The sequence below is a fragment of the Acanthopagrus latus genome, chromosome 1 (genome assembly GCF_904848185.1).
Source record: "Acanthopagrus latus isolate v.2019 chromosome 1, fAcaLat1.1, whole genome shotgun sequence".
Lineage (NCBI taxonomy): Eukaryota > Metazoa > Chordata > Actinopteri > Spariformes > Sparidae > Acanthopagrus > Acanthopagrus latus.
The window spans coordinates 11,493,267-11,549,448 of record NC_051039.1 but is presented as its reverse complement, the minus strand read 5'-3'; the positions used below and the strand labels follow the sequence as shown (position 1 = coordinate 11,549,448).

General features: G+C 40.2%; 6 protein-coding genes across 10 annotated transcripts; 1 reads left to right on the top strand and 5 right to left on the bottom strand.

Annotated features, from left to right (window-relative positions):
• Positions 1-3,824: 3,824 nt before the first annotated feature.
• On the bottom strand, positions 3,825-7,462 carry LOC119012601 (caspase-6-like). Its single transcript, XM_037086973.1, has 7 exons — positions 7,370-7,462; positions 6,423-6,465; positions 6,165-6,308; positions 5,991-6,067; positions 5,674-5,849; positions 5,427-5,574; positions 3,825-4,678 (listed from the first exon to the last, which is right to left on the bottom strand). Exons 1-7 carry the CDS (start codon positions 7,386-7,388, stop codon positions 4,446-4,448), a joined length of 840 nt encoding a protein of 279 aa, XP_036942868.1. The 5' UTR covers positions 7,389-7,462; the 3' UTR covers positions 3,825-4,445.
• Positions 7,463-9,099: 1,637 nt separating this feature from the next.
• On the bottom strand, positions 9,100-12,805 carry pla2g12a (phospholipase A2, group XIIA). The gene is made up of 4 exons (XM_037104884.1): positions 12,397-12,805; positions 11,956-12,032; positions 10,559-10,724; positions 9,100-9,805 (listed from the first exon to the last, which is right to left on the bottom strand). Exons 1-4 carry the CDS (start codon positions 12,614-12,616, stop codon positions 9,687-9,689), a joined length of 582 nt encoding a protein of 193 aa, XP_036960779.1. The 5' UTR covers positions 12,617-12,805; the 3' UTR covers positions 9,100-9,686.
• Positions 12,806-13,689: 884 nt separating this feature from the next.
• dnajb14 (DnaJ heat shock protein family (Hsp40) member B14) lies at positions 13,690-23,943 on the bottom strand. 2 transcript variants are annotated; one of them, XM_037104862.1, is made up of 8 exons: positions 23,707-23,943; positions 18,645-18,819; positions 16,387-16,583; positions 16,053-16,241; positions 15,698-15,783; positions 15,413-15,522; positions 14,769-14,941; positions 13,690-14,635 (listed from the first exon to the last, which is right to left on the bottom strand). In XM_037104862.1, the coding sequence occupies exons 1-8, from the start codon at positions 23,927-23,929 to the stop codon at positions 14,511-14,513; spliced, it is 1,278 nt and encodes a 425-aa protein (XP_036960757.1). In that variant the 5' UTR covers positions 23,930-23,943; the 3' UTR covers positions 13,690-14,510. The 2 variants fall into 2 exon arrangements, with proteins under 2 accessions (XP_036960757.1, XP_036960766.1); XM_037104871.1 differs by having other exon boundaries at positions 16,387-16,532; positions 23,707-23,939.
• Positions 23,944-25,268: 1,325 nt separating this feature from the next.
• On the bottom strand, positions 25,269-32,796 carry LOC119029026 (tetratricopeptide repeat protein 39B-like). The gene is made up of 18 exons (XM_037115549.1): positions 32,297-32,796; positions 32,050-32,081; positions 30,582-30,686; positions 30,359-30,490; positions 30,091-30,167; positions 29,158-29,287; positions 28,959-29,064; positions 28,657-28,722; positions 28,418-28,526; positions 28,220-28,287; positions 28,031-28,090; positions 27,779-27,940; positions 27,597-27,688; positions 27,378-27,498; positions 27,170-27,281; positions 26,970-27,087; positions 26,117-26,233; positions 25,269-26,035 (listed from the first exon to the last, which is right to left on the bottom strand). The coding sequence occupies exons 1-18, from the start codon at positions 32,324-32,326 to the stop codon at positions 25,921-25,923; spliced, it is 1,752 nt and encodes a 583-aa protein (XP_036971444.1). The 5' UTR covers positions 32,327-32,796; the 3' UTR covers positions 25,269-25,920.
• Positions 32,797-35,684: 2,888 nt separating this feature from the next.
• Positions 35,685-42,709, top strand: snapc3 (small nuclear RNA activating complex, polypeptide 3). Its single transcript, XM_037119718.1, has 9 exons — positions 35,685-35,949; positions 36,565-36,648; positions 36,753-36,831; positions 36,925-37,029; positions 37,142-37,291; positions 37,441-37,523; positions 38,081-38,239; positions 42,157-42,264; positions 42,385-42,709. Exons 1-9 carry the CDS (start codon positions 35,717-35,719, stop codon positions 42,530-42,532), a joined length of 1,149 nt encoding a protein of 382 aa, XP_036975613.1. The 5' UTR covers positions 35,685-35,716; the 3' UTR covers positions 42,533-42,709.
• A 1,288-nt stretch (positions 42,710-43,997) lies between these two features.
• Positions 43,998-54,262, bottom strand: psip1a (PC4 and SFRS1 interacting protein 1a). 4 transcript variants are annotated; one of them, XM_037114003.1, is made up of 17 exons: positions 54,130-54,262; positions 53,545-53,635; positions 53,236-53,312; positions 52,834-52,972; positions 52,491-52,580; positions 52,068-52,175; positions 50,464-50,523; positions 50,311-50,371; positions 50,040-50,133; positions 49,410-49,590; positions 49,202-49,281; positions 48,917-48,972; positions 48,495-48,565; positions 47,276-47,377; positions 46,964-47,165; positions 45,419-45,515; positions 43,998-44,662 (listed from the first exon to the last, which is right to left on the bottom strand). In XM_037114003.1, the coding sequence occupies exons 2-17, from the start codon at positions 53,614-53,616 to the stop codon at positions 44,632-44,634; spliced, it is 1,521 nt and encodes a 506-aa protein (XP_036969898.1). In that variant the 5' UTR covers positions 53,617-53,635; positions 54,130-54,262; the 3' UTR covers positions 43,998-44,631. The 4 variants fall into 4 exon arrangements, with proteins under 4 accessions (XP_036969898.1, XP_036969888.1, XP_036969879.1 ...); XM_037113993.1 differs by having other exon boundaries at positions 54,046-54,181; XM_037113984.1 differs by lacking the exon at positions 54,130-54,262 and adding an exon at positions 53,909-53,941.
• Between the last annotated feature and the right edge of the window lie 1,920 nt (positions 54,263-56,182).

Below are 56,182 nucleotides of genomic sequence, written 5' to 3'. Positions count from 1 at the left end.
TTGATGAATGAATTTACATTTTTCAATCCGCTTCGCTGTCATGTTTGGACACATAAAGATTCGGGAGAATGTTTAAATTGCATGTGCGACACCAGAATGAAATCATTTCTAAAACAACAGTTGTCTAGGTATCAATAATCCATATAGTTCTGTGTTGCATTCACAGTCTTGTTGTTGGGGTTAGGGTTGTGCATTGTGATTTTACTTACTGCTGGTAGATACTTGATAATAACCCTGGGTTATTTCAGAGGATTAGGATGTGTGAACAATTTAAGTGCACAGGTGACATATAGACATCATGAACACACAAAAAGAGCACAGAAAGAATGCACTTTTCATTCAATATACTCACTTTATTGGAAGCAAAAGAGTCATGTTTTAGTATACAAAGTATACTTAGAAGAAGTAAGATGACAGAAATATGGGGTCAACCTGAAAACACCTCTGTTAATCATGTCACATTTGACTCAGCCAAGAGATGTACTTTATTCAGCAGATATTTTTTCACTACAAATTGTTAAGAATCTCCCTAAAGGACATTGAGTTATATTTAACCAGCTCATTTTATGCCTGAGGTCTGAAACTGTTACTGTTATGGGTTGAAGTAGAGAAACCAAAGCAGCTTCTTCCCATTGACTTCACTGTTGTTACAGCATACACCCCTCATCAACATTTTGCTGTTGACCCATATGAGTACTTCTGTGAACTCATATGAGTGTCCATACTTTTAAAGCAGCCCACACAGATCCAAACAACACAGGGGGACAGGTCAGGATGATTAGTGACTGAACAGCAAAACTGATATTTTAAGATGCTGGTGGGATTACTGTTACCTTAGAGTGTGAATCAATAAATGTAAAGAGCAGGTACAAAGTTTTAAAGATCTCAGCTGGCTCACCGTCAACCGTAGAGTAACACTTGATGAAATCAGCCCCAGCAGGGAGGGTCTGTACGGCCTCCACGATGTCACCTGTGTCCGAATCACTATCTCCAGCAGCACAGGCAATCACTGGATCATCATACCTGTCTCCACGGCAGGCCTGATGATGGTGATGGTTTAGGAATTATAGATTACCAGCAACTGGTGGGACATCAGGTATTTCTTAGATTTGAGTCTGAACAATTAAAAGTGAGCATACTAAAGCGTGTCACGTGTTGGTTCTGACATGGTTATCTTGCTGTTCAGGGTCATTTGAGTGCAAGTGATCAAGCATGTACTTAGCTTTACTGATTTTCTCTAAGACTTCCATCTGTTTGAGGTTACTGTAAGTCTTCACTTCGAAGTTGAGCTCTTTTAGTCTAAAAAAGAGGGTTCAGCAAGTATGAAAGACATGGAATCTTAGCAACATAACAGACAGTCTTCCTTCTTCAGCAACAATTTGGGAAGTGATACCTCATCTCTAAGTTGTCCCAGTCAACACTGGTTCCACTCCGCTTTTTTAATTTTAGGAGCCTGAAGAAGCACTTGTGGTTGCAGATGAGTGCTATGCCTCGTCGTTTGTAGTCCATCATGTAGTAATCCAGAAAAAAAAAATAGAGCTATTTAATAATGAAAACATAGTAGAGTAGAGACTTTACAGCTGATCCAACGACACAAACAAAAAGAAGCAGTTTACGGTTTGGCATCGTTCTCTGTCTGTTTCTTTGTGCGTGCTGTAGAAAACAACACATATATAAATAAACCATGCATCAACATAGAATATGCCTACGCATTACAGAATATAATGCACCAGAAAATATGACCTAACAACTTTTTTAAGATAAAAAATATTCAATAGATAGTTGAATGTACTGCTAAAGAACAGAGCAGTGGCGCCTTCATAGCCCACATTACAGATATGTAGGCTTGTGTGTTAAAGACAGCAGATCAAGGTGTTTGATGACTTGACTGGTATTAACTGATTTTTTTAAAATCAGATAGTAAAACAGTCTCATGTCCTCACTGCCTGTTATGACGTTGAGTTCCTTTGAAGTGCTTTTGTAACAGTGCACATTGAACTCAGTGGTCATTTCCAAAGGAGAATCATTTATTGCCAAAGTGAATTAAAGTTAGACTCTCATAAATCGACTTCACTTTTCTTGGTTGGTCCAAAAGATTTCAGAGATCAAAAAAGTCACCAGGAGACTTCAAGGCTTCATTTGCTGGCAAACAAAACACGAGATCAGGCAGAGACAACATCCGTGAAAAAAAAAAAAAAACGAACTGACTCAAGGTTCAAAGTATTGAGCATACTCTTTATAACCAAAAATAACTGGGAGTGTCTTCCCACAGCTTCATGGCCTCAACAAATCCCGACTCTTCTTTATTTCTCCCGACACTGGTATTTTTCTCTGGAAAAACCCGCCCCTCCTTCTGCACTTGCGCATAGCTTGGCGTATGTGACTCCAGTATCTTGGGCTCCCTACATAGCTGCATGTACACCAGCAGCCCTTCGCCTCGCTTTGGCTTGTTGGTGCTTTACCTCAGTCTACATCATTAGCTCTAAGAAACTCTGGCCGTCGAGGTTTTTTGATAACCCTGTCCTCTTCTTGATCTATGCCATTATAGCTGAGCACTCTTTGCACTGCACTTTTGAAAATAATAAAAGTGTTGCATATTTGGTTCACAGTTCACATCATCACACTACAGAAGCACATTTCAGTTAATTGGTGCCGAGTAGTGTGTTTCAGCATCTCCTTCACAGTTGATTACCCTTCATTTCTTACATTTATCATTAGAACAGTTATTATCAGTTATCATTGGTCACTATCTACTTACTATGGGATAAAGCTTTGATTATTTAAACCGCTTTGATTATTACCATGAATAACGTGGAAAAAAGCACCTTTAACATTCCATGCTCATCAGTTTCTATGTGACATCATTCCTCAGCTGATGGTTTGGTACCAGCGCCTTGATTTGCCAAACCACCCGGGCTTATTCCAGCTGGACGTATAGCAACTTGTGCTGTGAAACTGGTCCTTGTAACTCTGGCCTAATGGTTTTAACATATCAAAGTGCTATAAAGAGGCACCTGGAAGCCCTTTCTTGCGTGTTGAGCCTTACACAGAGTTTTTGTGTCCCTGTATGATTCAAGTGCCACTTTTTAGGCTTCCTTCCACAATGCTGCTCCCAGTTTGCCTGTTCCAAGTGAGGTGCACAAACAACAAAGGTAAGATTAGGAGAGCTAAACTTCACTAATCAGCCCTGTATTTCAGTGCCCTTTTCTCACATTATCCACTCAGAACACATGAAAGAAAGGCTTGATGTCATCTTCTGGATGAAGCATCAATATGAAATAAAAGTGACTTCACTCTGAGAGCTTCTGCGTTGAAGCAAGTTGCTTTTAACACTTCCAATTGTCAATAAAAGCATGTTGCTTTACATTAATGATAGTTGAACACAGGTTACCCAGTGTAATCTCCTCCCTGTGATGTAGTTCATGAAGGGAAATCAACAAATGTTTTAGACGCTGCAGAAACAGACATCGCTGCTTTATTTACCACAGGTTACTGTTGGGATGATGGGAGGAGGAACTGGGAAGAGCTATTTGATTATACAGTCCATTAGTCCCACATGATTTTTTGAAAGTTTCTTTTTCCTGTAGGTTACACTTGTGCTACAACAGAACATTTCCCAATTTAAAACGTACAAGCAAAGACGAAAGAATTTCTGCATTAGCAGTGACCAACTATCCAGGAATCCTAAAAAACTGACTTCCTGTTCATTGGGAGAATCCCATGTCTGCCTGATGTTTCATCATGGAAAATGTTGCGGTTGTGCTCACTGCTGGAAGACACTTTAAAACAACCCTGGGTTATTTTAGAGGATGACAACTTCAGGGTACTGGTGAAATCACACACGACCACTTTATTGGTAAATAGTCACACGGATTTGATTATACACACACAGTCACAACAGTGAGACGACAAAAAACAGAATCAGTCTAAGTTCCTGAGTTGTAGATCAAGTGACATGGATAAAAACAAAACAAAAAAAAAACAGCATAGAAACGAAATCACGAGTGCTCATGAATACAAACAGCATGTTTGTGACAATGAGACAATTTAGTCAAAGGGACATTTCCCAGTTCAAGGTCACCAGATACAGTATGTCAGCTCCTGTTTTTTTGGTTTGCTAAGTTAAAACGTCAGCTGCAGGATTTGGCCATTTTTGGTTTGTGCCATGGTGCTTTAAACTTGATTAAACAGATAGTCAAAACTGAGACAAACGGTGAAAATAAACTAGCAAAAACAAAAGGAAAAGAAAAACAAGATAATTGAAACTAAGAATGTGACTGACATGAAGTGTTAATAATGAAGTAATTCCTTAGGGCTGGAAGGATTGCGTAAAAACACAAGTTGTTCCTGTTATTTTGTATCTGTTGTTATTACTATCAGTGCACTTGTGTAAATGTAAGGAGGGATATAAAACCAGCTCATTTCATGCCTGAGGCCTGAAACTTCTACTTTTTTGGTTTGAAGAAGAGTTTCTTGGTGAGCATTGAAGCAAAGCAAGGTACTTGCTTCCCAGTGATTTTTGAGTTGTTAATGGACTCAACTGTTCTCATCGACACTTTGCAGTTGACCCACGTGAGTAACTCAGTGAACTCAAGTGAGTCCCCAAACTCCTGAAGCAGCTCACACAGGTCCTGGATATACCAGGAGCCTTTTGAGGTATCCCGGAAGGAATAGTAACCTAAAAGAATCAACAATGGGGACAGAACAGGAAAGTTATGGACTGCACAGATAAAAGGGCTTAAAAGTGACTCATTTACATTTATATTAAGGGCATTTAGCAGAAGCTTACGTCCAAAGCGACTTGCAATAAGTACATTTGTCACGAGAAAGAAACCACAACATCGTCGACAGAGTAAAAAAAGAAAACACGGAAACATTTTTCAAGCCCTCGTCTGAGCATTGTAGCTGCTATTCATCAAGGATACCTTAAGTGCATAGGTGCAATGATTTAAGTGCTAAGGATAAGAACACACAAGGTGGTTGGGAGGGAGTCATGCTATGCAGGGTTGAGGTGAAGTCTGAACAAATGAGTCTTGAGTCTTTTGCGGAAGATGGCAAGTGATTTAAAGTACCTTGAACCACCCAGAAAATCACCAACAAAGTTGGTCAGTCCAAACACAAGCTTAAAGGTGTAAATGCATTCCCAAATCACTGCATTTTGAGTTGACATCTAATTGGCTACATGATCCATCAATCATCCCGAGGCTGGCACGTTAGTGGCTCAGCAGAGAGAGGAGAAAGAAGAGAGAGCCGGGCACTTGTATACACAATTGCTCATTGGTTGTTGAAGGCTTTATAGTGGGCGTACACGCTCCAGTCCGTTCAAATGAGCAGTCAATTAAAAAAGGCTGCTATGTCAGAATCTCTCTAGTAGAGGGATAATGGCGTTCAATGACTTTTAACAGGTTTCAACATCTCTAGCTCACCTTCGGCCACAGAGTAGCACATGAGGAAATCAGCCCCAGCAGGCAGGCTGTACAGGGCGCAGGCATCCATCGTCAAGTCATTGTCTGACTCGCTAACCCCGGCAGCACAGGCAGTCACCGAATCATCAGGCTTATCTCCACGGCAGGCCTGGTGATGGTTTAGCAATTACAGATTACCAGGTCAAGTGTGAAAAAAACTGCATGCTCCCATATTCTTAACCAGGTTTTGACTTTTGTTGACTTGTACCTGAAATATGAAGATCTTTGGCTTTCCCACAAGGCTGCTGCACTTGTCTCCTTTGAACATGGAGGTGATATCCTGAATGCTGATCTTTCCATCGTGGGTCCAGACATGACCATTCTCGCCGTGGCTCAGGAAGACGAGCAAAAAGCAGTCTGCGTCTGAATGGTCATCCTCTGCAGCTGGTGGGACATCGGGTATTTGTTAAATTGGAAACTGAACAAGTAAAAGTGAGCGTATTAAAGCATGTCACGTGTTGGTTCTGGCATGTTTATCTTGTTGTTCAGGGTCATTTGAGTGCAAGCGATCATGCATGTGCTTACCTTCACCGATTTTATCTAAGACTTCCATCTGTTTGAGATTATTGTGAATCGCCACTTCGAAGTTAAGCTCTTTCAGTCTAAAAAAGAGGGTTCAGGAAGTATGAAAGACATGGAAAACTCTTAGTAACACAAAAGACAGTGTTCCTTCTTCAGCAGCAAGCTGGGAAGTGATACCTCTTCTCCAAGTTGTCCCGGTCAACATTGGTTCCTTTCCTATATCTTAACTCCAGGCGCCAGAAGAAGGACTCCTGGTTAAAGATGAGCGCACGGCCTCGTCGTTTCTTGTCCATCTTGTACTCCCCCAGAGAACCCAAAGTGCTGTTTAATAATGAAGCAATAGCACAAAAACACCAATATTAAGTGAGTACTGGACCAGGGGGAGCAGAGAATGTCCAGCTGATCCAACCACACATAAAAAAGGAAGCAGTTTACCTTCCGATGAAGGCATCAGTCTCTGTCTGGTTCTTCGTGCATGCTGTAGAAAACAACACAGACGTGAATAAACCACGCATCAATGCAAAATATAAATGAATGAGAAAAAAAAATGCAAATAATGTACATGTTAAATTCAATATTTATGTTATTTAATTAAAAAGATCAATATATTCTTAATATTTATATAAATTCATGAATTAATTATTGATTTTAAATTAATTAAATGATATATGCAAAATCTATACACACGTTTATACATGAAATTATAGCAGTTTGTTACGACATTCTTCCAGTAAGTTCGACTTTCATGAAGGTCTTAATTTTCAGTTTCCTTTTGACTGGTTTCATAGAGGTTTAGTTTCAACTCAGCTGTCATAAACCACAAGCAAAGTACATAGATGAATCATTAACTCAGACTTTCTTGATTCTTTCTGTGAATCATGTTGCTGATCAGTTTCTGTTTGTACACCAAGCAGTTCACTGTAAAATGACTTCAATACAACCTGGAGTCTTAATAACTTTATCCTGTTGGTTTCACCTTTGCTCTGACAACCTCATCTCTCCTCTAGAAATTCCCAAGAAACAAGCTTTAAAAACATTATGTAAATTAGTGTAAAGCCCTCAACCGTTCTGTCTGTTTCTGTTGCGCTGTCTGTAGCACTCCCTGGTAAGGAAAGAGAAGTTGAGTCTTGACGTTGAGAGAAGTAAAATTGTTTAAAAAAAAAAAAAAACTCCTCCACATGTTGCACAAACATGACTGAGTGTAAGAACACAGTTAAAGGATTGTTATTACTATCAGTAATACAACACCGTGGTGATGCTGAGCCCAAATTTAATCTGAAATTAAATGTCTTTGCGTTTTCTTTTATAAATGAAAAAAAAAAACAAAACACCAACATATGCATCTACAACTCTACTTTTAAACATCTTTGTAAAGTCATTACCTTCAGCTGTGTTAGACATGCCTGCAGGTTCACGCTGTCTTTGACGACTGGAAAATGAATTTGCTTCGTCGCTCCACCTCGGATAAGCCAAAGTTTTTCTCCCTCCCCTGAATTTCATTGGTAGAACGTAACAAGCAAACACATGAAAGGCTCCCGGGTCTGTCAGTCAAAGTTCCTAAGCCATGACTTCCTTGTGCAATATTCAAAAATACATTCTTGGAACAATGCCCTCATTACTGCTGATGTGTGACTCCTTCTGTCAGTCTCATGGGCCATTTCCCATTACTCATAAAAATGTCCTGAGATATCTGAACTCTTTCATTTGGGGCAGCAACTCGCTCTCACCTGGAACAATCCACCATTTTCTGGCTGACTCATCCCAACCACTTCAGACTCGAATGCTTATCTTCCTGGTGTAGGTCACTGTAAGACACGGTCCGGTGATGCCAACAGAACCATATCATATGTACATAGCACAGACCAAGCCAGACAAACCAGTTCTCACACTGGGTGCACCTTGAAATCCTATCAAAAGGACACGGTCAGCTTTGACCCATTCTGCATAGCAACCCCTGGATATAAGGTTCTCCAGTTGGGCAGAAAAAGGGGGGAGACTCCCTCAAACCCTGCCTCCTCCATGGAGTTGTTTAAGCTGTTTGGGGTTTTTTTGTTTTTTTTTGTTTTATTTCCTAAAAACTCATGAATCTTATCTCTGGTACATTTCCAAGATAGCAAAGTGGCTGACGCGCAGAACTGGCACCAGACACTAGACTCAAGGTGCCATAATTCCACATGGAGTGCGGGCGCGCCAAACACGTCTCGTCCCGACCAATGTCAGGAGAGCGGAACCACTTCCGCAAAAGACAGAAGACTCATTTGTTCAGACTTCACCTTGACCCCACATAGCATGACTTCCTCCCAGCCCACAACGTACTTATTGAAAGTCGCTTTGGACAAAAGCGTCTGCTACTTGCCTGATGTGTAAATGTTAAATGGTCCAGTTTTGCCATCTGAGATTGAGAACAACGTCCCATCTGAGGAGGTACAAAACGCCTGCAAACCCTTGCTGATGTGCAACATCCAGGGCAGACGTGTGCAGATGCTTCAAAAGGACCAATCCGTGCAATGCACTTGGATGGCACAGGCGTGTTCAACCTCTTACTGCTGTTTGTAGACTCTATATGCTTCAAAAAGACCACCATTGGCCCTGCACTCAAAAAGTCTAATGCCCTCTGTCTACATCACCTCCACAATCATAAAGCGCTTTGCGACAGGATAATCAGAGACTCCTATCATGTAGTTCTTCCATCGTGTAGTCTGCCTGGGCCCAGTGGGTTGAGGCCCTGCCACCAGATGTGTTTTCCAGTTTCCCTGTTAGAAGCGAGGTGCCGCAGCTCATTCTTGGCCATTTCTTTGGTTCTGTAAATCGCTCTTAGTCTTGCCTCTCTCTTCAGGCCACAGCGGCTCGAAACATTCAATTCCAAGGATTTAATAAATCCTAAACAATAAGAGTGAGATTAAGGATGGCAGATCATGAGATTAGGGGAGGTAAACATCCTAATCCACACTGGATTTCAGTGCCCTTTTCTCACAACGTCAACTTCAAATACATGATTAGGAGCCTAATCTAAGACGTTTGGGGTTCCCTTGGCTTCACTCTGAGATTTATTGTAAAAGGATGCTGCTTAAAAGACACACGGTTTTTCTCTTTGATGATAACTGACACAAAATTGTCAATAAAAGCTTTATGTGTTTCTTTCATTTTTTTTCCACCCTCCATGAAATCTCATTCACATTTTAAAAACAGGAAAACACAAAATAGATGCTGTAGAAACAGACATTGTTAACTTACTTATTTATCAAATGTTCCTTATGTGGCAGTAATGGTTGATTTTACAGTCCATCAATTCCTTATAATTTCCCAAACGTTTCCTGAAAAGACCTATGCAAATTTGGTGCTTATTACAGGGAAAATGAAGCTTCCAAAAGCCATAGAAACCCTAAAACACCTTGTTTCCAGGACATCACAGAACAAATACACTAGACAGTGTTAACAAAATATATATATAATTAACTGCATAGGAAATAAATCAATTTATCCACTCTAATAATTAGTCTCGTCTCATAGATGTCAACATTTCAATAAAAGGGAGGCAATGGACACGGTTCAGTGCAGAAGCTGTATCCCTGAGGAAATCTATACAGTATGTATGGACGGAGAGTTTATTGCTAGTATCCTTCTGTCAGCGCTGTGCTTGTACACGGTCAGTGTTTTCAATCAGTCCGTTCCGCAGTCCGTTTCGATCCTGTGGCGGTGTCACAGTTCCCTCTTCATTTCATACTGACACACACAAGACTCTCTCTGGCTGTCCAGGTATGGCTTACATCCCAAGTGCATGACGGCGTCAAACAGCAGCGTCACCGCTGACTCACAAGCTGCCAAGAAGAAGAAAAAGAACAGGAAGAAGAACATGAGCAATACAGATGTCATTTCATCAATCATATACAGGATGAGCGTGACGTGGTGCTCATGAGTCACTATCAAAGACTAACAGTCCGTTAGGGTCACTCTGATCCAGATAACAGACGGCAGTATCCAGATTGACAGTGTTTAAAAACTAGCTCAATCTTGCCCCCTGCTGGACACACTGTGTTTTCAACTGCCTGTACACTCATCCACCACTGTTAAAAATCATCTACCTACTGTATACTGTACACTGTACACTGTTACGGAAAACTTGACATAAAACCCAAAATTTGGAGTTGTTATGGTGGGAGAAACACAATAGTTCATAACATTAACAAACTGCTCTATTAAAGTGTCCAAGTCATGACAATTTGACAGTGAGTCGGCATGAACATACTCCAGAGCCCCAAAAGTAATGCAACATGAATTTTTCAAAAGTTCAACTGTGTGTTTATAATTGATATCGGCATGTTTCTACGGACTACTGATTGATTTCTTTAATCCAATTTTTAGTGAATATCTTAGTATTCCAAATACATACGGAAAACAATCTGAGAATGCAAGTGAACCAACGTAGAAAGCTCATCCTCTTAAAAGCAAATCCGTAGAGAGCAAATCCTCTTAAATTTGCTGCCAAATCACCTGCAGACCATCACCACTGATTCTCATACCCAACCTCAGTCCGCACCACCAGGTCTGAACACACTGGCTCGGCCTCTTACCCTGGACACTCTGGGCCAGTCCCAGAGTCTTTTGCACATTCCTGCAGATGGTCTCGAGACAGTCCTGGAACTGGTCGTCACAGTCGTGCTTCTCCCGGCCGCAGGTGTCATAGCAGCGGTCGTGCTGGTTACAGCATTTTGTCATGGACGGGATTCCTATATCAAACTGAGCAAAAAGAAGTGTTATTTTGGAATGTAATTTAAATGGCACTGTCTGTAGAAGACACACATTATTGTCATATTCTATTATGCAAAAGATGGGATAAAGGTTCAAGGATTGGCTGGTAAATCTGAAAAGTTTCAAGGATGACTAAAGGCCCATGTTTTAAACTTATACTCTAAATGAAACAGAGTCAGTGGAACATGGATTTTTTTTAAAAAATTTTTCTATCATCATCAGGTCTAATCTAATGTCAATATTTGAGAGTTACAATATCTACTAACAATATATTGCCCGATGTTTGTTTTTTTAATGTTAACATCCAGACTGACGACACACACTCCCTCCACAACATGCTGGTTGAGCGGATGAGAGTCTTCTTATCAGAGAAGAGTCTTCAGGACTCATGTTCACATATTTTTTTTTTACCTTTAAATCTTATGTTAATACTTGTGGCTTTGACATCTGTTTTATTTTTGCACCATCCTTCGTGTGTTTTATTCATACTGTGTCCTTCATTCGTACAGTGTAATAAAGCATCTATCTATATCTATCGAACAGTTGCGCATAGAGCTGTGGCAACATCAGATTTTCATGGCCAGACAAATTTGCGATAATGATATTTGCATGACACGCATAGAAATCTTTAACTTTAACTTTGTTTACAGTGCATTTTGTCTCTTTTACCCTACAAATATGAGTGTGTGGAGGTAAAGAGAGAGGGCGTGTAACCGTAACTGTAAAAAAACAAACAAACACTCAATCAATAGTTGAAACGCAACCAGATGAACTCATAAACAAAAGGCGCACATGGTCGAGCATCTTTGCTGGATCATTCAGATGATGTGACCACATGTTGTGAACATCAACATGCCATCAATTCATCTTTTTTTTCTTTGTATTGATATCATGGTTACAGTGTATATTGCCAGACAACCAGTAGACTTGTGTATGAAGTACAGATGGAGTGGTGACACTATTAGTAAATTATCTCAAATATATACAGTATTACCTACACCTTTACCCCAATTCCTTCTTACTTGTCAGCCAAAATATAGACACACAGCTTGGCTAAGATCCATTATGTATGTTGTACAGTGTGTACATATATCTTTTGCATTTAAAAGCCAACGTAGCTAAAATATTCAATGCAGAAGTCAGTTTGGGCCACTGTGTACACCAGCTTTGCTCGTGTCAGACATGGAAAAAACAACCTCCCAAAATTCTGTGAGACTACCTGAAACCCAAACACCGGTGACCCACATCCGTTAGGTGGTGGCTGCTTGTACCCGGGACGAGGCACCGGCTTGTAACCTGTGAGAGAAGAGCAAAGGTGATGATGTGTTTTGTTCTGGCACAGTCAGTTATCTCACTGTCACAGATAAACGCATCAGCACAGACAGATTTAATGGCTGACTGTTCCACTCAGCTCTGAGGGGTGATAATGTAAAGCTCCCCAAGTGTTGCATTCAAACTCTACGTTCATTCAGCTTGTCCCCTGGGTTTTCATTGTCATTTGATATAGCAGAGGAGAAAAAAGCACAGGTATGAATTATGTCCTTGAAGCAACCCGGCTTGAAATGAAACACAGCCACTAATAATGTTATTAGTTAAGTATGAAATCAGTTGTTGACTTGAGAAATGTCTGTAAAAGGAGAAAAGAAAGAAAACTGCTCACCGTCACTACACCTGTAGTGACACAGCCCGTCATCTCCGCCGAACAGGTCCAGTGCTGCGTTCAGGTACTTGTCGATCTTATGTATTCCGTTGCGGATAGTTTTCAGGGTCATCCTCCAGTCGGGGGTCTCTGGCTCATGTTTGCAGGCTGACACATGATGGAGGAGTCCACAGGAGCACAAACCCAGCAGGAAAACACAGGTGAAGCTGTTGAAGTGCATAGTCCACTGAACGTGACAACGTTTCCCGCCAGGATTTAACGTCGGATTCTTTTTTCCTCAAAATGCTGTCTGGATGGCATGTCAAGTTTCACTTCTGGTTGTTTTCATTTCACTAAGCAGACCCCGGGGAGCTACAAACCTACCTTCAAGCTCTGGTTATCGCTTCCGGGTTTGCCGCCGTCACGTGACGGCTGATAACCCAATCAGGATGAGGTCACAGGTAGCAACGGTTGCTCCGGGAGGAGTCTGTCGTAAAATAAAGTTTGTTACTATAATAATCCAGATAATAGCCAGTTTTTTGAGCATGTGATCGATTTAATCGCACTATATGCTGAATTCTATATTCACAAACAGAAAATCTCCGAATCACTTTACGAACGCTTAGTTTTTCTTTTATAACTAACGTTAGGACCCCGTCATCAGTCCCAAAATTAAGCTAGTTAGCTGCTAACAAATAAAAATAACTTTAGTGTAATGTGTAAATGTGTCGACTTCATGTCAGGGAGTTCAGCTATAATATATTTCAGTATAATACCTGCAGTAGCAGACATTACCATCTGTTTTGATCATTTAAATGAATTTCTGTATGGTATAATTGCTTATAATTGAGTATTGACCTTTATTGCTTCATATTTGGATTTTACATTAAAAAAAGATCTATGATAAATTTAATATGGTTTCTTTTTATACATTTAACTACACAACAAAATGTAACATTTTTAAAATTCCTCCATTCTAACAAGCTGCAAAATTGCTAAAAGGTCAACACACCAATATATAAAGCAATGACACAATATCTACTATAATATTACGAGATGATCCAATCTGTATAACAGAATTGGGGTTAGGTTTATTATATTTTTTCGCCTTTGAAAGAAGATTGATCCATTCCCCAATTTCCATTCACCTCTGCTGTGCACATGTGGCAGCGTTATCTCAGAAATAACACATTTGGACAAATAAAACCACAAGTATTTGCATGGTTATGTACCACTCTGTGAAAAATTCTGTTTATTTTCTTATTTTGGTGAATTGATCCTCTTGATATCTAAATCAGACAAAAACAAATCCAGTCTATGGTAATAATTTTACTTTATTTAAATGATTAGGCGAGCATTGAAGAAAAACTTTGTTTCTTCTATAGTTACTTAAATAACTGCATAAAATTCAAACATTCAAAAATGAAAATGTACAACCATTTATGAACAACAGTTTCAATGTCCTTCCATGTTGAGTCCCAACCAACTTCACATTTTGAAGTGGACAACATAAAATGTTCTCTAGTAGCAAAAACGCAGGTGTCTCTTCAGGATCCATCGATCTTCACCCACATGTGGAGGTGAGTCAGAAGCTTGAGAAAGCATTGTGTTTTATTTTTAGTTCCATCTTCTGTTCTTGTGTTCCTCAAAGAAATGGATTTGGCTGGAGGAGAGCACCTCCATATGAACCTATAAAGTCTCCCATCGTATATTTGTGTCAAGCAGATGATGCCGAAAGCAATTTGTTGATCCTAAGACGGAGATTTGCTTGTGCAGAATGCCTCTTCACACTACTTGAAGCACATGCCTTTACAATCAAGTGTCCTTGTCCTTCTTGATTTGAGGAAAACACAAGAAAAGCAGAGTAAAAAAAAGGAAAGGTCTGGGGCTTTTCTACCGTGTGTGCAGATTGGTTCGTTAAGACGCAACAAGGCGGTTCTTGGGGTCAGGCTGGAGTGAGAAGAGAGAGGAGTTGGCGGGAGGGAGATACGTGGAGGGGGACATTTTAAAACTTCAACAATAGAGCTAAATTATTTCAGTAAGTTTTTTGCTCCTAGTGTAAAGACTCTTTCTTAAAAAAAACATGAACATACACATCTATTCATATACATTTACAGGATCTAAAAGCGTCCGACTCATCCGCCTCTGAATAGGTTATTTAGTCTGTCCAGCTCCCTGCAGTTATCCATGGTCATGAGCTCCGCCTTCTTGCGCATTCGGTCATCCCTGTATACCTTAGCAGCATACAGCAGGTCTGTTTCTGAATGAGACAAGTAGAAAAACAATGTAACTGATAAAACAAGAGTTCAGGAGGAAAAACAACTGCAAAGCAAGAACTATTATTGAATTCAATTATGTAGTTCTGAGGGTGCATTATAACAATGGTCACTCACTTGTCTGTCTCTCCTTCCAACAGTTATTTCTGACATTAGATACATAATCCTCCTCCACGTTCTTCTCAATCTGCTGAAGTGCTGAGCCCTTAAACTCCGACTTGAAATCTCTAGTGACATAGTAGTCGACATGCAGGTTTTCTGTCTGCCGTTTTACAGTCTGACCCGTGGACCTGGGACAGATAGAGGCAGAAGAAGCGGTTGTGAAAAATGCTGACAAGCATAGTTATTTTCCCCTTGTCTTATAATACCAGAGTGAAGTACCATCTAGTAGTGGAATTTGGAGGAGATAAATACACTGATGACCTTTTTTAAAGTCTGCGAAAGAGGAAAGGAATGACTGGATTCTGGTTAGCTGTCTGAGTTGTGACTTTTTTTCCTTACTTAAAAAAAAAAAAAAAGACTCAAACCAAATAATAATTTACCAAATGCTTATGATCAATTAATCGGGCAGCTCTCATGGTATCATTAAATCTGCAGATAACATTTTCAAACAGCCGAGCTGAACTCTTCAACCAGCCTCTTGTTGTAATCAGATCTACAAATTTGAAATAAATGCAGGGGCAAGCAGAAAGTGTGTGTGTGTGTGTGTGTGTGTGTGTGTGTGTGTGTGTGTGTGTGTGTGTGTGTGTGTGTGTTCGTACGGTCTAGAGTAGAGGCTGTAGGGTGGGGGGGACACCATCATCTGGCTCAGTATTGACACTAAAATCAGGACCACGATGGGCATCAGCTGGATAAACATTGAGAAACCCCCCTAGAGGCAAAGACAGCACAATGAGTACACTTTCAGCGACACACCCAACTGGTAATGTGCAGTCAAATATGTGGTTCTATGGATGCATCTCAATCAAAAATACATTGTACATGTGGCAAATAAAATGCTAATTACACACTAAATATAAACCCATAATCTGAGCCCATTTACGTACATCGCCCCTTTCTTCTGTTCTCTCTTGTCGGAAATCTGTCTGATGGCTGTAGCTCGTTCTGCTGTTGTTGAAGGTGTGTGCACTCGCTGTAGACAAAAACAGTATGACTGAGGTCAGATAAAAGTTATGGAATATGTCAGCAATTACACCAGAGATCTGGTCTGACTTACAACACACCAGTGAGCATGTGCATAATTTAGAAAGAAAGTACATTTGATGAATGACTTTATATGGGTTCAGACAAAGTAGAATAATTCAGTGTACACTTATAAATAAATCAAGGTCATTTACTTCTAAATCAACAACATGTAACATCACAAGAATAAAACAAACTTTCACACAAGGGCTCACTTACAGGAGGGGAAGCCACCTCCAAAGAACATGTTGAAGAGGTCCTCTGGAGTGATGTCAGCCTCAAAGCCCCTGTGGAAGTCAAAGCCTCCGCCATGTGAGTGACCTGGGCTGCTTGGCTCCTCTCCTCCCGTCAGGTCATACTGCCGTCTTTTGTCTGGGTTGCTCAGCACTGCATATGCATTACCAATCTCTGAAGGAGAACATGGTTGGTGAATCAATTAGGGGGAAATTTAGGACACAAATTTATGGTTTCTAGGTGTTCAAATACAATGTTTAGATACTTAAATATTACATTGTTTACAGTATTTGTGAGAATTGTAATTGTTTTCAATTACTTTTAAAGGCCTCTGTTGCTCCAGGTGCATGATTCTTGTCTGGGTGGAACTTCAGCGCTAGTTTCCTGTAGGCTTTCTTTAGCTCGTCCTCACCCACTTCTTTACTGACACCCAGCACTTCATAGTAGTCTTTACACCGCTTTATTCTGAAGAACAGGAACAGAGAGTGAAGCAGCTGAGCGGCGTGCAGACTGTCCCTGAAAATAGCATGTTGATGGTGTTGACCTTAGTCACACACATAAATGATGTTGAAGCACATTTCCCAGAGAAAATGAGGCCATAGCTTTATAAAGCTTACCAACCTTGATATCCTCTGTGGTTCACTAATATGAAGTTACTATAGTCACACAGACAACACTAAGCATTTACAAAAGCCATTAGCCACACAGATGTTCTATTCATGCATTTACCAAGACAGAGAGAAAGACTGTATACACTGTTATGTTTAGTTCTTCTGGAGTCTCTTTCCATAAAGAATCCATCAAGAGCAGGAAGGAGGGAAATCAAGCATGTATATTTTATTAATTATGGGAGGTAGCTAGGCACATACACTGTCCTGTGATGTATAATCCAGTCTGTCATTAGGCCTGGACTACTTGGTTGAAGGCAGTATTACAGAATGGATATCAGTATTTTCCAGACATCAATAGGCATGCCAAAAATAGCAAATGTAATTTTCTTTTAAATCACATATAGAATTATTAACTGATTATCAAGTAAAAGATCTGCGTTCTGCTGTTACGCATACATCATACACATATTCACACATGTGTAAAACAAAGAAAATCCCCCCCCCCCCCCCCAAAAAATGTTTTACAATTAGCTGGGAATTATTAACTAATCTAGTACTAAAATTCTTCAAAGCTTCCACTATTGCCATTGTAATCAATGTCCAAATGAGCATGTATAGGCACATAACAGGGGTTTAATTATCCACCAATCCCGATCGAGATATATCAATTAAATGTTTAATGATCCAAAGCAATTGGTGCAAAGTAAAAACACTGATCTGTATCACAGTTTTTAAGATGTGTCTGTATGCGTCCAAGAACAAGACTTGGATGATATGACCTCCCCGCTCATGAATAGATCAGCTGTGACAAAAGATGAGTCAACAGACAAACAGGCAAATCACTCAGCAGTACACCAGCTTCTTGTTGCTCTTTTTAAACAGTGTTAGGCTGAAAAAACATGCAGGCTGAATTTCAACCGTGGTGTTCCATCAAGAGAGGACAGTTTTTACTGAGCTTAATTTTAATAATTTGTTACATGTTCATGTTGTTAAGAAATGTTTTATGTGTATTAGTGGAGCCAATTAAAAGTAAACTTTATTGAGCAGTTACAATTATACATGAGTTGTTTTTTGTTTTGTTTATTATTGGCCAAAAGCAGAAAAGAAAGTGTTGGCACCCTCTCCTGTAACTAACTGTGTTAAATGGGTAGATGATCTTGTTTCATATCGATCACATGCCAATGAACTAAATCAAAATTGTGTAGTAATAGATTTGTGAAATTAGCAAATATCAAATCCTTCATTAATCGTGCTGTGATTAACAGTCCTCCTAAATAACGACCGTACGCCTTAAATTTAACAGAATGTATTAGATCAAATCATCATAATTCCCGTTACTGAACTGTGAGACGAATAGCCTTGCTGATGAGGTCACATGGGAGACAACTGTAATGTAAACAGTGCACGACTGGTCTATTTCTTAGAGCACATGATGCCAATTTTAACCCACTGAGGCCTTCCCAAAGGATTTAGCATAACAACACCAGGGAATACAGTGATTACCTATGTGTAAATGCAACACAGTGTTAGGATTGCATGATGATGAGCTGCCTGTTTATCCTTTAAATATACTCAGTTTGCCATGACGATCTAATTGGAGGGTGTATGCTGCAGATAAAGATGCATTGACTGTCTACCTCTTTCGCTACGTAGTCATATCGTGGGCTAAAATTAGAGCCTGTAGTGGTTACCTGGTATCTAGTTCACACTGCTAAATGTCTCTCACTTTCTCCCCTCACTGTCATGGCAGCTGAATAGGTTCCCATAGCAATAGGTGTGTGTGCACAACACTGCAGCTACAGATGAATGGTCTAATCAGGCATAATAGAAACAGCACTGCTGTCACAGGACTGATTGTAGGAAAGCACCAAAATAGGCGTCTGAAGAGGGAGGGGTTATAGTACCAACCAGCGGGAAAATAGATGCAGCATGAAAACGAAGACCTTGTGAATGGTTAAACTCTCACCTTTGCACACCTTCCACCTGGTCTTTGGTAAAGCCTTTAGAAGAGTCTCCTCCTGCAGACTCGTGGCTTTCCTGTTCTGGCTGGGCTCTGGTGCTTTCTGAGCTTTCTGCCGGTCGCCTACGATATGGTCCATTACCTGCTGAGCTGCCGTTCTTGGTTAAAGAGTCCAACAAAGCTGAAGAAGAGGAGGAGAAAGTTACTATAACAAATAACTATCTTCAGTATCTTTAAGCAATATTATCCAGCTTTTTAAAATTAAAAAACCTTAGAATTAGGTAAAAGAATATTTTGCTATATTGTAATATTTTGGACAGTTACTGTAGTTGCGATATTTAGCAGTATAAAAAGATCATTTTCGGATAACAATTTACATTTTTTAGTGAAAAAATATTAAAACCATGGTGATGTGACATTAGTTGGTGTCTAATCCAAAGCCAACCAGCACTACAATCCTCGTCACAATGCTGCTTTGTCACACATTTCTCCTGTGTTTTGGATGTCATTTCCATACATTGGTATTACGTGAGCCTCTAAGAGTAATCAGATAGTTTCTCTAGCGCTGATGACACAGTGATTTAGGATTTCAAGATCATGAATCAAAATCATTTTGATACACAGCTCTAAATTAAATAGCATAATTACACTGCACAGCTTTGTTTAGAAAAAGGAAAGGATGACAGTTACATGCAGTTGAAAGATTTTCAAGTAGCCAATGATATAACAACAACACTGCCCAATGAAACCTTTAAATAGCTCTTAATTAAGGCCACACTTGAGCCAGAAAAACAGAAAACCTCATCTAATCTGGTGCAGTGCAAGGAAGTACTGGCTGCATCAAACCGAGAAGCACTAAGCGTGCGGCACATTGTGTTTACATGCCCAGTTTTCCTTTCCATAATCAAAATCAATCTAAATCCGGTTCCCAGATCCCAAACAGCAGGCACAAAGCTGACCACAACCAAGTTGGTGGTCCATAACATTACTGGTACACATTATAAACACTACAATTCTTTGACACAATCCATTTAACAGCTTGTGTCATTAAATACAAATATGCCCATCGTACTCTAATAACAGGCAGTGATAAGACTTTTAACTCATGAAGAAAGCAAACGTGACATGTGCCCGCTGCATTTTATTCACACTGCATCACAGAGACCTGGATAAAACTCCTCTTTTCCTCATGCCTTTGTGCAGCGTCCTTCCAGCAGTCATAAACTCACATTAAAGATTGCTATCCCAGTCGGAAATGTAGTCAGAAATACATACTCAAAGACACAGCAACAGTAGAGCTGCCTCATCATCTCTGGCTTGGCAGCAGAAATGCTTTTAACTGTTCCCCTATTGGTTAACAATACATTATTCATCATTACACAGTTTGTTCTCATGTAACTCAAGCATACAACTGTTAGTGCTGGGTGGTATATACTGCTTCACACCAAACTACGCTGCGCCGCGTGACACTGTTTCAGACCGGACCCTTTTCAGTGTTGCGCTTCTAAACAGGCATGGTGCAACTGCTAGGCATGGTGAGGGTAAACAGTAGTGCTCTGGTGTTATGTTACAGTGAAGATGGCTAGGATAGACATTGGAGTTAATGACTTCATCTGCGGATGTCAAGATGAGCAACTGAAAATTAATTTGGAAATGAATCTGGAAATGAATCTGGAAATGAATTTGGAAATGAATCTGGAAATGAATTTGGAAATGAATCTGGAAATGAATTTGGAAATGAATTAATTAAATTTTCATCTGAGATGTTGTGTTTGTGTGTTATTGCTTGGTGTTTTAGTTAATAAGGTAATTTCAATATTTGTGTTTACATTTTACTAAGTTATGTCACATATTTAAATACATAGCCTGTATTTATACATAGTCTAGTCAACCACAGCAGAGATACAAAAATCAAGAAGAAATGACAAAGTATAGAAGTTCAACAACATCAGGGAGGCGAAGTTGTGGGTCAGCTAGAGTTTACACATAGCAGACTAAAAGATGAGCTATGAGCATCAGCGCATCTCTCTGCAGAAGATGGTGGGGTGGCATTTCACGACTGTTGAGTGTTAATTTCAGGATCCATGGTTACTGTTAATTCTGAAAGTAAATGAACAATGTCTCCATCTTTTACTCCCTGTCTCAACCAACTTATCACACTCGGTAGACAGTCAACAGTCTTCCATATCTTCACAACAAAACACACACTTTGTCTACTGCATGCAATGAACATTATCCAGTCAAACAAAAATCACAGTTTCTCGTTAACATTTTGATGCATTGTAAGAACCAAAATAACATGTTTTGGTGATAAGTGACTCAAAAAACATCATCACTTAGCAATGACTTATCACAGAAATGACTGTGTGTTTGACTGTGGAGGCGAGAATATGGGCCACGGGTCTATAATTAAGTAAATCTGTCAAGTGTCGTCACATTTCTTCCGATGCGTATGTTGTACGTCACTGTTCACGCCCAAATTCATGCTTCATGTCACATCACATGTTTATGCGTACCCCAGTGGCAGCTTTTTGGTAAAGAAGGAATATTAAACCTCCTTTTTAGATAGACAGGGCGGCAGGCTCTCTCAACCAGTAGAAAATGCTGTGAACACCTGATTATGCATGAAAAAAAACAACCTTCATATACCATGAAACTAACACTAACAACTATTGCCTTTTACACAACCCTAATCCCTCTTTCCTAGAGCACTCAAGGCTACTTAACATGTGCAAATTCTACTGCTCTGCTTTGTATGCTCGCAGTGTTGTGCAGCTTTTCCCAAGCTGAACCGCACTGCACTGCACACTTCTGCAGCTTTAAAATGATAGAAAGTGATAAAATACATTTCTCTCACAGTCTACGTATCACAATCTTCTGTCTTTAATCTGAACGCATTCACAGCAGAATGGAGAATACTGGCTTAACTCAGCCAGTTAATAGCTCACTTACTGACTTCAGATAACTCGAAGCCAAGTGGTGACAATAATCAAAGTGCTTGGTGATACAGGCACACAACCCCCCAATGTGGCTGCTGTGAGGAATGCTGGCGTGCAGGTGCTTACTTGACCTGCCTTATTCTGTCAACCCCACAACCTTGTGAGGGCTTCTGCAGCAATGAGGGAGACATCTCACGACTGTAGGTTTACATACTCACTGACTTTTAAATGTCAAACAGCACTCTTCCACAAGACTACAAATGTAGTTGTAAATGGTACAGAAGGACCTGGTGTTAATGTATATATTTTCATGTTACCATCTTCACTGTTCGATTACTTCTTTTTCCTCATCAGTTCAGCCTTTTTTAAAGACCATGGCCAGGGCATTACAGGTAAAAATAGCATTATCGCTACTTCTGGCATTGTTATTCATGCTTTACTATGTGTTTTATTAATTCACACTGTCCCCTCACAACTAAACTAAACCAAATTTTTTTTTTTCCTGTTTATGTCAGTAGAAAAGTGCTGGTATTTCTTCTTCCAACAAGGATACTGTTCTGTTAATAAGACAAGTCTGTCGGTTAACAAGATATCAGCAACGCAGGGCTGGGTGGTAGGGCCTTCAAATAATAGCAGAATATTCTTAGGACATATTGCGATGCACAATTTTTACCTTTTTCATTTCACAAAATACTAAAACCATGCAGTTTAATTAATCATCAGCAATGTGGATATAATGACTTGATGTGTAAAAGCAAGTACTAGAGCAAGCAGAACAGTCTGGTAGTTTACTGTAATGCAGCCTTTTAAAACCAGGAACAGGCAACACTTATGCCATATCATTGTTGTGTTCTGTTTTACTATCTCCTACATCTTTACTTCTGTAAAATTTGTTTCTTTTTGTTCATTCTGATGTTTGTTTCATTGCCGATTTTTCTGTGACTTGTCTGTCTCTCCTGGTAGAGGAATCCCTCCTCTGCGAATCCTGAGGTTTCTCTGTCTCTTGCCTGTGTTTTGCTCAATTAACTGCAAACTAGAATGTTCTTATCTGAGCTGCACAGTGGCAGCTATATGTCTGTTATTGACTTTGTTCAAGGTTTCAGCCTTGGCAAGCCAGTTATCTTCCAGCTTCTCCTGGTAATCTTGGTCATCACTGCTTAATACACGTAGCTGCACCTGTGCAGGTTCATCACTATGCAGGCAGGACACGCTACTTCACAATCTACCTGCATGCGGAGGAGCTAATGGCCACCACTATACGAGCTTATAAATTCCCTCACAAGTCTCAGTATCAAATAGACTTGAGGAACTACAATCTAGACCACCAATAACAGTCCCATGCTTGCTTAAACCCTGTTAGCAGACAGCTGAGTAGCCTGGATTAGCCTATACTTTGAGGATCTCTCTGGGTCAATCATTCAATTAAAGGATTGGGCTGGAAAGGACTAGCTAGCCCAACTGACGGTTCATCCCTCTCCAGGCTCCACTTGCCTGCTTCGCCCTCACCCACATCCCTGGAAAGTCCACAACCTTTACACGGCGACAATAACAACGAAGGCAAAAGTCCGTTACTTGAATTGGCAGTAAAATTACAGTTAACAAAATGCTTTAAATGTCAGCCCGGCTTAAAAGACGCTACAATGACAGTTGCTACAGCAAGCTTTTTCTTTTTTGCTAGCTCTTGATGGTTTCACGGTTAGCCAACAGCAACTATTCGGGGCATTACAGTGATTCACATATAGCTAACACAAGCAGAGCTACATGCTAACCCTTGGTCACTTGACGTCCTCTTACATCTAGGTTATAACCCCAATTTAGGCTACTTTCAAAGTCCACTACTGCGAAGCGCTAGCCATGTTAGCTCAGACAACGCTAGGCCGACAACTTAACCAACGCTAACTCGGATGTGTGTTGCTTTATTTCCTGCCTTTGAACCACCGTATCTACTTGAATGTCATACTGTATTTTTGACTGATATTAACTTATCATAGAATGGTTGTTATCGTCATATATAAGTCAACAGGTGACCTGCTTTGAGCCTAAACCGCGGGTGATGTTATCAAACGTCAGCTACTAGCTAGCTAACACTTGGCTAGGTTAAGCTAGTCCGTCGCCAACAACGGCCTCACCTTTGGCCCTGTCAGTCGGGAACAGCTTCTCTGCTTTGTTGAGAAACTTCAACGCCTTCTCTTTATCTCCGGCTTCGAGGGCTTTCGTCGCTATTTTCATACATTTTTCTGCCTCGTCCCTGTTCCCTTCCATCTTCGTTCCCCTTCCTCCTCCGGCAGGAGTCAGCTGATCATGCCAGAACACGTGGTCACGGCCACTGACAGCAGACTGTTTGAGACGCATGTTAAAGCCCCACTACTGACGTGGCCTGACGCTGTGCTGTCATATGTGCTGTACATAAACCATCCTCATTGTTAGTTTCTTTTAAATAGATGGGAAAAGAAGAGTCATCAGGTCCTTAACTCAAGTAGAAGTACCAGTACAGAAATGTAAAACTACTCCACTGCAAGTAAACTCACACATATATTATCTGTAAAATTTTAGTTCAGTGGTTCTTAAAGGGAAAAGTCGACCAAGAATGTAAAAAAAAAAAAAAAATCCAGTCGTACTCCCTCTCAGGCTGTTCTGTTGTCCACGAAACACTTACAGACCTTCACGACAAGACGGCATTGCAGCGTTCTCTTGAACCACTGAAGCAGATGGGGACTTGTTTCAAGACGTAAACAATCAACTGTAAAAAATTAAACAAAATGGCTCCACACAGCCTGCGTGGTTTTGTAAATTTTCCAAACAAGTCTTCTTCTACTTCAGTTACTCAGGAGAATGCTGCAGCGCTGCTTTTTGGTGAAGCCCCAGAAAGGTTTTATGAACTATGAATATTCAATCTGCATGAGGGGTGAGTAGATAACGACTGAATTTTCATTTTTGGGTGGAACTTTTCTTTAGCGGGTCACAAGCCAAAAAGTGTCTTTTTACTGTATTTAATAAGTTTATAATCTTCATGTAAACATCTACAGTTATCAATGAAATGTAGTGTAGGTTAAGGGTGGTGGAGGAAAAGTACAATATTTCCCTCTGAAATGTATTTCGTGGCTGCCGTGTCGTCCTGCACAGATCTGGAAGCACACTGTTGTTGCAGATGTTTTCTGGCGAGTAAATCCTGGATCCCTCTAAAATATGTAACAAGACTTCATCTAAAAATACTGACAGTCCTCAGGGCTCCCAACTGCTACAATATCATCATAATCATAACTTATTGACACTTGCAATACCTCCTGTGTGTACGTCTGATATGATAGACACTATTTATATTTGATCAAAGGTTATTTTCATGCTATATCATACTACTATTGATGATAATAATCCAACACATTTCACATGCTGTGTTACAATGAAATATTAAAACGTGATTCATAAGATTTATTCAGTAAATTCCATTTACCAAAATAGATTAATACAGACTGAGCTGAAGAAAAAAAAAAAAAAAAAACAGAAAACATTTCTATATTTTTTTATTTACAAGAAGATCTCCAGCAGAGTCTACTTCACGGTTTCTTCCTTTAAATTTAAAAACCCACTTCATGTATGTTACAAGATTACACAGAGTGGCAGCTCAGAGCTCTGTTGTACCACACTGACAAATTAAGTGTGTAGTTATGCCATCCTCATGAGGCTGACAGAAAGATGGCCACCTGGAGGAATTCAAGTGTAGTCAGAGTTGAAAACACTGAACGGGGTTGTGAGACTTTGGTCCTGTTTTGGCATCATTGTGCGTCCTGAGAGATCCAATCGCAAGTCAACGCTCCCAATATGTCTTTGTGACCACACTGTCTTTTTCCAAATAACCATACATACCAACATAACACACTTTGTGCAAGCGCTACTGCAAATTCTCAGTCACTGGTGACTTAGTGTGAATTGAATACAATAAATTAAGACGCGTCTGTAGTGTACGCAGCTGAATACACAGTTTCAACTTATTTCACTATTTACACTGAATTCATGAAAGAAAAAAAGTCACCAGACTCCCTAAATTTTGAGATTGTTGTGTCAGAGAAACTGTATAAACTTCGTGAAATGCCATCTACAACAAATTCTTAAATATCTACGCCTATTTGGTGAGTTGGCTGTGGTTTTCCGTGAAGATATTGCTGTTTTGGAGAGGAGTTAACGTTATCCGTTTGTGTTCGTAGACTAAGGAAGTGAGACCAATCACTCAAAATGCATGTTGTGATGCATTTTATGCCAGGTGTGAATTGAGGTGGGCTTGAAGCCATCCTGGATGGCACCAGCCCATTTGCGTCGGGTTTAGTGCTGTGCTGGTTGTTGAGTCTTTAAGCAGGCGTACGTGAAGGCGGAAGTTTGGCCGCGAAAGAGCCCATGGTGTTGAGTGCCGCGTGGATGCGGAAGTGAAGCCTCGACTCCATGTTGTAGTCTTTGTAGTTCGTCCTACAAATAAGATCACTTATTAGCCAGTCATGTAATACAGCGGTACAGATGCTTCCCTAACAGTTGTGCCTTGATACTTACTTGGCATTTTCGATCACGGTGATAGCCGTGTTGATGTCACCTTTCTGCTTGTGCAACAGGCCCAGCTCGTACATGGTGAACGGCACCAGGTAGCTGTCATGCTTGATATCATTTTCACTGCAAAATGAAAATTAAAAATCATGTTTTATTCAGTTGTATAAAAAACTAAAAATGGTAACTATAGCCCAATTTAATTTTAGTCTCAACACCAAACTGGGAGGAGGTACAAAGAGTTTAAAGCCTGTGAAATGTCTCAATCGTGTACAAAACTTTTCTGAATATTTAGCTTTGTTTTTAACAAGTATCCTGAGCAAAAACACATTTCAGTTCAGTCTGCAAAATATTTGATGTAATCACGAGTTATTTGATGTATCCAAGTCTGGTATTTGCCGTTAAATTGATTGATAAAAAAAAACCTAAAAACTCAGCCAATATCTGTGGTTTTCACATACTGTATCCAATTCACAGCTTCTAATCACATGGCAGGGCTGAGCATTAAGAATAGTTTTTTTTAACCCCAGAAATAACAACCTTTCATTCATAAAAAAAAGGCTTTTTTATCCTACATCAGAAACCTATATATTTAAAAAGTTACTAGACTGAACACTGAATGAAATTTTAAAAAAATGCTGTTAAAAGCCCTGAGATTGATGGTAAAGTACTGCATCAAACTTACATTTTAAATCAGTTTCAGAACAGTAATTTGATTAACTCTTGGAAAACAGTTGGTTGTTGTAGCTGAATGCCTTGTCACTGATATAAATCTATAGATGAACAGTGGTTTGATTTAATTTCTGCAGTAGCCTCTGTCTCCAATGCTGTATGGATTGCGATAGTGATGATATGAGCTCACCTGGAAAGGACATGATTGAAGCAGAGCTCCGCCTGGACCAGACGCCCCAGCTGTCTTAGACACAGGCCTTTCAGCAGCTGGATGACACACAGGTCATCCATGTGATACTCTGATGGGTCTGGAGATTAAATTCAATGCTGTTAAGTTTCATGTCAGTGCTAAAAAAGTGAACATATTGGTCAGTGGTTATAAAAACCCACCTGGATTCTGTCTGAGCTGCTGCTCTGCCTCCTCTAATATGATCAAGATACTTTCGGTCAGCTCTGGCCTTTTGCCGACTACCGTGAAACCATTCCATACATACATCATCTCCTGTGGTAAAGAAATAAAAAGTCGTTTGAAAATCAGAGCTGGCTTGACAACGATGTTGATTCTACGAAAGCAAGAGTGCACACGTGTCCTCCTCACCAGAGCCGGAACCACAAGTTTCACGGGGTTAGAGGAAGAGTATCGCTGTGCCTTCTTTGCTGCAAACTTCTCTGTTGGAATTGACTTCCCAGCAATCCTTATTCTGAAACCATCCACCTGCCTGCGAAACACAATTGTCACAGTTTCTGTATAATGATTACAGACCTCAAACCAAAATTGTGTACAAGTAAAAGGCACTTTCTAAAAAAAAACACATACCTGAATAATTCTGCCACATTTTCCCCCAGTTGAGTAACTTCTTCCTCCGGCAACATGCTCAAGATGGCAGCCTTCTGGTATACGTAGATGGCCTGCGAAAGACAAGCAATACAACAGGTAAAAAAAAAACAAACAAAAGCAGTTTTACAACAAGGTAAAGAGGAAACTGTTCCATTATTTACCTGCGACCATTTGCTCTCTTTGCAGAGCAGGTCAGCGTATCGATACGCCTCCCTCCAATTTAGCTCGAAGGAGTAGGCCCACATCAGCTCCCAGTAACACAGGTGGTGAATCTGACGCCACTCCTGCTGCGCTGCGATACAAGCCAGGAACTTCTCCTCCGCCTGCAAAGAGACACACAGGGATTCCAGTTTTCTACCACTTTAACAGAAACGACTTCAAAAGCAGAGATTGCATTTGCTGTGAATACTCACAAAGGTGAAGTTTCCTTTGAGCAAAGCAATCCTTGCGGTGTAGAAGAGCATCAGGGCGCCCTATATGGACGACGTACAAGAAATTTCATTCAAAATAACGCTGAGGGGAGCAAAAATGTGTGACATATTTCATCAGTATCCCATCAGGGGGAAAAAAAAAAACACAACAAAAAAAAAAACACTGCTTACATTAGGGAACTTTTCGGTGTAGGGCTGCAGCAATGTTTCAGCCTCAGTAAGGTTTCCGTCACCAGTGCCTGAAGGTGGAACACAAGAACAAAGAATAATAAATTCCCGATCCCCAATAGCAAAAAAAGAAAATGCTGACAAATTAATGAAGGCATGGGATTTAGGTCCCTGGAGAGACATTTGTCAGCGTCTCCTCACCCAGAATCACTGTAATGTAGAGATGAAACATGAGCAGCGTCAGGGTGCTGAGGATGGAGCGCAGGCTGTTGCTGGCTGCTCCCTCTCTCAGCGATGACAAACCCACTTCCTGTAAGATCATTAGCAAATGAATATGATTTGACAAGAAAACCTTCACTCTAGAAAACAGTCAGCATAGTACAAGTTGAATTGAAAAGAGACGCGAGCTTGGTCTTTGTCAATAGACCGCTGGCACCTACCCTGTCTCCTGAGAAGCCCAAGAACTCCATCAGTCTGAGGACTCGGGATGGGAGCAGGGACAGCATCTGATAACAAAACAGGTAGGGAAACGTTTAATACCAACTTTGTTAATTCTGGAATTTCAGCTGCCCCCCCACACACACACACAATCTACAATCTACATGCATACATATCTGCCTAAGTTCAAAGACGGTGTATATATTTGTCATAAAATAACTGTATTCATAAAAACATGTTGAAAAGATTGAGCAGAAATACATTTTAAGGAGGCCTAATGTATGACTGTTTTCATAGCTCTCACCAGATTAAATGACCCAATGCCCATGTTGACGCCGCCCACAAAATGGACGTGTGTGCTCCTCTGATTTTCCATCTCTTTTGTGATATTTGCCATTGCCTGACATTCCCTGGTTGGAGACACACACAAAAAACACTTTATATGATAATGTTTATTTCTCATCTTCTCAGCGTCTGGTTTTTGCTCCCGTCAAGTTTCTTACTTGTATATCTGATAACTGTTTCGGATTTTCATCCCTCCTTTGATGAAGCCAATTATACTCTCATCCAGGAACGTGAGAGCCGCTTTCTGCAGGAGAACTTCGGCATAGCACAGCTCAGCGTGCATCTCTTCTGTTAAACATCACACATATCACATATTGCGTGATTTATTTTAAAAACTTTGGGAAATGTAAAGTCATTCTGCAACGGGGTTGATTTTAACAACCATGACATTTTACATTTTTGCTGAACTCAAAGGGTAACTTCTACAATTTTACACATGAAAGTGTGTTCACAGGTCTTGTATAGTACTACTGCATACATGAAAAATGTAGTACGAGTAGTATTTTGTGGCTTCAGAAGAAGCTGGTATGTAATCTGATAAACTGCATCTAGTGACATCACCCAGTGGCTAAATTGCATTGTGGGTCATGTAGGCACAAGGTTTTAAAAGGCAGCTGTCTGCTAAACTCATTATGGACTTTTTAAAAATCAGTTATTAAAATTGATACAGCAGAATCAGTGTTGTTTTACATCTCTTTTTATTCCATATATATTCCTCTTCCTTATCAAACATTACCCACAATCCAATAAAGCCACTGGATGCAATTTATCAGATTGCATGCAGGATTCCTTTGGAGCCACAAAAGGCTTTTTTCCTCCTTTAAAAACATAACACATACACATTTGTACTCCCCAAGACCAAACCAAATTGTAATCAGCGGTTAACAAATGTAAATGCTTTTAAGAGAGCAGATAATGCCACTAATCCTGAACAAGAAATCTGCAGTAGCCCATAGCATAAAAGAAAGGTCATATACATTTTATATATCAAAACGAAATAATTTCCTGTATGTCGACATGGCGTTCGTGTCACACAGGCTCAAGTATGCATATTCATTAAAGCCTGGAGATAGTAGAAGCTCATCACTTACCTTCTGTCAGGCTCTCAGCTGGCTGTCTGTACCAAAAGCTGGCTAAAGTCTCCATTATTCCAGTTTTCTTCCGAAATCTAAATTCACAAATAAACAGTAAATGGTGACAATTTATTTAAAACAGCAGGTTTGTGTCTCAACTCTTTTAGATCAAGGTCATTAATGCATTATTTCCAGGAAGTCATATGTACTACATGTTGTCCCGATGTTGAACGTAAAAACTAAATCCTGCACTTTTATGAACACGTAAATATGAAGTTTTTGAAACCTTTCGCACGTCTGCAGTGATTCTCTCAGTGACGTCATGGCAGCATCCATGTCCTTTGGATCAAAAGTCATGCCTGCCTGCATCACCAAGATGCTGCTGTAACCCATTGCGTGATACATGCTCTGATTCTTCCTGAAGGGGACAAATGCAGTCATTAAAAAAAATAAATGAAGGTACATTAAAATTGAAAGTAGAAATTGTTAGTTGAGTGTTTATGACTTACCAGGGTTTTAAGAGCGCCAAAGCATCAGCAAACCTGTTGTTCAGAAAAAGCTCTAAGGCGGTCGAGCATTCCTTCAGTGCAGATTCTAAATCCATTTTATGTGACCTGGATGAAAGATTGGCAAATTTAGGGACATTTTATAAGACATAAAAACACCCATTGTTGTAAAGAGGATCCAAAAGTTGTACTTCAGTTAAAGTAAAGATATCATGTTAAAGGAGACCTGTTATGCTTTTGTTTTCTTCTTTTCTTTCTGTGTTTGATATAGGTCCTTGTGCATGTTAAAGATCTTATAAAAAGGTCAAGGTCTGCACCAATAGAATCGCTTCACTCCCACAGATTACGCTGCTCCTGAAACGCCTTGTCAGTAGTCGCGCCTTTTGTTTAGTGACGGCGAGTCACGCTATGTTACCGTGGCACACATTTACATAATGTATGCCTAGCAGCTAGTTTGGCATGAAAGAAATTATTAAGCACAGATGATCTGTTTTTGTAAGCAGTGCTGAGTCAGGCATGTGTGACCTGACCAATCAGAGGAGACTAGATATTCATGAGGATGGGCCTTAAAAAAAAAAAAAAAAAAACAGGAGCTAAAACAGAGTGTTTCAGACAGAGGGGGAATACAGAGCTGCAGCACCGGACAGTTTGAGAAAATAGGTGTGTTTTTGAGCACTAAAGCATGTAAACCTATTCTAGTAGTGACCCAAAATAAATGTATGAACCTGAAAATGAGCATCTCCTTCACTTTGGTGAAAGTCACCTATCGAGTAAAAGTCTTAAATTGTCTGATAGTAAATATATTTCAAGTATCACAAGTAATTTTCTAGGAAAAGTGTAGTATTGGAAATATAGGAAATGCAAGTTATAGTAAATCATACATTGTTTTAAATCTACATACTCTATACTGTAGGTCATCTACTTACCTCCCAAGACAATAATAGTGTTGTGTAAAAGTGTTTTTTACTTAATCTGATTGCTGATAAATTCCATTGATTTAAAGTGCAATAATTAGTCTCTGATGTAACAAGCAATCTTCAGAGTAACTTGTGATTACATTTAATACTTGTTCTGAGTGGAAACTACAATATTAGTCTTCAAAATGTTTTGGAGTGGGGGTATAAAAAAAAAAGAAGCAGAAAATAGATATACTCACAGTACTTTGATGTGTAGTACAAGAACCTCAACATTGTACAGTGAGTTGGTGAGTTGATTGTTTAAAAAAAAATATTTTGAAATTTACTTGTGCAGTTAGACAGCCTCTCATTTACACAGATCTGTTGACCTCTAGTGTACTACATCATGTATTGCAATGGTTAGATATCATATTTGTAAGAATAATATATTCCTGGAATTATATACACAGTATATCTGATTATTATTTACATCATGTGCCAATCACAAATACAAGCACTGATTCCTTACATCCTATATAATGAAAAAGTTAATATAATAGCATAATTTAACTTACATTTCATCCTCAATGGACTGGCTTAGGTCCACCTGAAGAAAGGGGGAGAACAGAGAAAATTCCAACTTTAATTCCATTTGCATCAGACCTTGGTGAGTTTATTGTGCTACAGGTTCAGTCTGCAATGATCAATGACAGTGGTGCTCACCAAGTGCTCAGATCTTTACTTTAGAAAGTTTAGATACACCCATGTTAAAGTGTCCCATTACAATTAAAGGTCCTGCAGTGAAAACAGTTAAACACCTACCTGTTGAAGTGAATCAACTTTGATGTCCATTTTGTGCAGGAATCGGTAGTCAGGAGTTATGGAGCAGCCTCTGTCAGGAATAAGCGCTCTCCTCACTTGCACACGGGACGCTCCTCCGGCCTCTCGCGATATTTATGAAGGTGAGGAGAGACGGGAGTGGCCGAGACAACCACAGCCAACCCGACACGTGTTTCTTGACGCCACAGGCAGTTTCTTCACACACGACCGACCCTTTAAAACTTCTCTTAAAAAAATAAAAAATAAAAACTTTTAAAACCCAAGCTGAATGTTCCGGCAATTTGACCACATTTTTCCCTAGATGTATTTGTTCCAGATGCCTTCGAGACAGATTTTCTCCAAATTAATCCAAATGAGGTGGCGCAGCGTCAGCCAAGCGAAATTAAATCAAAGTGCGTAATACGGATAGATGGACGCGTGTGAAGCGATGTTATTAGCTTGTTAGAAAGATTTCTAAGAGGCAGCTCCTGTGTCAGATTGAGAGGCATTAATAATGAGGTGCAGCTGCAGGTAGCAGGTGAGACTGATGACCCCCCCCCACAGGTGCCCAGAGCAAGGGTGTAAAATGAGGATATTGGCCCTGATAATGATTTGACAATGCCTCTATAGGCTAACAGTGATCTCTGTAATTGGATGAGGTGTAGCTCCTCTTTCTACTTCACACACAGTTAAGTACATTGATGATGGGGGGACAGCAGGGCCAAAAGTACCCTCTAACTTTAAGATAATATGCAGGGATGGGCCTTTGGTAATCAGCTTGTCCTGGGCATCAGCAAGACTATTTGCAGGGGCCTGATGAGCAGAAACACACATTTTGTCATGTACATTTTTTTTTTTTTTTATTGTTTTCCTTCTTTTTTTTCATACAACTTATGGTAGAAATCTAATTTCAGTGGAACTCATTCACATTTAACACAGCTAAAAAGGAGCTCCCAACCAGACAACTTTGTTTGTGAGAGAGAGGTAACAAGCCGAAAAGGTTGGACACCACCGAGTTAATCTGTATTCATCCATTGTATTTTCTTATTAAAGAAGATAGTCGCACAACTCAATTCAAATGTGGCTGTGTTGGAAAGTGCCACTAGAGGATCCTGCAAACTGCTCTTGCATCACAATTCATTCATTTTGTGGAAGTTTCAGTCCCTATAGATGTAATACACCGATCAACAAGAGTTTAAAAGGACAAACAGGTGAAGTAAATAATATTGATCATTTTGTTACAATGCAACATTCTGCTGGGAAAACAAATACTCCCCAAATACTTCAATAAATATACTTAATTACTTTCTACCAGGGGAAGAAAAGACAGGGGAGGAGGGGCAGAGGAGTTTTTTTTACTTTTTTGGTCTCTGTTTCTAGTAATCAGCATGCATGTAATATCCCTGACTAACAAATTAGTCATGGTTTTGTCATTTCTGTGACGTCCCACACCCCACGCTCTAAGGCTTAATTCCAGCTTTTATTCTCCAAATGAATAGACGTCAATAAAAGGATCTGAAGAGGCAATGGAAGATAAGTTTTGTTTTTTTTTTTCAAAGTATTATACAGGCAAATAGAGCAGTTTACCATCAAACAAATATGAAAGGAAATGTAAGGAAAATAGTTTTTTTTAAATCTTTTTGTCCTTATTTACTACTTCTCAAAATATTTTGTGTGTCCACGCTGGTGATGGCCTTGGTTGGAGAAATATATTTTGAGATTATCTCTCAATCTGTCCACCCATTTGTCAGCCCCGTTCTGGTAATGCAATGTCTCTGGGACCACTTTTGTCCAAAATATTGATTTTCATTTATATTTTTTTGCCGTTCACCAGTGCCAGTTGCATTTTCTTATTCTCTTTTCTGTTCAACAGCAGCTAGTTCACACACACACACGCACGCACGCACGCACGCACGCACGCACGCACGCACGCACGCACGCACACACACACACACACACACACACACAAACACAAAACTGCCTCAAAGTTAAAATTCCAGTATTGGGGCAGCACTCAGGAACACTTGAAGGAAATGTCCACTTGGACTCAGGAGGAACTGAATGGATTTCAGTGGTTAAACATCATTGTGACCACATGTCCATCCCATTCTCATGAACATGCGGTATCTCAGGAAAACCTGGAGGGAATTTCATTACATTTGGCACAAGCGTTGGATGGACTGAGGTCATTGAGACATCACAAAATGCACTTTGGGCTGTGGCTTCAAGAATTCATACCCTAATTATGACAAAACTTCACACAAATGTTCAACAGGAAAAAAGAAAGAGTGAGTGATGACATGTTAAAACCAAAACTGTAACATTTTCGGCCATTATTCAACACCATAACTCAGGAGAAGAAGTGGAGATTGTGCCCATGGTTCACATTTGCTGAGATACTGAATTGCTGTCACTAATCTTGGTGCCCACCTGGAAACTGAGATGATTGTGAGATCTCCTCTGCTGTGCGGCTGAGACGTGTGTGAGGCATCTACATCTTCTAATGTGTGGCTCTGTGTTCTGCTTGAATCAGCTTCATTTGCCACGTGAACACATACAAGGAATTTGACTGGTGGTTTTTTTGCATCTCTCAATGAACTTACTCACTTGTACACATAAGGCGGCAGTCTGCCACATGCTCTTTGGTTTTGCTGATACTGAGCTTCAGGTGGTTGTTGTTGCACCATGTGATGGAGCGCTCTATCAGTCCTCTGTACCCCTCTGTTATATATAGTCGCTTAAGTTAAGACAGCATGTTTCTCGTTAGAAATTAATCACCATACATCAAAAAAGGCCATATCCATTGCATTTGACCACAGCCCTATATGTGTCTGGATAGATATGAATATAAAGTGAGTGGTTGGCATTGGGGGCATACTACTACAAGGATAATTCTAGTTTCTTGTAAAAATGTGCTATTGCACCTTATATCTGAGGGTGAAGGTGACTGACAAATTGCATAACTATGACCCCCCATTCTTCACATGGCAATCAGTATGATTATTACTTAAACCATGTAACTTATACAGTCTATTTTAAACACAAGGCAGCTCAGTCAAGAGGTAAGGTAAGGTAAGGCAACTCAAGGAAAATTTATTTATAAAACACATTGTATACCCAAGGTGCTTTACAGGTTACCCAGATGAGAACACAAGACAGACATTATAAAAACAATGAAATCAGGCACAGAAAGGTGTATAGAGTAAAACTAATGATACAGTGTATTGTTCACTGAAACCAAATCAGGGAAACATCATAGCATATCTTATTGCATATGCTTTTAATAGCACAGCCATGTCCAAATATATATTTAATTGGTTAAATTAGGAGAAACAGGCCAAAATAACACCAACTTGTTGTCACTCGTCGCAAAAACTACATTACCCATGATCCACCGCGCACAGCGAGGTCTCATAGGAAAACATGGCGGCGGCTAAGCAGTCAATGGATGTGAACGCGAACATCCCAGAATATGAATACGCGGATGTGAACACCAAACCATTTCATATTGGCTCTTTTAGGAACGAGTGGCTGAAGAGGCTGAAGCCGAGCAGCTACTCCTACGCGCGGGAGGACGAGGACACGTTTGACGCTAACTTTGCCAAAGACATGGGGGTTAGTGTGGAGATGATGGCTGACCTGAAATCCGTCTGCAGGTACTCAGAGCATCGTTCACTTAACGTCCAGCCGAGTTCAGCTGACTTTTTGCGTACTATTGAAGTGTGAACTGTGTCTGAAAGTGCTTCTTCTTTCCCTTCCTTGTCTCTGCATTTACATGTCTACAAAGCACCACGACATTAAACTTAACAACAGCTCAATAAAACACACTCTCCAAGCTAACGTCACTGCTAGTCTTTGGGTAAGCTCAAGCTGTCAGTTTCTTTATTTCTGTGGCCCAGCAGGTGAATAAATTGCAACAAAGGTGCATTTTACATGAATGACATCTATACCCTTTGAAATAGCAATACAACAAAAGAGACAAATGTGTATGTTACTTGATTCAGGGGGTTTCTGCCCAGAAGTTATTGTCAACAAACATTGTGAGTGGCTCTTTACATACACTAAGAATTTGACTCCAGTGTCATGAATAAGTTCTCATACGGAATTTACAGAGCAATCAATCAATAGGTAACAATAACAGCAGTAACCACCACTGGGGTAAAGATATGACTAGTGGTGGAATGTGACTTTGTTGTATCTGTTAAAAGCTGACATTTGCCAATTGTTACCCCAACTTTGAAGTGCACAACTTTGTTTTTCTCCTTTACAAGTGCTGATTCTCTCCGTTGCCATCCTGAGGATCAGCCGCCCGATACAGACGTTGTACCGGAAGATCCAACACTGAAAACACTAATGTACGGCTTTTTTTCCCCAACATCACAATTGATCATTTGTCTTGAATGATGAATGAACAGTGTGTTAACACATTACATGCTCTGTGATTTTTTTTTTTGAACAGACAAAGAAAAAAGAAACAAGATCACAAAGCTTCTCTAAAACTCACCAAGAACAGACACGAACTCTATGCAGATGAACTGGTAGGTCTATCAGAGTATTGCTGAAATGCCGTCATTCATGTATAGCCTTTCGTGTGTCTTAATATAGGGCTTCATTCTCTGTGTAATTTCCAGGAGCGTTTAACTTTCGGCAGGGAACCAGATGCAGTGACCGACTTGATCCCTGAAGGTGAGGTCATTCTAACCGTCAACGTCTACTACCCAGCGATCATTGACAAGGTGAGCCGCTTGCCAGAAACCCCTCAAATCTGACAATCTCTTCCGGACATTTTTTGTCTTAAATGTTATTCTCCACACTGCTGACATTGCTCTTCCATCCCCCCCCCCTCAGTTTAGTTATATCAGACCCCACATGACTCTGCTGATGACGGGCTCCCACAGCCTGGCCGAGCTCAGGGATGCCATCTGCTGTGTCAGCGACTTGCAAGTGTGCGGCGAGTTCAGCAGCACCCCGGACATGGCTCCGGACTTCATCAGCAAAGTGAGCACACGTCGAGTTCATTTTGTCAACAGTGTGTTGGGTTGTATCCGCACAGTGGTCTCCTGTGTGATTCCTGCGACTGCAACATTCAAGTAAAAATGTCTTTTGTGTGGTTTTGTAAGGTCGCCATTTCGTGTTTTCTGTTTCAGGATCATTTCAAGTCAGCTTTCTTTTTCTTCGAAGGAGTTTTCTATAACGACATGCGGTTCCCAGAGTGTCAGGATATCAGCATGTAAGCTTTTCATGCAGCTTTCATTTGAAACATTTAACAATTCAATTACAATACAATAATACATTTGTTACACTGTAGCGACAGGTCAAGAATTCTTCAAACAAAAGTTTAACGGAAATATATTCTTAAATATCAATGTGGTGCTTTTGTTAGCACTGCAGATTATGAAATCAACTCCTAATATGGGCATCATCAAGGGTTCATCTCGGTTTTAGAGGATTGTGATGGATGCCTTGTGATTCTGGCTCCAGTGAAGATGAAGATCTTGGCAATTACTAAAATTACCGTTCTCATAAACAGACCAGAGACCTCAGTTAGTAATAGTTAGAGCTGTGTACTGGTTCCATTCACGCTCTGAACTGTGTGCTGGGAAAGAGTCCTTTGTGGACGTGACTCACAACATTTATGTTCAAACCAAAAATCACACTTCAAACAGGTGAACAAGCTCCCAGAAACACAAATTTACCTCAGTTTAATGTGATGTGTAACTTCAAAATGAACAAACATGTAACTGAAAGGACATTTCTATGATGTGCCCTCTGTGTGTCATGACACAGGACTACCATTGAATGGGCGAAGGCCCGCAACTTCCCACCCTACAGCCAGAGTAAGATGGAGGACACGCGATTTGCCGATCTGACAGTTAAAGTGGGCTTCCCGTACCTCTACTGCCACCAGGGAGACTGCGAACATCTTGTCATCATCACAGATGTCAGGTTGGTGCTTTCTCATCATTGTTGGACAAGTGGTCAGTTTTATGATCCCCCCCGTCCTAAAAGGTGTAATAAGAATGAATGTTAACATCACGTAGCAGAAATGTTAATCATCTCATTATCATGTTATGATCCGCTGGGAGACCCTGGGTCATGGCATTCGTGACACACAATTCCCACCCAAACACAGTGGCAGACCAAGAACGGCACGCTTTAGCAGCCAACGCTTCCTGTCACACAGTCAAAACTGTTAAGAATGGCCGCAGCAGTGTGAAAAAGCGCTCAAGATTTCAACCTGGCCCCCAGATTCCCCAGTTGCTAATCCGATGTGGGAGTAGTCGGATGTGCTGGAACAAGTCTGAAGACTAAGGCTCCACCCTGGATTACACTTGACTCTCACCCCCCGGGGGATGGGCATAGGACCTTTTGAAGCAGACCCTTTGATTCCCATGGGTTGCGAGTTCAGACAGATCTGGATCTGGGGCATGTAGAGGCCAGGTGGACACCTTCAGGATTTAATCACGGCCCTTGGGTGTAAAGGGGAGGGACCCTAAAAGACTTCGAGGCCTCCGATGGGCCGTCAGTTTGCAATTTAGCTGCCTTACTGGCCGACCCAAACAGATGCAAAAACAAATCCACAGAAAATTCCACAAAAGTATTTTGTTAATGCAGCATGCAACAATAAATCAATCAATGCATACATAAATGCTGGTAGTGGAGTCAAAAGTTTACATTTTGTATTGCTGTATTATTGTTCTGTTAAATTATTAACTTCTGCTTTGATGACTATTGGTCAGTGTTTAAAAGACACTGTGGCAGGTCTACATACAGTTTGATCTTCTTAATGCTTATTTTATTTGGAATTTGGGCAGAGAATAAAATATTTGGCTGCTCCATCCCCTCAGCACTCAGAGACATTGTGCTGGTTTTCAGGCTGAATTTCTCTCTGTAGCTGGATAATAGCTTGAAGCTAGATCCCATCACTTATTTATAATGTATATGAAGAACTCAGCAGTGAGCTACACTTCTAATAGAGGGTGAGACCAGAGTTGGGCTTTGAAGTTTCAACAACAAAACTGTGTTGTATTGTGTATAGTATAAGTATAGTATAGTAAAGTAGTTACACAAAGAAACTTAGTATTGCAACAGAAATATCAGCTGAATATCACATTTGGTTGCCAGAGGAAGTACAACACCACAATTAATTTACACAAAAGTAAAATAAATCAACAGTAAATTAGGATGTTTTATTAGTGACACATTAGCTTCAGACAGCTAGTAGGTTGGCAGTCAACTCATCAGAGAATCAATCCACTAAATCACAGATGCACAATCACAAAACGGCTTAATAAAATTAATATCTAAAGATAAAGGCCTACTCTATTTGGTGTTGATCTCATACAGCTGCTCTTTGGATACTTCTTGAATTTAATCATTCCTTTTATTTACATTGCAACCATTACTTCCCTGCTCATGATCTTTGCGGTGCCCACTGTAAAATCTGTTTCAGAGTTAGATTATTGTGGGAGTAGAAATGAAGCTCATGCGCCTGTTTCTGCCGTGCTTATTCCATCTTGAAACTGGCTTAGTGCATGGGTATAATATGGTCTCGGTATGACATTTTAAATGAATGTCTCTTTCAGTTCTCCTTCAGTTAAAGATAAGATCCCTTCATAATTAATTAAGCATCATCACAGGGACTGCCTCTATGTTTTTAGCCATAATAGTGCCATGGCTCCACTCAGTTGGCCCAGCACTTTTGGATCGAATGTTTCATAAACTAATCAGAAGGATTCCTCTTATCTTTTTGTAGAGATATTAAGTGATATTTTCTCCTCTACCTTAACAAGCAGTTATACTACTTTGCAATTATATATGGTGGTTTCATTTGTCACAAGACATGATGTTGCCAGCACTTTCTCCTAGTCCTGGGCGGTATGACCAAAAATATCCCTTCTTTCCCAAAAAGCCGCCACTGGGGTAGGCATAAGCATGTGATGTGACGTGAAGCACGTAGTTGGGCATGAACAGTGAAGTACAACATATACATCTGAAGAAATGTGGCGATATTTGACAGATTTACTTAATTACAGACCCGTGGCCCATATTCTCGTCTCCTCAGTCAAACACATGCTGATGTTAAACCCCTGCTATTAAAGGAAGCGTGCAGTTGAGCGCCTCACGTTAGTTGCCTCTAACAACAGACAGCTAACCGGAAGCAGGTCGAATTTGTCTTCAAAATAAGAGCTTTACATTGCACCCCATTGGAGTTTAGAACGGGGTTCCTAACGGGGGGCTTTTAATTTGAAAGTAGCAAATGTTAGCAGCTAACACGCGGACAGCTACAGAGACCGAGGAGAGGTAGCATCTTCCAGATCCCAGGGGCTTTCCAGTTGCTCATCTTGACATCCGCGGATGAAGCAATGTCTATCCTATCCATCTTCACAGTAACATAACACCAGAGCACTAACTGCTCACCACACCTCGCAGTTGCAACATGACTGTTTAGAAGCGCAACACTGAAAAGGGTCAAGGGGGTATGGTATGGGGGTATATTAAAAATTCATATCATAACGAAAATATATACCGGTATTTGTTGCGAACCGGTATTCCGCCCAGCACTATCAGATCAGATAAATCGGCCAAGATTAATCAACTTCCATTTCTATGCTGCAGTTTCTTGTAACTTATGTGCTGACACACACACACAGATCAGTCAGTATAAAGTTATATCTGCAAGAAGCTCATTACATTTTAGTGGTGCAATTTGTAAGAATTGGCCACCGGTAAAGCTCAAAAACAAGTGGGGGGCAGCGTATCACCGGAGTACCTACTTACTGCTGCTAACTGTAGCTAACTTTAACAAATTAGCTCAGTTAGCCAAGCAGCTAGTGCTCAGGGACTGGGCAGTGTTAGCTTGGTTACTGTTACTGCAGCCAATGAAAACATGCGACAAGCACTCTGGCATCTCCCCCATAAGCCACAGTGTTAATTTTGAGCCTAAAATTCTGGAGGCATTTTTCCAATATTCAGCTTTTTGTTAAGCTAGAGAAAAGGGAATCAAAATGTTCAGTCAGTCAGTTTTAGCTGATTGTTAAGCTTTTTGAGCCCATTCAACCTATTACTTTGCAGCTTTTTAAAACTACAGCTTTTTCTGCAAAATCTTGACCATTCATCCCTACAGTTTTATGCATTTCAGGCAAGTATTTTCCTGTATATTCAGCAGGTCTTTCAAAATGACTTCAGCCATCAGCATTCACATTGACTTTGACAAAATGTTCGTCCCCTGTCTGTCCCACTGACTCCTCCTCACATGTCTGCCTGAAAAACAGCCTCTGTCCCTGGCAAAAACTTTAACCCACTAAGTGTTTTGTCATCTTCCACTATTGTGTTGTGTTGTTGTTGTTACTCCTGACCGAGAATTCAATTAAGTTTCCCCCAAAAAACAGCCTCCCTCCCCATGAGCGAGAGTCAGACAGCACCCAGTTTACTGTTGCAGTTATGTAATTATTAAATTTAGAGAGAAAATTGTAACTTTGTCACTTTCCAGGATGCGTGGTGGGTCAAGATCTACACAACACATTATGACAGCATCCATATGATTATAAACAGTCAGTGGGTACATGTTTAGATTGATACCGCCCAGCACTACTTTCTCCATCCCGTTTTATTGCTACAAGCCTTTGAAATAAAGCACTTGACATGATCCGACTGCTCTCACAAGACCTTGCTGCTCATTTTGTGTCACCATACTAGGAAATCTGGTTTAGTAGATGTGTCTTACCTTTGTGTGTGAGCAGGGTAACCACTCATGAAAGCAGCTCTTAATGTCACAAATGTGAGACCAATCTTGTGTTACTGCTCAGGCTCCTAATGGCCGTGGTCCTTTTTTTTTTCTCCTCTCCTTGTGCTCATTATAGACTGGCCCATAAGAATGATTGCCTGGACAAGAAGCTGTATCCACTCCTCACACACAAGCACAGGGTCATCACGAAGAAATGCACCGTTTGCCATGTCTTCATCGGAAGGTGCGTGAAAATCGTCACTGCATAACATTCAAGTTGTCGAGTAGAAATGTAGTCGCATACAATGGCAAGTACAAGTACATGTACTTAGTTACCACCACATTCCACTACTGCTCTTTCCAGATGGCTCACCACCAATGACCAGTTTGCTCCGAGTGACCCATGTCTCTTCTGTGACAAGTGCTTCCGGATGCTGCACTACGACGCCGATGGCAACAAGCTGGGGGATTTCCTGGCCTACCCCTATGTGGACCCTGGTGCATTTAACTAACCGAACTGCTCGGGTCACTCATTTAATGCTGTATAATACAGTTCATAGTTTTATATTTCAGAAAGAAATGCCTTGATTTTTGTTAATTTATAATTTCTATTAGAAGAAAAACTGTTTTTTGGACAATGTGTTGACTTTCTTGTTTGAAATAAACATTAACATTAACTGGAAAGTGTATTTTACTGGCCTGGGAATTTCTTCTTGTGAAGGCTTATTCATCAATGAAACCGTTTCTTTGATTCCGTGTTTAGTAAAGTAGCATTCAAGTAATCATCAACAAAGGGCATTTATCAGACACTTTTGTCCAAAGCGACTTACAGTAATTCATACATCCATACACTGATGGCAGTGGCTGCCATGCAAAGTGACGACCAAATCATCAGGAGCAGTTTGGGGTTCTGTATCTTGCCCAAGGAAACTTTGACATGCAGACCAGGGGAATTGAACCAGGGACTTTCTGATAATGCTGGCTCTACCCCTGAGCCACAACTGCCATCAGATGACATGACACAGCAACAGCCCCTGTGGTGAAATGGGCAAATGCTGCATTCACATGCTCCTGATGGTCGTTCTTACCACCTCATACGTGTTCATGGGAGAATGTGTGAGAAACGTGCATGCCAAAATTCTGTTTCCAGTTTGAGTGACAAGGAAGAGCAAAGGAAACGATACACTGACTATACAAAACATGACCAACACAATGTTTACTTTTGTCCAACATGTTTCAGCGTCATATGATTAGTTAGTTATTTTCTCCAACCTTCCAAGTTGTTGTTCCAAATTGAAAAGGTGTTCACGTGAATTCTACCCAGTCTGAAAAACTTTCTCTAACAATTCTGACAGCACAGAAACTCACATAAAACTACATCATAATTGGTCTCATAGCAGGTTCTATTTGGGTGGGGCCTTATGCCCTTAGCCACAACTGCAAAAAAGAATTTCCCCTTGCGATAATAAAGTCGAAGTCTAATCAATAGAGAATCAATCAATAGGTGTCTGGTGCTGTATTGCAATACCCATACTACCAGACTATATAGTGTACTAGAATGAGATTTACTGAGTCCCACCACATAGTATGTCAAATTAAGTAGTTTAAAACACCAGGATGCCCTAATGCATCTGGTCGCTATTTGCGCTTTGCAAGCTAGCATGCTTTTCTAACCCACAGTCCTCTGCATGGAGGACGACTTAACCACCAAGAGCTGCTTTTTAAATTGCATACCTTTTCTTTTTAATTCAAATGTCTTGCTAGGGACTGCAGCGGATAATTGAGCAAGAGGGTTAAAGATCAAGGTGCAATGTTAGGACAGGTAGTTTGTCCAGCTGTGCAGCTGCAGCAAACTCTAAAAGTAAAAAAATATGCAATTTCAAATTGCAGCCCAGATCTCCCATGATAGCAGTGTTTGAGATTACCATGCAACTTCTGCGCAATCAGTGTGAATGGCATCAAAGACAAAAAGGAGCATTACACTGTATGTACTACTTTATTATCAGATGCTGAAACAGGTCAACAGACAGGCACAAAAATACTCTTATTTACATCTATGTTAAAAACTGACAACTTTTAAAAACACTTGACCATGTTTGAGGAAACTTGGCAAAAAACTTTGGCAAATGAATTTCTGTTATTTTTGTTGTAATGAAACACATCACTATGACTAAACCTTAGTGCTTCCCAATATGTTTCAGTGAAGTTAAAATCAAACTGTTAAGTCTGTGAAAGTAAAAAAAAAACAATTTAAAGGCATATGAAATGATAGAGCACAATCAAACCATCTACTCCTATTAGAAGATAGGACCTAAGTTCACAGTGCAGCAGATCTACGAGTTCTTATTCTTTTACGGTCATTAATCAAATTAAAACAGATTGGACATGACGTGTTACTAAAAGCATCTGAAAGGTAAAGATAACACAAGGTAAAAAAATAAAATGTGCAGTCAGTCAGTTCACCTTGGGAGGGGAGGGGCTTGATGAAACCTTTGAGCAGCACAATAACAGAACTGGACAGGCGATCCCAGTTGCTCAGTCCAGTTTTGACAAAGGTTGTATGAGTACAGCAGCAAATATCCTCTCTTTCTTCAGGCATGTAGGACACTCCTCAAGTGGACTCTTCCTGAGCTTTTGGGGCACTAAAGAAAAAAACAAATATGTGAATGGCAGAATTGTAACTCAGACCTCTGGATGTGCTCCTTCCATACATCCTTCCATGGTTGCTGTAGTTTATCTTGAGTTAATCCCACATATTCAGTCCTGAGCACCAAATCTGCGCTTAGAATAGTCCCCAAAAATACTATTTACTGCTGTTTGAACATCATTTGCACATTTTCAAAAAACAAATCAAGCAAATAGAGGGTTACAAAAAGAAATGATGAATCTGACAGTAAACAGTAACCTTTTAAGCCCCGTTTTAGTAGATATTGAGGGACTGGATCAGATGATTGATCGGGGAATGTTCTTTTTTATTTTTGTGATTTCTGCATTGTCAAAACGTTACCAACGGAAACAGTACTCCTTGTTTCACATGCTTGACAATGACTATTTTCAAAAATAAATATTTATAAAGGTCCCACAGGTGCTCCTTGTTTGAAAATGTTGTCACAATGTCTTTAAAAATGGTTGAAAATGCTATAAAATGGTCACAGTCTGGAGCCCTCTGCTTATATGATGCATTTGAAACACATTTGTAATGCAGCAATGAAAGAGAACCCCTGACAGAACTACAGAAAAGAATCTGATAGTGTTTTAAGGGCTAACTTTGAACGTCACATAGCAAAGTTCAATTAGATGTGTGTAATTGATTGAACAGTTCTGTTTTTCAGTTTTTACTAAGAGGGAACACACAATAATACACCGTTTTCGGTGTATGTGTTGTTTGTATCAACTACCTCAGATTCTCTCCCACTGAGGTGTCCTCAAGAAGCTTCTCTCTCTCCGTATCCTGCTTCTTGTCTTCAGGGCTGGTATCACCGTTTGTCATCTTGTCTTGAGGCGGCGCACAAACAGACACAGAGTCAGTCAGACAGAACATCACTACACAACCTAAAACACCACAGAGAACCCAGGAGCATGTGATGACACACATGCCGTGGTCCCGACCTTACTAGGATAAATACGATTTTCCATCGATTTGGCATGCCTTGCTGCAGAAAAGAGACCTTTCACACAGGCACTCCTTTTGGTGGACGTACAGTATGTACATCAATAGAGTGAGTCAACTGAGCAGGGATGTGGGTGCAGACCTCTGATCACGCTCAGTGTTTCCAATGAGAATCTTAACCACAGAGATCCTATGACGTCCCCCAGTAAAGGACAGAGGAAACTGACTCAAAGCTTCAATGTCTCCGTTATCTAGTTGGTTTTCATACATGACTGAGCTGCACCTAATCGATTTACCAATAACCAGCAGACAGGCCTTATGATGCAACTTCATCACCAGACCAAGCCAAGTGTCACTGTACCAACCACACTACAAGCTTTAAAGTAACTCAGAAGGAGAATAAGTAAGATTCTTTACTTTCACTCTTCCTGTACATTCTTTACTTGTATACAACATTTTCAACAATCATCATCAGAAATAATGATCATCAGCAGCTGAGCCAGAAAGAAAAAATGACGAGTAAAAACATGTCTTTTCTGCATTTGTTTCCTATATAATACTATTTTTTTATTTTTAATAGTATTTTTACCCCTTTTTTTTTTTTTTTTACTGATAATCTGACCACAAGATAATATCACCATCTGTTTAATTGCAATCCATATACTCACAGTCAGTTTACCTACATTGATTAATATGCTCGAGGATAAATTTGACATTCTTTGAGGCTGATCTAAATGTGTCTCGGTCAGGTCGGGCTGAGGCTTGTTTACTTACTGTTAAGTGCTATCTACAGATAACAGTGACTCCATAAAAGAAACACTCCAACACAACTTGTTAAGACCTTATTTTGAAACCTGGACAGTAAACAATAAGCCTGAATGGACTGCTGACACGGCATGGTCACTTGACCTGGGACAAGTAGACGATCTTCATGTGGTTCAGTCTGAGCATGTCCAGTTATGTGCGAGACTAGTTGCCAAGAGGTTTTGAAGAAATTAAAACTAAGGGGGTCCTAAATGACACACCTAAAATTGCCCCACCCAAAATGTCTACACCGCTCTCTCCAGGAAGCTCAAAGAAAAGAAACTGTGTGAAAGTTGTCAGTCTACACATTTTACCATATGCCATTCTTCTCTCCAGATCCTCTTAAGCTATGACAGGTTGGTGGGGACCGTGGACAGACATTTTTAGGTCTCACCAGATATGTTCAATTGGCTTCCACTTTGTCGTTATGGTGTTAGTGAGTTTAGACTGATGAGGGGCAAAAATGAATTTAGATGATTTTAGCATAAGGCTACAACATAACAAAATGCTGAATGCCAATAAATAGTACCTGAGTTGTTTTCCTTTGCTTGCTCCACTCTCTTCAGCGCTCCTTTCTTGGCCTCCTCGTGCTGCCGCTGCTCGGCTATAGACTTGTTGAGCACCTGGCTGAGCACACAGTCGCCTTCTCCGACCAGAAACATACTCTTGAACTTGTTATACAACATAGTCGCCTTGTCCATGATGTCCTGGCTGGCCTTGAATCTGCGAATCTACAACATGGATTAAAAAAAAAAAAAAAACATCACCACTCAGCAAAGTGCTTAAAACACAGCCTGGTGTTATCTGGTACTGCAGTTTGATATAGTTTTACTTATTCTACCTTTTTGAGCGTGGCAATGAGTTCACTGTGTTTCTGCAGGTGCTGGGTTGTGACTTGAAGTGCACCAATCTCATCTAATGCATCCAGGCACTTCTTCACATCCTAGCAGGGTGGAAGCCAGGGGCCGTGGAATGAAAGTGGCAGAAAAGCAAGAAAGGATGTATAGGTATTTAGAAGTCAACAGGATTAAAAAAGGAAATAAAGTAGGATGCTGAAGTAAAGCAGCCAATGATCAAAATTAACCACAATGTGCTGAAAATTCAACATACAGTTTTCATGGTGTAAATTCAACTTTCTGGCCTTATCTGTCCAGGAGCAAGTAGCATTTTAAAATGGTGGACGTAAAAGGGTCAGCCTGGGTCAACATACAGACATGAACAACTTTCCCAAAGAAAGTATCAGGCTCACAACACCCAGATTCAGCAAAGCAAAAGCTTGTCTGAAGGCTTTCGAGGAATGCTGAACAGTGTTTCTAGAAGTGCCCTCTTTCAGGGCATTACTGGAAACTTGATGAAGGACATGATTTGTTTTTCTGTCACTAATTGTCATAACCACCATCTTTTTAAGCTCTCATTGAAAAGGGCTTTTTTTTTTAATAAATCTTAAAATGTCCAAACATTGTTATTCTGTAGCAGGTTGCAAAATTTCATTTTATTCCCACCAACTAAACTGCTTTCAAATGTTCATATTCTACCATTCACTCAATAGATTAACATTGTTTTTTTGGCTAGTGAGTGAAGCAAATCTATGAGACTCTTGCACATTTTAACAGCACTTGGCTAGTTACTGCCCTGTCCTGGGGTCACTAACACTGTCAAAGTGAAGCGCCTGACTCTCACACTACTGGAGGTCCCTCCGTGACCCACATGCATTAAATTACTGACCAGCTTTTGTGTCAAAACAAAATTGTTTTGTTCATACGTTTAAGGTCATGCACACGTCTGTGGGGTTTAGTATACAAACAAATAACGGGAGCTGTCATAGTGTCATTTATTAGGATACTATTACTTTATACAGTAATGATGAAAGGCATCCATGTTATGCTGCTTTCAGCTTCACAGCATTATATGGACTGTCTGAGACATCTGTCTTTGTTAGTGAAGCGCACAAAGGAGAAAATCAAATCAGCGTTCAATTGATTTGCAAGCTTTTAGAAGACAGCGATGACTGATGATGTGTGAGGTTTATGATCTGACGGTGGAGTGTAAGTGGGACTTACAGCGTTGTCAATTTTCAGTGAAATCTTGATCTCACTGTGCAGCCTCTGGAGTTTCAAGTCAGTTGATATTTCTGTGAGAGACAGATGAGAAACAAACACACTTTATCAGTGTCAAAAACATGTTTCTGGGATATCGATCAGCTTTGTACACTTATGTACTACACCTGTGTTTGTTTTTATTTGGCTGAAATAACTTTCGATTTGTTTTCCAAGGCATCAAGAAACTGAGTTCTAAATATGTCACAATGAATTGAAATTAAAGGAAGATTTCTCATGCCTTCACATCAGGCTATAGTGGTGCAAAACATATTTATATCACATTTTCTCATGACCTCTTTTTACCACAAACAATAGTTGTCTGATGGTCATCGCACCTCCCTGTACAAACTAATCGCATTCAATATTTGAACTTCAGTTCTCACCCTTTTTCTTCACTCCTGTCTTCTCTTCATTTTTCTTCCCATCATCTTTGTTTGGCCTGCAAGACAGAACAACAACCATGCCAGGAATATATTAACTTCTCTTCTCCTTTCTACAGGTCAGTGTCATTAAAAACTTCAACACGTGTAGCTGATAAATTAGTTATGTCACAGACGGCCATGAATTGAGTTGCAGAGGTATCTATTGAAGCTAGATATCTCTAGATATGTATGAGATCATCATTTCGCTCTGTGATACCCTCTGCTGGGTACTGTATGTATACATACTCTTTCAATTCATCTGCTTTCCGTCGACGCACATCTTTGTCCACTTCTGAGTTTTGTTGTTTCTTTCTGCCTTTGTTTTTCTAAAAAGGAATATAAATGACGATCATGTGCATGAAAGAATTGCAGCATACAGACTGTTGAGCCTCTTTATTAGAAACAATGCTGATGTCTCTGAATGTGATGATATTTGTGGAGACTGGACACCTGCCTCTTCATCGTCAGAGCCCGATGAGCCGTCATCTTTGGACTGCTTCTTCTTCTTGGTTTCAGGCTCCTTCCCCTCTGCGTCCTTTCCTTTGCCCTCCTCCTTCTTTCTCTTCTCCTCCTCCCCACTCTTGGACTTGTCCTCAGTTGCCCTCTTTCTTTTTCGGTCTGACTCTGCAGTGTCCCTAAATGGGAAAAAAAGAGGGTAATTAAAAAGAATGACAACTTCCTCAGGATCTCAGACTGTATTTATGATGACTGATATAGCTGAGAAATAGGTACAAACATCCATGAGTACACACCGTAAGGTACAATTCAATGGGCCATTGCATCTTAAGGGGTATGCTCGCCATTAGAGGATTGCTAATTTAACAAACTAATGACCAGAATTTAAAAAGTGTTAGCTGTGTTAGTGTTAGTGTTAGAATCAATTATTCTGGGCCCACCACCCAGGCAAAGGTAATGCACTGGAAACACATACTTGCTTTTTGTTTTGTTATTTATATATGTGTCATCGCAATAAACATTTTTTCCCCAAAAATTCTGGTGGATTGTCATTATTGTCTTTCTCATTCCTCTGAAAACAAAAAAATATAAGTCTTAAAAAGGACTTGTGTATGTTGTGTGTAGTTACATTTCACTTCCTGAGCCTTGCTGCTCCTGCTGCTGGAGCAAAAGCAGCTTCTCACTTTTTGGCTTCCTGCCTCTTCGTTTAGGACCCTCTACACCTGATCACAAAACACACAGACGCAAAAGTGACTATGAATGCAAAGAGTTCTACATATATGTTAAATAAAAGTTCAAATGTCCAACAATACCACAATGCAATATGTTTGTAATCTGATTAATACATTCTCTCAGATTTGTTGTGTACACATCCATGAACACCATGGGATACTGCTTACCTGTGGGAGCAACAGGACTAACAGGAGCGTCTTCTTTCGCAGTCTCCTGCTCAACATCACTCTGGAAAGAAATCAACAGCACACCATTTTATAAAATATTTCATACAAACCATTTTTAAGAGATTATACACTCCATCAACAAACACTACTAACCTTTTTCTTTCTTCCTCTCTTGGGTTTAGGAACATCTGCAGGTTCTTTCTGTGCTGAGCCCTACAACACAACTTTTTATTAATTTCTTTGCAATCCAGACTTTTAACTGTATTCTCTGAAACAGCAACAGATACTGAAGTGAAAGGAAAACTATCAAGAGAACAATTTATCATATTTGCAGTCCTTCTTGGAGGATTTAATCCATCTTGTTTCACCCTCCTCTTGACAATTGGATCATTAGCACCATCTAGTGTATAGCTGTGGTATTACACTCTATGCAGTGATACACGTCTGAGTGTTTAATTAACAACTGTGTCCAAATTATACACACACACTGAACACAGTATACTGTACATTATATTGACTCATATCTATCTAATATCATATCCATCTAACTATAGTTGTTGCATGCCATCATGACTGTCCTGTAAGAAACATCTGTTTCCAATGTTTGTCAATACTACCAGGGCTTGTAATGGTTCAAATTAACAAATAAGGATGCTTGTTTTTTTACTTAATCACAGAATCTTCAGCTAATCTAAAAACATGCCGTATTTGAGGGTACATTTTAATTGGACGGATATGACATGTGACACTAATTAAACTGACTTTCGGAAAGCCAGTAAAATTAAACTGTAATACTTGTTTTCTGAGATTACAGAGGAGGCATTCACAATTCATATTAGGTCTTTGCAGCTGTCAACAGCTCCTCCATTTTCTTTATGCACTGCATGATGGGAATGAATATAAATTAACAGTACATTCCAACTCATTCTAGCTTGTATGAATAATATACCTTGTGTACATAGTGGGGAATTGGTACACAGTTTTTGATTGATCAAAATAAACTAAAGACAGCAGAAAAAACAGGACCGCATGTTGTGCTAAAATAATGACCATATTGTGATTATGCTGACAGACAATGATTGTAATCTGAAATCACAGTTAGATCTGTAAAACACACTTTGCAATATCTGATAATATTTTGATTTACTATGCAGCCCTAAAAAAAATATACATATATTTTTTTTTATATAAAAAGAAAAAATAGAAAGAGCCTACCTCTCCCAGAGAATACATAAAGACATAAACTCAGTCACTACTTACCTTTCTCCAAAGCACACAGAAAGCCATGCAAACATAAAATAAAATCAACCAATTGCAAACAGAAGTTTGGTGAAAATGTGGACAGGGAAAGGCAGGAAATGTAAAGTAATAACACAGGCTTTCAGGGTGGAAATCACACTTTCCAATTACATCAATCAATTAATCTCCCCAACCTAAATCAATTTGATCCAGAGCCAGCTGTGCTTATCTGCTAATTTCTAATCTTACAAATCAATTTTAGTGGCAACACAGGGATAGTTTTCTCAAATAATACGGTTTTTAAATAGCTATCACCTCAGTGGCATTCACAAAGCAAACCCAGACGAGGCGCTCTAATCAAAAGACCAACACAAGTTTGTGGCCGCCAACAAGAACTCTGAATCAAACAGAAACAAACCACCAGTTGAAAAAAAACACCAGTGTCACATGCTTTCCCACGGGGAGGAGATGAAGCGACCTGCACCGCTATACGGGATCCCAACATGCAACGTACGTACATCCTGGTTCTGAGGACCCTGCTCAGAGATCAGAGACCCTTCCTCCTCCTCCTCCTCCTCCTCCTCCTCCTCATTCTCATTCTCCTGCTCAGCCTCACTTCCTGGAACCTGAATGCACCCAAAACACAGCATAGGATGCAGTGTGGTGGAGTGAACGAGTCTTGAAAAGGAGAAAAGTTAGCGAGTATCCTTCTGTTTCACAAACTGCTCTCAGCATGCAAGAGTCTTAATCTATTACAACAAAATGACACCATCACTGTTTAAGCCTGCACTGGTGTTGTTCAGTATGAAGCAGACACACATTAGAGAAAGATTAGAGAAAATCAGCAAAAGACGGAAGAAGCTGACAACACAGGAGCGCATCAGTAGCACGCCAATGCAGTGAAGCGACTGTGTCTACATTAACTGGAGCAAAAAACCTACTTTGGATTTCATCCCCTTGTCATCTGCTTCCTCTTCCCCTTCTGGGTTGCTGTCTGAATCCTTTTCAGCGAAAGAGCCTGGGGGCACCGGCTTAAAAAAATAAAGCAAAACAATTGATTAAATGAAACAGACTGGCAAAAACACAATGACTAGGAAGCTCTGTAGCCACTATGCACATACAATAATGTTCTTTTAAGTCTTGTGCACTAATGCCAAGTTTCAAAAATGACATAAAACTGTGTGTGCGAGGATGTTTTAGGCTCAAAAGCTTCAGGCCAGCCAACACCTGATGGATAAATACTGAAAAATTTAATGTGAAGAGACAAAGAGGAGGAAGTGGTACCTTGGGCGCAGTGAGCTCAACTTTCGGGTTGTTCTCAATCTCCCACAATCCTTCGTTGAAGCCTTTCCTCTTGTTGGGCTTCGCGTATTTCTCCTTGTTGGGCTGGTACGGAAAGATGTCTTTAGGGCCAAGAAACGCGCTGTCGGAGAGAAGACAATTCACAACGTTTGTCTGTTTAATTAAACATGTAGTATTATGTAACATGTTTACTGCGAGATGGAGCAGCGAGCACACAGACAAAACAAAAGGGTAACTCTACTCAGCCACTCATCAAACATTTATGTATCTAAAGAAACAGAGCATGAGGACGGTTCAATAAACAAAACGTAATAAAAGGGTGCTGTAAATGCAGTGGTACAGTGTACGAAAGGAATAAGGAAGGAAATAACAAAGATTACAAACGTTTCATGGGTGCCAAAGAAGAAAATGGGCAACTTGATATTGGATGGCTTCACAGCACCATCTGGGACTTCATCGATCTGGTGCAGAAATCAGAAAACAAAAACAGGTATTTACTTGCAGCCATAAACAATAATAAAAAATAAAAAAAAACCCTCAACACATATTTTCTCAGGTGAGTGATTAGTAACTGTGTCTGTGGATTGCATCTCTAGGTGGATGAGAGTTGCATTTTATGGTGAAGCATATTAACTTAACTGTAAATGTATATAATTTGTCTGTCTTTTCCACTGATTTGAGCTGCAGACTTACTCTTGCAGGCCAGTGTGGGTACCCCTTCATCTTGGCAAAGATCAGATCACCAGGTTTCCAATCTCGAGCCATGCTTGAACGTAAAACCGAGCTGGAAGATGAAGATAAGGGAATGAACACCTTAATATATGTGCAATCATTTGCATATAAACAATAGGAATAATACAAATTGTTTTTAAAAAAGGTCAGGTGCATCTAACTCAGACATGTTAAACGTGTACACATTTCATCCAGTGCCCCTCCCCCTAACATCCTCTCGAGACCACAGTTCATTCAAACATGACGGTCGTGTTCAGGCTGCCAAAAAAACAGTACAGCATCACGCATGGACATTGAATGTTACTCGAGCTAATCTCGCTGACACCTGGCAGGCGCTGGGAGCGAAGTTAACACGCACGGACGAGATGTAAGCAGAGCAGGACGACCCATCAACAAACAGACGTGCTAGCTAGCTTGAAGCTGTTTCAAGCTAACGAAGCCACAGCACTTCCTCTCACCGACCTCTAGTTTGTGCAGACGTCTATGAGAAAGCCGAATGTTATCAGTGGTTGAGTTGAGTGTTGCAATTAATGTTTCTTATTTTACCAGGAAAACACCCAGCTCCTTTCCCCTGAAGTCGGATACACGTTTTCCGCTCCCGCGCAGGACGTCGTCGGGCTGTACCATGAGATGCCAGGACGGGGGAGTTTGTGTTACTGACATCTCGTTTTACCTGCGTTGGTTTTATTAAAAAGTAGAACAAAAGGCTCTGCGGTGCTTTATGAAAACTATAAGTATTTGGTAAGTTTAAAATGTGACTCATAATCACGCCAAGAGGGATTTTATTACTGCAAATATTCGTGGAAGTGACCATACTGAGCAAAGATCGTCTTTGAAAAAAAGTGGGCGTGGACTTCCACGCATGTGCTCTCGTCCCATAATTTGCAACGGGGTAGTCACGCTAAACATAATTTCACCACAAAAACTTATAGTAAAATCACACAATTGCATTTCTTCATCTATATATTAAACACTTATTACATATGTTTTGTTTAAATATCTAGTTATATATGTAGATTGATTGATGTAGATGATTAAGTGTTAGTCTCGGATGTTCTTGGTACCTGCAAATAAAATCAGAGTGAGAGCTCTGCAGCTGCTCCTCTCTGCTGGTGCTGATGCTGAGGTTGATGCCAGATTCACTGATATTGGGGTGGCACTTAAGCAGGGCCGTAACTACCACTGAGGAAACCGAGGTCATGTCCTCGGTATTTTTTCTCAGTGGAAAAAAATAGAAGGTGATAACTGCCGACAAATAGTTGGGGGCCTTAAGCACATTTTCGTACTAATTCATCTAAATGCACTAAATTTGGCACAGATGTAGCTCAGGTCATACTGAAATGATTTAGCTAGGAAGCCGGAGCAAGTGACCCTTGGGGCCAAGATGGCCGCCACATCCGTTATGGCCGCTGACAAATACAAACTTGATATCTTTTTCAACTTAATTGATTATGGGAAACACATAGGAATGTTAATATTTATGACCCGGTGCATCTGGACCCCTTAACCCTCCAATTCCAATATGGCCACTGTCCAATAAAGCAGTTTTGACTGTAGTATGGGCCTTACACCCCATTGTTCACGCCAATTCATCTGCAAGCACCAAATTTGGCACAGATGTAGCTGAGGGCATATTGAAATGATTTAGCCAGGGTGCCCAAGCCAATGGTCCCTGAGACCAAGATGGCGGCCAAATCCAATATGGCCACCGCCTGAAAGGGATTCAGCCATAGCTTTTGAGCCAGATGAGATACAAATACAAACTTGTTGTCTATTTTACCTTTTTTGACCATAGGAAACCCATTGGAATACTTATATTTATGATTGGGTATATCAGGACCCCCCCCAAATTCCCTAAATTCAATATGGCCACTGTCCAAAAAAGGGTTTTGGCTACAAATATTCAACCAAATGCTCTACAAATGAGGATGCAGTGTCTATTTTATGTTTATTGACCACAGGAAGTCCATTGGCATATTTATATTTATGCTTGTGTAGGTCTGGAACCTGTATTCTTTTCAAGACTGTGGTTGAAAATCCTTTTTTACCACAACTTTGAAGGTTATTCTCAATTTTGATAGATCCTCCAAAACACCAACTGACGCCCTTTGTGAGGATTTTGCAGACCTCTTCAGAAGTAAAATCAGTGAAATCAGATCAAGTCTTTTACCTCAACATATTTTAAATGTCGACACACCTAGATCATTGATACATAAAAAGAAAAACTTGAAACCAGTAACACCCTGTGTGTTAAGTCAACAACAGCTCGTACCTCGACCTCTGAGGGTAAGCAGAGTAACATCATAACGTCCAAAACTGTTGCTTCCTCCAGCAGAGATGACCCATGGTGCTTAAGTGAAGAGCCACTCCTGATTTTTGTGTCTCTTTATCTGAACAGATCAGTTCCTGCGCACACTGGGTGTGCAAGCAGCTATGGTGATTCTTATATTAGTCGGGATCGCCATCTATTTTGCTTGTAAGAAGAAGAAAAATGAGAAAGCTGAAGGCTCTGCCATCCCTGAAGAGATGGACTATGAGAACTCTGTTGTGATGGTTGAAATGAGAAGTTCTGCATCTGAACTTTAACTTTCTGAACCAA

Excerpts from the sequence above, each read along its gene's own strand:
- LOC119012601 (XM_037086973.1), bottom strand. Across the intron at positions 6,068-6,164 it reads CGGGACAACTTGGAGAAGAG|ACTGAAAGAGCTTAACTTCG; the intron begins GTATCACTTCCC and ends CCTCTTTTTTAG. Across the intron at positions 4,679-5,426 it reads GTGCTACTCTGTGGCCGAAG|GTTACTATTCCTTCCGGGAT; the intron begins GTGAGCTAGAGA and ends TGATTCTTTTAG.
- pla2g12a (XM_037104884.1), bottom strand. The coding sequence starts at position 12,616 with ATGCACTTCAACAGCTTCACCTGTGTTTTCCTGCTGGGTTTGTGCTCC. Across the intron at positions 12,033-12,396 it reads TCACTACAGGTGTAGTGACG|GTTACAAGCCGGTGCCTCGT; the intron begins GTGAGCAGTTTT and ends CTTCTCTCACAG. Across the intron at positions 9,806-10,558 it reads ACTGGCCCAGAGTGTCCAGG|CTTGTGAGTCAGCGGTGACG; the intron begins GTAAGAGGCCGA and ends TCTTCTTGGCAG.
- dnajb14 (XM_037104862.1), bottom strand. The coding sequence starts at position 23,929 with ATGCGTCTCAAACAGTCTGCTGTCAGTGGCCGTGACCACGTGTTCTGG. Across the intron at positions 18,820-23,706 it reads CCCGACTGACAGGGCCAAAG|CTTTGTTGGACTCTTTAACC; the intron begins GTGAGGCCGTTG and ends CCTCTTCTTCAG. Across the intron at positions 16,584-18,644 it reads CAGGTGGAAGGTGTGCAAAG|GGACAGTCTGCACGCCGCTC; the intron begins GTGAGAGTTTAA and ends TGCTATTTTCAG.
- LOC119029026 (XM_037115549.1), bottom strand. The coding sequence starts at position 32,326 with ATGGACATCAAAGTTGATTCACTTCAACAG. Across the intron at positions 29,065-29,157 it reads AACAGTTATCAGATATACAA|GGAATGTCAGGCAATGGCAA; the intron begins GTAAGAAACTTG and ends GTCTCCAACCAG. Across the intron at positions 27,499-27,596 it reads AATGTGGCAGAATTATTCAG|GCAGGTGGATGGTTTCAGAA; the intron begins GTATGTGTTTTT and ends TGTGTTTCGCAG.
- snapc3 (XM_037119718.1), top strand. The coding sequence starts at position 35,717 with ATGGCGGCGGCTAAGCAGTCAATGGATGTGAACGCGAACATCCCAGAA. Across the intron at positions 36,832-36,924 it reads AACTCTATGCAGATGAACTG|GAGCGTTTAACTTTCGGCAG; the intron begins GTAGGTCTATCA and ends TGTAATTTCCAG. Across the intron at positions 42,265-42,384 it reads TGCCATGTCTTCATCGGAAG|ATGGCTCACCACCAATGACC; the intron begins GTGCGTGAAAAT and ends TGCTCTTTCCAG.
- psip1a (XM_037114003.1), bottom strand. The coding sequence starts at position 53,616 with ATGGCTCGAGATTGGAAACCTGGTGATCTGATCTTTGCCAAGATGAAG. Across the intron at positions 50,134-50,310 it reads TAGTCCTGTTGCTCCCACAG|GTGTAGAGGGTCCTAAACGA; the intron begins GTAAGCAGTATC and ends TTTTGTGATCAG. Across the intron at positions 45,516-46,963 it reads AGCAAAGGAAAACAACTCAG|ACAAGATGACAAACGGTGAT; the intron begins GTACTATTTATT and ends CGCCGCCTCAAG.